Source organism: Nicotiana tabacum, chromosome 23 (genome assembly GCF_000715075.1).
Source record: "Nicotiana tabacum cultivar K326 chromosome 23, ASM71507v2, whole genome shotgun sequence".
NCBI lineage: Eukaryota > Viridiplantae > Streptophyta > Magnoliopsida > Solanales > Solanaceae > Nicotiana > Nicotiana tabacum.
In genome coordinates, this window is record NC_134102.1 from 116400626 (window position 1) to 116472714 (window position 72089).

General features: G+C 36.6%; 3 protein-coding genes across 3 annotated transcripts; 2 read left to right on the forward strand and 1 right to left on the reverse strand.

The window, feature by feature from the left end:
• The first annotated feature begins 19392 nt into the window (after positions 1–19392).
• Positions 19393–21901, forward strand: LOC107763138 (nuclear intron maturase 2, mitochondrial). Its single transcript, XM_016581582.2, has one exon. It carries the CDS (start codon positions 19587–19589, stop codon positions 21753–21755), a length of 2169 nt encoding a protein of 722 aa, XP_016437068.2. The 5' UTR covers positions 19393–19586; the 3' UTR covers positions 21756–21901.
• A 2291-nt stretch (positions 21902–24192) lies between these two features.
• On the reverse strand, positions 24193–24974 carry LOC107763139 (putative invertase inhibitor). The gene has a single exon (XM_016581583.2). The coding sequence runs from the start codon at positions 24946–24948 to the stop codon at positions 24355–24357; it is 594 nt and encodes a 197-aa protein (XP_016437069.1). The 5' UTR covers positions 24949–24974; the 3' UTR covers positions 24193–24354.
• Positions 24975–33799: 8825 nt separating this feature from the next.
• LOC107763141 (regulator of nonsense transcripts 1 homolog) lies at positions 33800–60219 on the forward strand. Its single transcript, XM_075246882.1, has 30 exons — positions 33800–33851; positions 33940–34484; positions 36531–36782; positions 36870–37040; positions 37178–37228; positions 37770–37862; positions 38018–38113; positions 38313–38363; positions 38477–38595; positions 38932–39040; positions 39579–39701; positions 39797–39868; positions 40309–40380; positions 40481–40547; positions 40720–40862; positions 41015–41086; positions 41200–41328; positions 46837–46992; positions 47206–47319; positions 47686–47784; positions 47862–47939; positions 48247–48381; positions 56882–56956; positions 57043–57160; positions 57794–58164; positions 58253–58315; positions 58395–58466; positions 58649–58780; positions 58965–59084; positions 59298–60219. The coding sequence occupies exons 2-30, from the start codon at positions 33966–33968 to the stop codon at positions 59436–59438; spliced, it is 3813 nt and encodes a 1270-aa protein (XP_075102983.1). The 5' UTR covers positions 33800–33851; positions 33940–33965; the 3' UTR covers positions 59439–60219.
• Positions 60220–72089: the final 11870 nt, after the last annotated feature.

Consider the following 72089-nt stretch of genomic DNA (forward strand, 5'->3'; position numbering starts at 1 on the left):
AAATCCGAACACCTATTCCGAGACGAGTCCAACCATATAAAAATGATCAAATTCCGACATCGGATTGACCTTCAAATCATCGTTTTACATTTTTGGAAGGTTTTGTAAAAACTCTGATTTTTCTTCCATAAATTCATGGATTCATGATGTAAATAAGTATGGAATTATGAAATATAATCAATATAGGATAAGGAACACTTACCCCAATGAGTAAAATGGCTAAACTCCCTGTTTTATGTGGTTTCTGGCATTTTCGAGCGCCACAGGTAGCGTGGGGCGCTGCCTGTGGCGCAGTTTCCAGAACACCAATAATTCTCAGCGCCCCACGCTACCCTGGGAGCTGGCGGCTACGAAAAATCCTTCCCGATACGAAAATGGGCATAACTCTCTCATACGATATCCGAATTCGATGATTCTTTTTGCTATGGCTCCAAAATTTCAATACGGATTTAATGCTTCCATCAAAACTGAATTTTGAATTCATTTGCTTAATTGGATACCACTTATTCTTCAAGAAACAACGTCGAATGTTCTTGAAATGCCAAAATTAAATTCCGTTGACCACACGAAATCCACCAGAGGCCCTCGGGATCTCAACCAAATACACCAACAAGTCCTAAAACATCATACTGACTTACTCGAGGTCTCATATCACATCAAACGACGCTGAAATTATAATTCACACCTTGATTCAGACTTTTGAGTTTCAAAACTTTTCAATTTACAAATCTTGTGCCAAAACATGTTAAAAGAATCCGGAATGACTTTAAATTTGGCACACAAGTCATAAATGACATAATGGAGCTATTCCAAATTCCAGAATCAGATTCCGACCCCGATATAAAAAAGTCAACCCCGTGGTCAAACTTGGAAATCTTTAGCCTTTAAATTACTAGTTTTCGCTAAATGGTCATAACTTGAGATAGGGACCTCCAAATTAAATTCCGGGCATACGCCCAAGTCCCAAATCACGATACGGAGCTACCGGGACTGTCAAAATACTGATCCGAGTCCATTTACTCAAAACGTTGACCAAAGTCAACTCAGTTGAGTTTTAAGGCTCTATTTCACATTTTAATCCATTTTTACATAAAAAACTTTCCGAAAAATTGTACGGATTGCGCGCACAATTCGAGAAATGATAAATAGTGCTTTTCGAGGTCTTAGAACATAGAACTAATAATTAACTTTAAAGATGACATTTTGGGTCATCACAATAGCAATATATAATAGTACTGGAAAATAACTAGCAATGATAACAACAACTCAACCAGTGATATAACAACAAGGCAACAAGAACATCATAATTATTGCTCAGGCGAATAAGGAACACAAGTACAATCAATAAGTCAAGTCCTTCAAATATAAATCCTTCACATATTATTCTTTAAGATAAATATCTTTCGAATATACTTCTTTCAAATAAATATATTTTCAAGTAAAAGTCACCATGTGACACCTCATTTCAAATCATAAAAATTACGGGTCTCATCCCACTTTCATATTGTCCACGGCACCTCGTGCCCATATCTTTATCACCATCACACGGACAACTCACGTGTCAATAATAAAATCATCATATTTTTCCCCGGCATCTCATGCCCATATTATTTTCATAACTGTACGGACAACTCACATACCAAAATATCAATGTATATAAGATCGGCAAGATCAATTTATTTTCAATAAAGTAAGGTTAAAATATTTAAATCAAGTAAGAAATCAACAAAAGGATAAGTTTATTTTAGAAATCGTTTGAGAGAGGAAGAATGACATTTCCTTTAAAATAAAGCATCAGATAAACTACTAATTTGGATATAAAATTTATTAAATTAAACATACTGGAAATTTTTCTTTTATTTAAAACAACTTAATCATCAAAGACAAGTACAACCCAAAAATACAAATCCTCAAAGTCTCGTACGAAAAAGTCAAGGCCAACACAATACATCAAGAAATACAAAACACTTAATATTAAGTCAAATAATACTTCACGGAAAACACAAGAATTTATAAATTACGAAAAAATAAAATAACCAAAGGCAAGTGCAAACATAGTCCCGAAGTAAGTGCTCAACATGGGATCTCCCGAGGTACCGCCTTGTAGTCCCAAAATAAATATGCAACAACAATAATGCCCACAGGCCATCACAAATCAATCCCTGACATAGAACCCCTTGTCTCGCCACGTATGCAATAGTAAAGTAAATGCCCGCCTTGTCTCGCCACACGTGCATAATAATGTTCTCACCACACACACACACACACACACACACACATATATATATATATATATATATATATATATATATATATATATATATATATATATATATATATATATATATAGAGAGAGAGAGACGCATGCGCATAAATTAATAGTAATAATAGCATGGCAGAAATCTCGTGCAAACACCCGAACATAACTCCCACAATATAATGTGCCAATATCACATCTCATAAACTACACCTCAAGTGTTCAAATATTACAACATAGCATAGATTGCACATTAAATGCTCAATTATTACAACTTATCACAAATTGCACATCAAGTGCTCAAATATTGTAAATTATCACAGATTGCATATTAAGTGCTCAAATATTACAACTTATCACAAATTGCACATCAAGTGCTCAAATATTACAATTTGCCACAAAAATTAACAATACCTTATTTTCCATAATAAGGAGCCCATGGCTCGACCATAATGCGCACAAAGAATCTTAACAAAATATTTGGAAGTGAACAACTCAACAAAATAATATTTCACATAAAAATCAAGGTGGCAATCACACCAAATCATCATGTAAAAACAATTTCAACAAACAAGGATCTAGGCATGACAAATAGAGGATTTAATGAGCGCCAATAATTTCCAATTTAATACATAAGGGCGTCTAAGGATTTTTAATCAATGAAATTTGCACTTATAAACCAAGTACGTACTCGTCACCTCGCGTACATGGTTTTCAATTACACAAATTGCACATAAGACTCAATGCCTAAGGGGTAATTCCTCCACTTGAGGTTAAGCAAGACACTTACCTCTTGGAAGTTATGCCGATATTCCAAAATCGTCTTCTTGCTTGAATTGACCTCCGGACCGCTCAAATCTATCCAAATTAATTGTATAACTTCATTAAAATTCATCAAAAATAATTCTGGGTAATAATATAATGACTTAAAATTTTATTCCAAAAAGTCAACAAAAGTCAACACAGGACTCGCCCCTCGGAACCCGACATAATTTTCATGAAATCCGAATATCCATTTCGATACGAGTTTAACCATACCAATTTTATCGAATCCCAATAACAAATCAACCTCCAAATCGTAAATTTTTGTTTTTGGAAGATTTTATAAAAATCTTGATTTCTTCCATTTAAATACGAACTAAATGATGAATATAATCATAGATTCATGAAATATAATCACTTTAGAATATAGAACACTTACCCTAACCAAGCTTGTGAAAAATCTGTCACGACCCAAAATCCAAAAAGACCGTGATGGCACCGGACACCATTGTTAGGCAAGCCAACCATAATCAATTAACTTAATTACCCATTTTTAGTGTTTTTTTGAAACCAAAATTTTCTTCAATGAAATAATAAAATAGAACTCATAGAGTAAATGATAGATATGTTTAGCAACTAAATTTTTAAACAATTCACAATCATTCCCAAAACCCGGTGTCACAAGTGCATGAGCATTTACTAGGGAATTAAAAATGAAATACAGCATCTGTCCAGAATACATATTATATAGGAAAATATAATAACTCTGAAGGAGAATCTGTTAGTTGCGGATCGTAATATAAAATGCAGCTCACCTATGTCCCCAATTTTATTAACCTCACCTCTGCGCCCACAAGGCCGCTATACATATATGTACATGTACAATAAAATGTACAGCAAGTGCAGTATGAGTACGAAAACAACGTGTACCCAGTAAGTATCAAGCCTAATCTCGAAGTGGTAGAGACGAGATAGCCGACTTTGATACTCACTATAGGTCAATAATAATAATTGGAATAAATTATAATTATTCAAATTAGCATGGTTCACAGAGTTAACAATAATTTTATTCAATTAGCAGAAATAATAAGAATCCTTCAAATGCAACAATTTTCCAATTTATTAATTAAATCATGCAATTTCAATAAAACTTCAAATTTATCAAATAGCTTTACAAGCTGCAATTTAATCTCAATAAATTTTTAATTTATCAATTAGTCTCATTTACAGGAATAACAATAATTTCTTTAATAGCAGGAATAATAATTCATTAAATTTCAAAGATTTTCAATTTATCAATTAGCTTCGCAAGCTGAAATAAACTATTAAGGTATCGTGTAATTATTATTATTATTAAACACGATTTCTACCGAGGACGTACGGCCCGATCCAGAGTGTCGTGTACAATGCCGAGGGACGTGCGGCACGATCCATAGATGCATCTATCCTGCCGAGGCGTTCAGCCCGCTCCACAAGAAAGGAGGACATTTTCTTATGTACCTCCGGAAGGAGAGTATATTTATTATAGGATAAATTCGGGAGGAAGAATAATTTCTTTTGACAATTCATTAATTTAAACAGAAAATCAAGCATATGAGATTTCCATCCTTCAATATCTTTATCTAACAATTCACAATATATTCATATATACATATCAATTAATATTAATTAAACAAAGAATACAATTTACACAAGTAATTCATACTTTGATTCCTAAACTACCCGGACTTTAGCATTAATAGTAGCTATGCACGGACTCTCATCACCTCATACGTACGTAGCCCCCGCAATGAGCAACAATTATTCATTTTAATCCATATGGGGTAATTTTCCCCTCACAAGATTAGACAAGAGACTTACCTCGTCTCAAAGTCCACTTTTCGATTACCACGTCGAGTTGAATTCTCGATTCAACGCCGAAAAATCCAAAACTATCCAAATATTATACAAAATAATTAATATATGCTAAATGATTCGAAATTTATCTATTAAATAAATTACATCACACAAAATGGTAAAATTCCTAAAATTCACCCCAGGCCCACGTGCTCAAATTCTGGAAATTTTTGGATGAAAACGTTACCCATAATCTCAAGAACTTGAATATATAATTTCTACCCAATTCCATAACTATTTTCGTGGTTAAAATCTCATTTTTATAAAAATCTAGATTTTTCATCTAAATCTTTGATTTCTAAGATTTACTTGTTATAATCTACCTATAATCTATGTATTTAACTCAAGGTGTGTAGAATTAACTTACCTCCAAGTTGTTAGTTGAAATCCCCCTCTCAAAAGCTCTGAAATCGCCCGGAAATGGAGGAAAAATGGGCTCAAAAAATGACTGAGCTCCGATTTTTAACCATTATGCCCAACAATGGTTTTCGCACCTGCGAAAAAGCCTCGCAGGTGCGAGTTTTTCCTCGCCTGCCAAGCCTCGCATTTGCGAAAAATGCTCGCACCTGCACGTTCGCAGGTGCTCCCGAGATTCCGCACCTGCGATGGCAGACGTCCCCTTCTCTTTTTCGCTTCTGCGCATAAACCTCGCATCTACGAGAGTCACACCTGCGGCTGTCCAAGCGCAGGTGCGAACGTACTTCAAAATTCCAAAATTGATCCGAGCCTCGTCCGGTTAGCACTCGGGGCCTCCGGGGCCCCGACCGAACATACCAACAGATTTGAAATAATGATGACCCAAAATGTCATCTTTAAATTTAATAATTAATTTTGTATTCTAAGACCTCAAAAAGAACTATTTATTATTTCTCGACTTGCGTGCGCAGTTCGTAAAATTTTCCATAGAGTTTTCAGGTGAAAAATGGATTAAATGTGAATTAGAGCTTTAAAACTCAATTGAGTTTACTTTGGTCAACATTTTAAGCAAACGGACTCGGATCAGTGTTTTGATAGTTCCGGTAGGTCCGTATCGTGATTTGGGACTTAGGCGTATGCCCGGAATCAAATTCCGAGGTCCCTAGCCCGAGATATGGAATTTTGATAAAAAATTAAAAGTTTAAGTTCAAATAGTGACCGGCTGTCAAATTATGTGCAAACGACCCCGGAATAGAATTTTGATAATTCCAACAACTCCGTATAGTGATTTTGGACTTAGGAGCGTGACCGAAATTTTATTTGGATGTCCATAGTGAAATTAGGCTTGAAATGCCAAAAGTTGAATTTTTGGGAAGTTTGACCGGGGGTTGACTTTTTGATATCGAGGTTGGAATGTGATTCTGGAAATTGGAATAGGTCTTTTATGTCATTTATGACTTGTGTGCAAAATTTGAAGTCATTCCGAATTGATTTGATGTATTTCAGCACAAGATATAGAATTTGAAAGTTCAAAGTTCATAGATTTTGATTTGAGGTGCAATTCATCGTTTTGATGTGGTTTGAAGCCTCGACTAAGTTCGTATTGTATTTTGGGATATGTTGGAATAATTGGTTAAGGTCCCGAGGGTCTCGGGTAGATTTCGGAAGGTAAACGGAATGGATTTCGGACAAAGAGGGTTGCTGGAAATTTCTGTTGCAGAAATTTCTAGTTCGTAGAGCCAACTTTGGAAGCATATATCTCGCAATTCATAAGGAATCAGAAACTTTTCAAAACATGAAAGTTGTAGTTGTTTGATTCTAGTTTCAATAAAGTTAAACCATTCATTATTTGGACATTTGTACATAAAGTTATGATGGATTGAATGAAGGCTGGTAGAGCAGTTTCGTCAGAAATTTCGCTAGAAATTTCTAAAGCGTGGAGCCGAATTTTGAAGCTTATATCTCGCAATTCATAAGGAATCAGAACATTTTCAAAACAAGAAAGTTGTAGTCGTTTGATTTTAGTTTCCAGAAAGTTAAACCATTTATTATTTGGACATTTGTACAGAAAGTTATGATGGATTGAATGAAGGCTGGTAGAGCAGTTTTGCCAGAAATTTCTTATGCGTAGAGCCGACTTTGGAAGCTTATATCTCGCAATTAATAAGGAATCAGAATATTTTCAAAACATGAAAGTTGTAGTCATTTGATAGTTTCCAGAAAGTTAAACTATTCATCATTTAGACATTTGTACATAATGTTATGATCGATTGAAAGAAGGCTAGTACAAGCATGTTCGGGTGGATTTTTAATGACGGAAAATGGACTTTTAGTGACGGATGGGCAGAAACTTAAGGACCAAAAATGGTCATTTCCTTCATTTCGTTTTGGATTTTTGGAGCACGGTTCTTGGGCGATTTTTGGGCGATTTTCATGGGAAAACATTGGGGTAAGTGTTCCTTATCCTATATTGATTATATTTTATGATTCCATACTCATTTACATCATGAATCCGTGAATTTATGGAAGAAAAATCAAGATTTTTGCAAAATCTTCCAAAAACGGAAATTTAAGATTTGGAGGTCGAGTTGTTATCGGAATTTGGTAAAATTGGTATGGATGGACTCGTAATTGAATGGGTGTCGGATTTTGTAAGTTTCGTCGGATTCCGAGATGTGGGCCCCATGGGCAAATTTTGGGCTAATTTCAAATTTTATTGAAAAATATAATATTTTCTTATGAAATTGATTACTATAATTTTTGTTGACTGTATCGAATTAATTATGACTAGATACGAGTCGATCGGAGTCGGAAAATCGAGGAAAAAGCATAATACTTGGTTAACTTGGAGCAAGTCAAGGTAAGTGACTTGTCTAACCTTGTGTAGGGAAAATTTCCCTAGGATTGATAATTGTAATGTGTGGAAAGTCGTGTACACGAGGTGACGAGTGTGTATACGGGCTAAATGTGAAATATTATGTTTTAAATTGTGTAGATCACTGTTGCGAATTAATTAAATTATTTCATTTGTTATATTCTTCATTATTGATTTAATATTTATATTTTAAATTTGCTTGATCTTTCCCTGCTAATTGTTTTATCTGTTTAGTTGGAACTTGGTTTCTTTTATTCTGTGCATTATTTGAAGGTTGATTTTTTTAAATTAAATATTATTAATATGAAGTATTTGACATTTTTAAATTTGATATTGAAGCAACGTATTAAAGATTTTAAAATATTATTTTCCTAAATTATTTACTCCTGAATATTTTTGTAAGATTTTCGTACTCATTGTGATGGAGCAGTGAGCTCTTTATTGTGGAAAAATATTATTTTTGAATTATTTTGACATGAGCCGTGAGCTCTTTATTGTGAAAAAATATTACTGTTGAATTATTTGACATGAGCCGTGAGTTCTTTATTGTGGAAAAATATTATTGTTGAATTATTTTGACATGAGCCGTGAGCTCTTTATTGTAGAAAAATATTATTGTTGAATTATTTTGGCAAGTTAAATTATTTGAGCACCTGAGGTGCAAATTGTGATATATTATGATATTGTTACGCATGCGGTGGCATAAGGTCTGGGGTATTGAAACACATGCGGTGAGATAAAGGTGGCTTGATACGCGTGGCTAGTAAGGGGAACTACTAGAAGTCATACGGTGTGATAAGGATGGCTAAAACGCGGGATGCTATTTCGGAAAAAATATTTTCTTTAAAATAAATTTTGAAGGCTCCGCGGTGAGATAAGGAAATGAGATATTGTGAATTTATTTATGATTTGGGAGTACGAGACGGTATCTCAGTAGTGCCCTTGTTGATATTGATTTATGGCCATAGTTGCCTTCGATTAATTGTTGTGATTTTCATAAAGTTGAAAGGAATTCTGTTTTGATTTCACGAGATATTATTTGAAATTATTTGGTGTCATTAAATGTGACATATATTTGATTCATTTCCAAAGTTATTTTATCTTATTAAATTGTTTAAACATTTTTCATGTCATTATCTATTCTCCAGTAGGGTCTGACCTGACCTCGTCACTACTCTACCGAGGTTAGGCTTGGCACTTACTGGGTACCACTGTGGTATACTCATACTACGCTTCTGCACATCTTTTTGTGCAGATCCAGGTACATCTTACCAGCCTAGATGTCAGTGAGTTACCTGCGCACGGAGACTTCGAGGTACATCTGCCAGCGTCCGCAGACTCCGGAATCCCCTTCTATCATTTTATGTTGCTTCCTTATTTTTATTTAGACCTTGATACATAGAAACATTAAGAATAAATTTTTAGAAGCTTGTGACTTATTTCTACCGGGTTTTGGGAGTTGTAATTATTTGAATTGTAGTTTATTTATTTCAGATATTTATGATTATTCCGCATTGATAGGCTTACCTAGTCTTAGAGACTAGGTGCCATCACGACCTCCTACGTAGGGAATTTGGGGTCGTGACAGAAATCATAAAATGGACTCGCTCGAACTCACGGAACGTGTAAAACAACATCAAATTTAAGAATCATACCCCAAACCAAATTAATTCAAACTTAAAATTTTCAAGTTCTTTAATTTACTTCCAATGCGCCGACATATACTTAAACTATTCGGAATGACACAAACATATGTGTGCAAGTCATAAATCACTATACGAAACTAGTCCCAAACTTAGAATTCCAAACGGGCTTCAATTACTCAAAATCCTACTCCAAACCAAACTTAAAGAATTTTAAACCTTCAAATAGTTGATTTTCACTATTAAGCGCCAAAACGCTCCCGGGTTATCCAAAACCCATTTCGAATATACGCCCAAGTTTGAAATCGTCATACGAACCAATTGGAACCGTCAAATCCCGATTTCGAGGTCGTTTTCTCAAAATGTTGACCGAAGTCAAACTTGGCTTTTTAAGGTTAACTTAAGGAACCAAGTGTTTCGATTTCAACCCAAACATTTCCAAATCTCGAGCCAACCATCTCCGCAAGTCATAAATTATTAAAAACACCTTCGGGGAGTTTTATTTAGGGGAACGGGGTTCTAAAAGTCGAAACGACCGGTTGGGTCGTTACATTCTCTCCCACTTAAATATACGTTCATCCTCGAACATGCTAAGGAGTGTTCCGGAGTTATCCAAAAATTACTGTTTAACACCTCGTGCACCTACCCGTGCTACCACACCCAGTTGAGCACATTAGCTCGAGCCAATCTGAAGATTCTCCCTTTTATTTAGGCAAATAAGCCTTAGAGCCCAATTCTAACATCCAGAATTCTCCACCATGCCTGTTTCCAACCTACGAACACTGTATCAATCACTACACGATGCACCAATACAGGGTTGCATACCTTGGTTGAATTTAGACCATGCACCGCACCATTCACATGATCATAATATCATCCTCCGATAACAATAGCCGAAATTCCACGAATCTGATGTTCACAACACACCTCATGATACCTATAATTCCTGTTCCAACTCTTGAACTGCTTCCACGATGGAAGAAATGTGTAGAAATTCATAACCAACTGCTGAGTCAACAAATTATTGAGTTTCTCCTTCTGACAAGAACCATTGCCTCATTATGGACCAAATCATGGTATTTGCTCTTTATTATACTTCATATAATCCAATCATACTAATCCCGGATCCAATAACCTCGTCTCACTTAGTATAAGATGCTCATGCAATAAGCCACCTCAGACATGACAAAAAGTCTCATATGACGCCACAATGAGCTAATAAGCTACGGACTCGACTGCGATACATAAGGAAAACAGACTATGGGAAGGATTACTCAACCCACATGACTAATTAAACAACTGAAAAGGTGTCATGAACCATCCTCAGAAAATGGGACACAAAACACACAAAATAGAATATAGGGAACTATACTCAACATCACACTGTTGCGGCGTGCAACCCGATCCGCACAAAAAGAATCTATAAGAAAATACTTACCGAGCTAGAATGCTCATTACTTACAAAATATTCGAACATCGGACACAAGCACGCTAAGTGCATAATACCATCCTTGGAAGGATCGACAGCGCCATATGCTACAAAACTCAAGCACAACTAAGGTGCGATATATGATCCGAATCTCGAGAGCCATCCTGCTCACATAACACTATCGCTATGCGGAACCTCAACACATAAGAAAATTATCAAGCCGTTTCGCAACTCACACGGCACAATATAGTATTACATCAAAATAACCGACGACGAAACGACATCCAACGTCTGAATATTCCTCCATAGGGAGCGGTTATGCTGAAATGAACACATCCGGCCTGATATAGAGCCCATATTCATATTCAAATCCATCCACAGACCTCAAGTCGATTCTGATCGCATCGTACTAGGTTAATAACCTTTCAAGTATCCATAATAACCTTTTTTCCCATAACATACAAGAATAGCCATTATAACCGGAACAATACTTCCACAATCGACAACCAAATGAACCGAGCGCCCTCCAAGTATAAATTCTCAAATCGGCGATATTACCACAATCTTCATACTTGGTTTCAATATTCACTCAATCAAGTGACTACATGTCACTCTTACACAATCTTTCTGTGAGACACGCTCCCACGACCTTCCGCACCAGGTAACAAGTCTGCACATCCATGCTACCGGTTACACTAATGCTGTAAAGCATATCAAGAATCCACAAATCAATACACAAGGTCTCTTATACCTGACATCGACCTTAGATGATTCCAAAAACAATACCATCTTACTTTAAACATCTAAATCCCTTTCCTGCTCATCCGAGCTCATAACATCCTTGTCAAAATCGAACTGAAATCTTAAATCCTTAACATGCAACTTAGTGCACTTAACCATGCCAATGTGCAGGAGTACAAGAATTCCATCATAACTCCCGAACCACTAATAGGGTAAACACTTCATCATATAGAAACCTTCTTCTTAACTCATTTCAAGAGAACCATTGCAACACGTGACTGAATTCCTATATCCGTAGAAAATACCGGCCTCAGGTAGTGGTCTAAACCACCATAACTCTTCTGGGATCCCTCTACACATAACATGTCATAATAATTGAATTTCTCTAAATAAAATCAATTACGGCGGCCGTCAAGCCTCGCACGTACTGCCATAAATCACATGCATAATTCAATGCGCTGAAGGAACTGATCATTGCCACTATCATGCCGATTCAACCATTGTTAGCCGATCCGTCTTTTCTCAATTTACTCTCAACTTGCCTTAGAAATAATAATAGCTCCATTCATTACATCACGAACTCAAATCCGCACTCATCCCAAGTGACCTTATTTCACGAGACCACGCTATTTCAAAACCCACTAATTATCTCATATCCCTTCTTGTGCGCACTTTTTACATCTTCAACTGGTACACCCATTCTGATACTTCTTTTATGAATCCGAAGTTATTTTCTTCCGTTTTTCCAATGCTACACCACAACCTGAAGATAATGTAGAGTACTCCAAGCCCCGTTTCATAATCTGCTGCAAAAGCTCGATACTCAACCATACTATAGACTCGAGATCCTTAGACACCACACTTTAAATTTTTGAATCCTCTAGGATCGTTATTGGGAGTCACTTGCTCTGACTTGTTCCCAAATATGATTAATTCCAAGGCCCTGCTAGCACATGGACACTTTATCAAGGAAACATCCGACTGTTTCACTTTTCTGTGCATTACATCTACACGAAGCGTAAACTCTGAGTCTTCCAAAAACCTGAATATGAATTGATAAGGCCAAATATGGCACACATTCCCCAAATACTTTGCTCAAATTATCACTAATATTTTCTTTCCTTAGTTGCAATGACCTACCAATACACCGATAACCAGAAACTGCACAAGTTGACACTACGCAATCCAATCATAGACGGTGGGGCTCTCCCACTCAGCTTGAAGCTACAATTACAAAATTTTGGAATCCACCGAGATTCTTTCTTCATTGTTGAGATGATCCTGCACACGCAACTCACCAAATTTTCTCGAAATCCTTCTATTAACCTTTAATAAACACTCCGAACCACTAGCCATATTTACATATTAAATCTCTTACCGGGTAGCCAGTAGAATTCTTCGCAGAAGATTCGTCAACACCACGCGACCGCTAACCTGCTTACAGGAGATAACCCACCTGTGGAAATTACATGTTGACATATTCCAACGTCGCTGCACTGGGTGCAATTACTATGAAATCAGTAGATCATCCTGAGTTCGAGCTCATTCACCAGCTGCACTAGTCCGTTCACTCCTCATGGACGTCAACTAGAGGTGCGACAATACAATACATTACAATCCAAAGTCATGTTGTATCATTCTTCATATCAAGCAACTCCCTCCTGTTGTATCCAATCTTCCTCAATATAGCAGCTAATATCACAACTTAAGTCCGTAGACCTAGTCACTGTCCATTTTACATCCCAAATCACTCCAAACGTTCCTCAAGACATGTAATCATTCTACCACGTAACCCATGTGCTACCTTGCCACTCTCCCACTTTAGTCAACCATCTTCTTTAAGCAACTACTCTGCTTTTGTTTTCTTACACTTGGCCTTTTCGGAACCTAACCATCGCAAGGCACCTTCCACATGTACTTCCTTATCCTTCGCTGCCCAGTTGTTGCCTTAACTCAAAATCCGTCTCTGTAGCACTTGAACCAATAGCTCGTTACCAGCCTTAAACCTTTCTGACGATCATCCGTCTCGAGACATCAATACTAGAAATGCTGCTTCAATCCTGAATCACTGCACACCGCGATCTCTAACGACTGCTTCCCCTATACCAATTCCTAAGACCCCGTCGTGAAGGCGAGTTGAAGAAAACCATAACACTAGCAAACCTTAACGCATTTTACAAGGCGATGACACCACATCAAAATTGAGAACTCTACCACACTCGAAAATATCAAGCTCTGTTACTCCATCAACCCCAAACCTGAACATTCATAGTCCGATTGCCTTTTCTCCGCTGGAATTAAAACATGGAACCTCTGAATCATGTACTGAGAAAACATTCTTTCAAGTCGTTTACTGCCCTGACACATAGAGCGACATTTTACCATTTCATAAACACTGTGCGATAACAACGCACGAATCGTCATAACAATCAATGCTAAATCTCAAAACCTTAGGTAGTACTGATACTTAATTTGAAATGATAGAGCGTCCTTTCGCAAGGCGACGACAATAGCGCAATTAATTACATAGGGAGAAGCATCATGTACTACATCTGTAGTACCATTAAAAATTTTCCCGATCCCCAATTTATAACAAGCGCTTCACGTCGGATAAGATTGAATAGGAAGGAAATATAGGCATAAGCCTCAAAGGAATCGAATCGCACGATGAGGAATGAAAAAGGGAAGTATTCCTATCAGCCCTGTATCCTCTCAAAGATAAGCACAGGCGTCTCCGTACCGATCCGCAAGACTCTACAAGACTTGCTCATGACTCGTGAGACCTACATGAACCTAGTGCTCTAATACCATATTTGTCACGACCCAAAATCCAAAAAGGTCGTGATGGCGCCGGACACCACTGTCAGGCAAGCCAACCATAATCAATTAACGTAATTACCCATTTTTAATATTTTTTTGAAACCAAAATTTTCTTTCAATGAAATAATAAAATAGAACTCATAGAGTAAATGATAGATATTTTTAGCAAATAAATTTTTAAACAATTCATAACTATTCCCAAAACCCGGTGTCACAAGTGTACGAGCATTTACTAGGGAATTAAAAATGAAATACAATATCTGTCCAGAATACAAATTAGACAGAAAAATATAATAACTTTGAAAGAGACTCTGTTAGCTGCGGATCGTAATATAAAATGCAGCTCGCCTATGTCCCCACAATTATTAACCTTACCTCTGCGCCTACAAGGCCGCTATACATATATGTACCTGCACAATATAATGTGCAGCAAGTGCAGTATGAGTACGAAAATAACGTGTACCAAGTAAGTATCAAGCCTAATCTCGAAGTGGTAGAGATGAGATAGCCGACTTTGACACTCATTATAGGTCAAAAATAATAATTGGAATAAATTATAATTATTCAAATTAGCATGGTTCACATAGTTAACAATAATTTTATTCAATTAGCAGAAATAATAAGAATTCTTCAAATGCAACAATTTTCCAATTTATTAATTAAATCATGCAATTTCAATAAAACTTCCAATTTATCAAATAGTTTTACAAGCTGCAATTCAATTTCAATAAATTTTTAATTTATCAATTAGTCTCATTTACAGGAATAACAATAATTTCTTAAATAGCAGGAATAATAATTCATTAAATTTCAAAGATTTTCAATTTATCAATTAGCTTCGCAAGCTGAAATAAACTATTAAGGTATCGTGTAATTATTATTATTATTAAACACGATTTCTACCGAGGACGTACGGCCCGATCCAGAGTGTCGTGTACAATGTCGAGGGACGTGCGGCACGATCCATAGATGCATCTATCCTGCTGAGGCGTTCAGCCCGCTCCACAAGAAAGGAGGACATTTTCTTATGTACCTCCGGAAGGAGAGTATATTTATTATAGGATAAATTCGGGAGGAAGAACAATTTCTTTTGATAATTAATTAATTTAAACAGAAAATCAAGCATATGAGATTTCTATCCTTTAATATCTTTATCTAACAATTCACAATATATTCATATATACATATCAATTAATATTAATTAAATAAAGAATACAATTTACACAAGTAATTCATACTTTGAGTCCTAAACTACCCGGACTTTAGCATTAATAGTAGTTATGCATGGACTCTCGTCACCTCGTGCGTATGTAGCCCTCGTAATTAGCAACAATTATTCAATTTAATCCCGATGGGGTAATTTCCCTCTCACAAGATTAGACAAGAGACTTGCCTCGTCTTAAAGTCCACTTTTTGATTACCACGTCGCGTTGAATTCTCGATTCGATGCAAAAAAATCCGAAACTATCCAAATATTATACAAAATAATTAATATATGCTAAATAATTCGAAATTTATCTATTAAATAAATTACCTTATACAAAATGGTAAAATTCCTAAAATTTACCCCGGGCCCACGTGCTCGAATTCTGGAAATTTTTGGATGAAAACGTTACCCATAATCTCAAGAACTTGAATATATAATTTCTACCCAATTCCATAATTATTTTCATGGTTAAAATCTCATTTTTATAAAAATCTAGATTTTTTATCTAAATCTTTGATTTCTAAGATTTATTAGTTATAATCTACCTATAATCTATGTATTTAGCTCAAGGTATATAGAATTAACTTACCTTCCAATTGCTAGTTGAAATCCCCCTCTCAAAAGCTCTGAAATCGCCCGAAAATGGAGGAAAAATGGGCTCAAAATGTCTGAGCCCCGATTTTTAACCATTCTGCCCAACAGTGATTTTCGCACCTGCGGAAAAGCCTCGCAGATGCGAGTTTTCCCTCGCCTGCCAAACCTCGCATCTGCGAAAAATGCAACATGCAGGTGCGCCCGAGATTCTGCACCTGCGATGGCAGACCTCCCCTTCTCTTTTTCGCTTCTGCGCATAAACCTCGCATCTGCGAGAGTCGCACCTGCGGCTGTCCAAGCGCAGGTGCGAACGTACCAGAAGCAGAAGGCTTCAACTCTTCTTCAAAATTCCAAAATTGATCTGAGCCTCGTCCGGTTAATACTCGGGGCCTCCGTGGCCCCGCCCGAACATACCAACAGGTTTGAAATCATAAAACGGACTCGTTCGAACTCACGGAACGTGTAAAACAACATCAAATCTAAGAATCATACCCCAAACCAAATTAATTCAAACTTAAAATTTTCAAGTTCTTTAATTTACTTCCAATGCGCCGACATATACTTAAACTACTCGGAATGACACAAAAATTTGCGTGCAAGTCTTAAATCACTATACAGAACTATTCCCAAACTCGAAATTCCAAAGGGACTTCAATTACTCAAAATCCTACTCCAAACCAAATTTAAAGAATTTTAAACCTTAAAATAGTTGAATTTCACTATTAAGCGCCAAAACGCTCCCAGGTTATCCAAAACCTGTTTCGAACATACGCCCAAGTTCGAAATCGTCATACGAACCTATTGGAACTGTCAAATCCCGATTCCGAGGTCATTTTCTCAAAATGTTGACCGAAGTCAAACTTGGCCTTTTAAGATTAACTTAAGGAACCAAGTGTTCCGATTCCAACCCAAACACATTCAAATCCCGAGTCAACCATCCCCGCAAGTCATAAATCATTAAAAATACCTTCGAGGAGTTTTATTTAGGGGAACGAGGTTCTAAAAGTCGAAATGACCTATTGGGTCGTTACAAAATCCCTCCAGAATCGCCCAAATCCGAGCTCCAAAAATTCCAAAACGAAATGCCAAAAATGACCAAATTCAATCCTTATGTTTCTACCCAGTTTCGTACTTGCGGACCATTTTATTGCACCTGTGAGCTCGCTTTTGCGAGCAAATTCTCGCTTCTGCGAATGTCCACTGATCACTACCCTCTCGCACCTGCGAAAAAGTTCCGCTTCTGCGTCCTCGCAGGTGCGGAAAAATGTTCGCACCTGCGACCACTGCACATGCCTGCTCCTTTCGCTTCTGTGACCTAAACCTCATATCTGCGATTGCGCAGGTGCGGAAGGTTGTCCGCACCTGCGATTGCGCAGGTGCGGAAGGCTATCCGCATTTGCGATTGCGCAAGTGCGAAAGGCTGTCTGCATCTACGACCTTTGCCCAGTCCTACCCAGGCCGTATCTGCGACAAAATCCTCGCTTCTGCGAGGTCGTACCTGCGCCCAAATTTTCGCTACTGCGAATCCAACAGCTGCTGCCATTTTTCAGCAGCTTCTTCCAAGTCTGAATTGCTCCGTTAACCTTCTGAAATCCATCCGAGGCCCCCGGGACCTCAACCAATTATACCAACATGTCCCAAAATATAATACGAACTTAGCCGAGGCTTCAAACCACATCAAACAACGCCGGAATTACGAATCGCGCATCGAATCGAATTATAAGTTTTCAAATCTTTCAACTTCTATATTTTGCGCCGAAACGTATCAAATCAATCTGGAATGACTTCAAATTTTGCACACAAGTCATAATTGACGTAAGGGAGCTATTCCCATTTCCAGAATTGAAATCCGACCTCGTTATCAAAAATTCACCCTTCGGTCGGACTTTTCAAAAAATCTTATATTTTCCAACTTTCGCCAAAATATGTCGAATTGTCCTGCGAACTTCCAAATCCAAATTCGAACATACGCCTAAGTCCGAAATTATTATACGAAGCTATTGCCATCATCGAATTTCCATTCCGGGATCGTTTGCTCAAAAGTCAACTCTCCGGTCAACTCTTTCCATTTAAACTTCTAAATAAGAATTGTTCTTTTAATTAAATTTCAAAAATCAAACTCGAGCACACCCACGTGTCATAATATATATTATGAAACTTCTCGAAACCTTAAGCCACTGAATGGGGCGTAAATTCTTAAAACGACAAGTCGGGTCGTTACATTAATATCTAATAATTATTTATAATTTCTATATATAAGGTTTACTTTTAAGGTTGTTTGTGTATAAATGTGATGAATAAGACTTATTTGACTTTGAAATGAAAAACATAGTGGTAGTAATTTTGTTAAAATATAATGATCTAATATGTTTAAACAAGACAGATCACAACATGATATATTTAGTATAATTTAATATTGACACTTAAATGAAATGTAAGTACTAAAATCAAGGGGTTAGGATGTTACAAATATAGAAAAAATAGGTTGTCCACTATGAAATTTGAGAAATAATATCATATCTTGCTTCTTTATTAATACCTAATGATTCTATATACTAACTTTTATCTAGAATGTTTATATTTTAAGGTTATTTGCACATAATTCAAATAACTCAAGTAGTTTTAATATGGTATGTGTCCGCACATCGCGCGGGTACTAATACTAATTCTTAACTAAATACATTATTAACTACTTATGCCTTGTGACTTTTTTCTAGGCTGCCACTTGACTTAAGGAGATGATTTTTTTCTCTCCTTTTAATAATATATATATATAAAAGATAACTACTTATGCCATGTGACTTTTTTCTACGCTGCCACTTGGCTTAAGAAGATGACTTTTTCCTTTCCTTTTAATAAGATATAGATTTGACATGAATAATTTTTTAAACAGTTTCCTTATATTTGTTTGCATTCTCTCTAATTAACTACTAAACTCTAAATTAAAACGATTCTTTTAATCTACTTGTACTCATCTTGAAATATAAATAGAGTAGGTCATTTGACAACAAAGACTGGATTGGGACCGAATATAGATGGGTAAATTCACAAACAACCACTTACTAGTAATTAAAAAATAATTATTTTTGTGGAGTTTCAAATTTCGTGAAACTTCATGACAGTGGCTATTTTTAAAAAATATGATCTAAAATGGTGCTATTTCTACAAAAGTGGACCTCATTATTGGATCCGAATAGCTGGTGAGATAACCCGATTTGAATCCAAATTTAAACCGAAAGAGCTCGTGGATCAAAAAACCGTTTAGGGTTCAGTAATAGGGTTTAAGGGTTTTCAGTTTTCCCATTTTCCCTTACTCTTTCACATTCATTCTCAGGGATATATGGTAAGACCTCAATTTTGTCTTCAAATTTTGTTCAAATTTTCATTTCAACTTAAGTTTTGAATAATTATTCGAAGAATTTTCTCTCACAGATGCAAAATATCTGATGCATCAACGTATAGTAATTTCCAGTCATCGGGTACTGAAAATTACTTCATTTTTTTCACCAAAAATCAGTGCTTTATTTATCCCACAATTGAATATTTGTAGCCCTAGAAATAATGTGTTCACTGTATTTAGTGCATATATGTACACTTCCACACACACTAATAGGAGAGCACCGGACCCGAATGATCCGGCCACCTTAATGAAAGAAGATGGTATATCACTTTGTTGTAGAATGTGGATTGATAGTTTTCGAGAATCCGATAAAACAGTGACTAATTTAACTGATTATTTAAGGAGGTTTGAATTGTGGGTATTGGCTTATCAAAAGGTTTCTGCTGATGATACGGGTGCGTATATGCCCCGGAACGCGATAACGCGTTCGGCACTTGAGGATTTGTTGGCCTTGAGAAATGCAGTTCTTGATAATAGGTTTAAGTGGGGGGCTAGGTTGGAGTTCTTCATTAAGTCTCCGAGGGATAAGACTGATTATGAGTCGTTGTCGAAGAGGAAGATTAAAGCTATCTTGACTACAACACAGCCGAGCCCATTTCAAGATAGGGTTGTTCAGGAAGTGTTGTTTATGATATTGGAGCCAGTTTATGAGGCTCGGTTTTCGCAAAAGTCATTCGCTTTTCGACCTGGAAGGACTGCGCACACGGCTTTGAGGGTTATTAGGAGAAGCTTTGCGGGATATTTGTGGTATATAAAGGGAGATTTAAGTACGGTTTTGGACGGGATGAAGGTTGGGATGGTGATAAGTGCGTTGATGAGGGATGTACGTGATAAGAAGGTAGTTGATTTGATAAAGGCTGCATTAACTACTCCTGTTGTAACTAGCAGACCTGATGATGGTGAGAAAAAGAAGAAGACGAAAAGAAAGTATCAGAAAAAGAGAGTCCTAGCAGATGATGAGCCGAAGCCTGATCCATACTGGCTGGAATCGTTCTTTGGGTTTGCTCCAGAGGAGGCCGCGAAAGTTCCTTCATGGGGTCATTGTGGTATACTCAGTCCGCTTTTGGCTAATGTTTGCCTTGATGAGTTGGACCGCTGGATGGAAGGTAAGATCCAGGAGTTTTATCGGCCTTCAAAGAATGATGTTATTTGGAATAGTCCTGAAGGGGAAGTAGAACAAGGAAATACTTCTTGGCCTGAATTTGTTCCTACGAGTGGGCCTGACAAAACCAGGAAGATTGACTACATCCGTTTTGGTGGTCACATTCTAATAGGGGTAAGGGGACCAAGAGCAGATGCTGCAACACTAAGAAAGCAATTGATTGAGTTCTGTGATCAGAAATACATGCTCAAGCTTGATAATGAGAGCCTTCCTATTGAACACATAACAAAAGGTATTATGTTTCTTGATCATGTATTGTGCCGTAGAGTAGTCTATCCCACACTTAGATATACTGCTACTGGTGGGAAAATCATTAGTGAAAAGGGTGTAGGGACACTGTTGTCTGTCACAGCTAGCCTGAAACAATGCATTAAACAATTTAGAAAGTTGAACTTTCTCAAGGGAGACAGGGATCCAGATCCACAGCCATGTTTTAGAATGTTTCATGCTACTCAAGCCCATACAAATGCTCAGATGAATAAGCTTTTGACCACAATGGTGGAGTGGTTCAGATATGCTGATAATAGAAAAAAGATTGTTAATTTTTGTTCTTATATCATTAGAGGTTCACTTGCTAAGCTCTATGCTGCAAAATATAAGCTTCGGTCACGGGCAAAGGTTTACAAGATTGGTTCTAGGACTCTAAGTCGTCCTCTGAAGGAGAAAAAAGGACAGTCACCAGAATACCATAATTTGCTGAGGATGGGTCTGGTGGAATCAATTGATGGTCTCATGTATACCCGTATGTCCCTCGTACCTGAAACTGATTATACCCCTTTTCCAATGGCTTGGAGGCCTGATCATGAGAAGGCACTGCTTGAATATATAAAGCTGAGTGACCGAAAAACTCTGGATGAGCAACAGAACTTTCTTAAAGAACAAGGTCTGATTTCACCTCAGGATTACATTTCAATGCTTGTTTGGAACTACAAAAGAAACGCTGTTCCAGTAGAACAGAAAAGTTTGTTATTAGGCACAGGTGAGGAAAAAGATAATGAAAGAAATGAAAGTGATGAAGACGATGAAGAAGGGGTTCATGCAGCTGAAGTTTAAGCTAGATTAGTACTTTTTGGAAGTCTTTTAGACAATTTTTGCCAAAGATTTTATTGTACTGAACAAACTTGTGTTACCAAGCAAAGAATACCAGCTTGTATGTAAGTATATCCAATTATATAAATTGAGATTGTTTTCCTGTTCTCCATCTCTGCTTTCTGTTTAAGCTTCAGTGTCAGCTTCTACAAGCAAAGTGTATATTGTTATGCTGCTTATGTATTCATTATAGTCTATGAACTTGTCTGCAACCCAATACCCTATATTTCTCCTGGAGAAAGGAGTGAAATAAATGGGAAAAGAAAGAACCTGAGAAACGGTTTAACAAAATACTTTTACTTTTCTCTGTAAACATATTATATTGTTTGAATTAGCTCCCATATTGATCAAATGATTCTTCAAGAACAATCAAATCCCTTGTGATATATATTTACTATGTATTGGCATTGATCTTAGTGATAAGAACCGACCAGTTAACGTCTTTGTTACTTCCATTGCAATTATGCAAAGAGAATGGAATCTTTTTAGTATATGGACAATGGTTGGCAAACTTTAATGTCCATGTGCAGATATTTTTGTGTGCCTAGGCGATGTTTGGCTCTTATAAGTTATATTTAGTTGGACATTTTCTGAGTAAACATCCACTCTTTTGTCATCGGTGTTTTTCCTGGTTGGTACCATCATTGTACTTGACATAGAGAGTTCCTAATGTAAGCATCTTTTATTTATGGGAACCAACACTTCATTTTCTCTGCTTAGTAATGATACTTTTGCTGCAAACTGTGTTGTTAAACTTGAAACCTCTTTCTTATGCTCTGTATTTAGTCTATTGGATCAAACATCTTATTTTCTAACACTGGAGGAGTGTTGTTTTTTCTTTTTCAGATTTTCAGTAACTGCTTTTATGATCCAAGTTCTTCTACTTAAATACCATTGTGGCTTAAATACTGGAAGGATGGAGCAGATTGTTTCTTCATTTCGTTTTATGAAAATCAACCACTTTAGTGTTCATTTTTGTCTTTTCAGCACGTTTATTTTGAAAAGCTAAATAAAGTTTGGATAGGTTTTGGAAAAAGGTTTTTGATAATCTCTCTCTTTTGGAGAAAAGAGTTTGTGCAAGAGAATGTGTCGATAATTTTAGCTTTTTGAAGTTTGGTGAGGGGAAGAAGATTTATGGTTCAAAAAGTGCCTCAAAGCACTTCTCCACCCAAAAATTACTTGGCAAAAATCTTTTTGTAAAACCTTTAGCAAAACAGGTTTTTTTTAAAAACTTCCAAAATTTAAAAAATGTTCATGTCCAGACACCTAAATGGTTTTCAAATGGTTATTCTCTTGCTTACAGACACAGTGTCACGATGGGAACTTTTTCCTTCATCCTTTCTATAATCTTTATTCCCTGATTTCCTGTGAATGTTGGGTATGATTTAAATTAGTACATCTGAAAATCTGCTTTATCTTGTATTGGTCAAATGGGATGCTTGAAATATGTTATAGCGAGATTTATTGCACCTTAAGGCTGTGTCGAATCACTGGCCAATCACTACCACAAAAAATGAGAAGCTATAACATTCTTTTACCATTTTCAATTAAATATATGCTATTAAAAAAAAAGGACCTGTTGTACATCATTCAGTGCAGGTGCAAATGAGAAACCTAATGATTATCAAAGAAGAAGAAGGAGATGCTAGACATTGGCTGTGATTCTGCTATTTTAGGTGGTTTAGTTTGTTTTTCCCCCCTACATATCTATATCAGCGCATGTCTTGGGAACTAATCTGCAGTCACCATCTAGTGAAGAGAATATTGTAAGTTTAGATCTTTGCTCGTAGCATAATTTTCTATGCTAGTTTTCACTTGTTCTGTCTTTATCTGTTAGGTTGTGATTATCCCTTAATAATTGGGAAAAAATCCAATTATATTGGCTCTGAGAAGCCAGACCAGTTTGGACCACTGTAAGTACCTACTGATCAGTACAGGTGCTTGCATTGTTTAGTTCATCTTCGTGTCTCAGGCAGTTCATTGGTGGTCTTTCAACAATATATCTTTATGAATGCAAGAATACCCTGCCTTAAGTTGTCATACAACAACAACAACCCAGTAAAATCCCACAAGTGGGGTCTGGGGAGGGTAGTGTGTACGTAGACCTTACCGGTAAGTTTTGTCATAGTGTTCGGTAATTTAGCATTGTGGAAATGTTCTGATGGTGTATGCTTTTCTGATTAATGGACTAGCAAATGTATCTTTTTGTTTAAACACTGAAGGTTGTATACCCCAGTTACATTTTCTTCTGCTTTGACTAAATTTTCTTGCTAACAAAACCTTGCACCGTCTTTGTCACAATTGTATGTTTCATCAGCAGTATAATTCATACTTGATTACATAGTTCTGTTTTGGTTCCATTTTCCTTTTCTTCCCGAGTTCACCTTTATTTGACTTCTAATTTATGTAATGTTTTAAACTACATATAATGTGCAAGTACGCTTGTTGGGGGAAAAGGAAAAGGGGGAACAGGGGCAACAAGACTTGCTGATTAGTATTTCTACAAGAACTGTAAGCAACTCTTTGATGTCCCATGCAGTACACAACTGGTAGTTGCTGCATCTTAAGAAGATACATTAGGTAGATCAGAAGGGACAGTGGAAACTTGCTTAATGATGCACCAGGATATGTCACTCAATTGGTAAAGATTGTAGTTCTCCTTTGCTAGTGGTGTCAACTCTCCTTTCTTCTCAGTGAACTCTTCATCACACGTCGATGTCGCGTCCATAACTGTCCTCATTAGTACATTTGCTGTATTAAAATGCTTAGACAAGAACGCGCCAAAAGCATCCACCAACATTGCAATGGCATCTGCGTAAAGTTCCAAACAGTCTCTTAAGCAGTCCATAGCAAAAGGATCAAACTCTTTTCTATTAAGCAACTTCTCTATGGTCGAAATCGTTTTAGTAGCATTTTCTAGAGCCAGCTCCATTGCTATGATTCCTATTCCTTGTAAGTTGGTAACATGAGTTACAGGAATTACTTGAAGTGAAGTAACACAGAAGTTGTAGTTAAAGTCTGCTGACTCATCTGAGCATTTTTTGCAGGTTGAGTTGATCAAGTCTACTACTGGTGGGGAAATCAGGTAACAATGTGTAGGAATAAATAGTAAGAATAAGCAGCAAAGTGAGAGGGAAAAGAAAGAGCAATGCCACATTATTTTGGAGTTTTAACCTGTTTTGCTCTTTTTCACGGTTTAAATATTTAAAAACTAGACTCGAAGATCTTTCATTTGATAGGTTGTACACCATATAACTCTTTATATATTCCGAGAGTTTCTAAAGTGCATCAAAACATTCTGCCAAAACTGATCCACTAGCCATATTCGATTCATCATAACTTTCTGATAGAATATCCAAATCATGAATGGTTTAACTTTCTGGAGACTAGAATGCAAGGGCTCAACTTTCATGTTTTGCACTTTTTCTGATACCTTATATATTTCAGTATATGAGTTTCCAAACTGGACTCCTCGCACCAGAAATTTTCTGGACTGTGTACACCAATTTGAATACCTATTTAGTTTTGGCGGAATGGCTTCCTGGCTACTTAGACTTGTAGGGCATTTGAAAGCCGATACATGCACTTTAAACTTTCCCATTTGAATACTCCAAGTTCACGGAATGAGTACTAATAGATACATCAATTGCGTTGACATGTACAACATGTCATATGCTAGACTATTTATTACTTGACATGTGTTATTTGCGGGTCCTATTTTTAAATAAATAATCAGCAAAAAAGAAGTTACAAATTAAAAAAGAAAAAAGAAAGAGAGGAAAAAGATCTAACACTTCTCTACTACCCCAGTAACCCGTACCCATCTATCTCCCTTCTTCTCCGTTCACCCACCTCCATTCTTTTCCTTATTTTGATTCTTGTTCTTTCTCTTTTTCTTCAATGTTCTGTTTCTCTCTTATTTCTAAATCAAATTCACAACACCACTATGCTCATGGTTAGACTAGAAAAAATTAATTAATTTTGGAATTTCAGAAAAAATCAATAGGAATCCATGGTTTTGAAACAATGGAGGCCGCCCAATACTATTGCAAATATCTGTCATTTTTTGTGTTTTGACGAAGATGAATTCGATGATAGGGTTTTCTTCAGACCATTGGTGATTTAGAGTGGTGAGTGCTTTTTGACCACCACAAAACTCCAATGGCTACCACCTCCACTTCGCCGGCAACCAATCATATAACCCCATTTTTTTCTAGAAACTCCAAAATCATATGATATAAGTAAAACTATACAATCTTCATATCAAAATTAGCCGGAATTAAACTATCTGATGCTCTCTCTCTCTCTCTCCTCGCTTAAGTTGAAGAGAAGCAAGAGGGCGAAAATGAGTACCGACATGCTAGGGGGCTTTTTTTCCTTTTCTTTTTCATTTTTTAATTTTTTTTCCTATTGATAAAGTATTTTCTTTAATCAGATTATTGCATTCACGTGCATTTTCTGCGTGATTGACACGCATTTTGTCCACATCACATTTGTCACTGCCAAATAGGCATGGTCAACGACAAATGTGTTTATTAGTTAATGGAATCATGAGTTCAAGTGTTCAAAATGAGAAAGTTTAAAGTTCATTTATCAGCTTTCAAATGCCCTACAAGTCTAAGTGGCCGGGAAGCCATTTCGCCTTTAGTTTTTCTGCTTCAAGATCTACTGCCACATAGATTTTTTGTGAGGTTGTTTCGGAGATTTTACAAAAAGGATCTCCGTGATAAAACTTTCACATTCCAATGTACTCTTATTAAATGTTACAATAATGATGATGTTAAATTGTGTGACCATTTCGTCAAGTTTAAAATGTTAAACATATGGCATTTATTTATGTGAGATGACGTGTTTAGATCTTATTGTTAAGGAAAAAGTAAATCGTCAAACATTAGGGTTTTTTTATTTTGCGTTTTAGCTAAGATTATTTAGCTAGCGTTTGGAGATAAATTTAGTTAAAATTTGAAAAAATAAATTTTTGAAGATGAGATGAAAAATAATTTTTGAAAGTTAAAATTGTATTTGGACATGCATTTTACTTGAAAAGAATATGAAGTTCCGTGAGTAGAAAACTTCAAAACTACTTTAGAACTGTTTTTGGAATTTGAAGATTTTGTTTTCAAGATTTGTCAAAAAATGGTTAACATCTATAAACAAACAGATATTTGAAAACAAAATTTGAAAAAAAGAGAGTTTTAAAAAAAAATAAAAAAATTAATGAATCAAAGAAACAAGAGAGCTCTTCTATCATATCATCCTTTCGAAGTTGAGGTACACCTTATGGCTTATGCATGCACCTTCGTCTTGGTTGTCATAACATTTATCTTTTCACAAATTTTTCATGCTTGAGTGAGATTAAAATAGTAATCTTTCTTAGTAAAATTGTAATAAAATTGGTTGATTAGTATAAAATTGTATTGCTTAAGGACTATAGTACTTTTCCCCCTATTTGGTGATCCTTCTCTGTTGTGTAAGAAAGAAGAGTTTTATTATTCATACTATCAGATAATTTAAAGGGTAATTAAGAAATAAAATTTCATAAGAAAATGAAATTAGTACTTCCAAATAAATAAAGCAATTAATTTCTGCCAGTAGATATAGTAGTTAATTAAATAATCCAAGAGAAAACGGACACAAGTATATACTAGAAGTCTACAAATAAAATAAGAATTAAGGCAAAGGAGAACAAAAAGTTCATAATTCCTATTTTCTTAGCAATCTGGAACCTCCCTTTTCTTATTTTCCATTTTTTTGTTCTATAAATCAGTTGTAATTCCTCAGTTTGGTTGAATATCAGATTATCGTTACATTTGGTAAATATGGATCCATTACACAAAACCAGTGAGTACTACACAACTAATTTACAGTAAACAAAAGAAGATCATATTCATATTCAGATTGAAAGATCATTTCTAAACCTCCTCCTCCTTCCTCCACCGATCACCAGGTCGATCTCTGCTCTTTTTCTCGTGTGATCTCTTCCTTTTTTATTAGTTCCTTTTCTTTTAACGTAAAATTAATCATGTCATATAGGAAGGGGATAATCAAGAATTTAGACGTTGTAAGTTCTGAATTAGAGATGTTAAAACTTATATTGTACTCCGTGTACACTAGTTCAGCAAAATATTTGTCAATAGCCATAGTTGGCAACTTGGCATGGATTTATATATAGCTTTTTTGAGCCGATGCAATTGCTTCTACTGTCTTCGACTAACCCGTATATGTGTGCGTGTATATATAATATACGGAATAGATTTTGAACCCCTAACTATAAATTGTTGTCGTCTATATATTTTTTGTTTATGTTGATGATGGTACAGTTTGACACGGAAGAGCGAGCTAAAGCTAATGCCATTGCTAATGAAATCCGCCATTATTATGCTCGTTTCCGCCACTGCCATATAACAACAACAATAACAATCCAGTATAATCCCCCATTAATGGGGTCTGATGAGGGTAGTGTGTACGCATACCTTACCCCTACCCTGGGATAGAGAGGTTGTTTCCGATAGACCATCTGCTCCCTCCCTCCAAGAACTCCCCACATTGCTCTTGGGGTGACTCCAACTCATAACCTCTTAGTTGGAAGTGGAGGGTGCTCATCACTAGAGCAACCCACTCTTGTCCATCCGCCACTACCATAAGTTATTTTTATTTTTAAAAAATTTAAATCTATTTCCTACTACTTGCTTAATTAGCCATCTATGTTTGTTACTTCTGGTTAAATCCTAAACGAATTTTGAAGGGGAAAAAATAGTACTATATATTATTTTTGCTTTAAATCCTTTTACTAACGTAAGTAATACATTATTTATGGGTATTGACTTGTGATGAATGATTAATTAGGTGCCTTGAAGAAAAGGGAAAAGACTCGGAGTGCGAGAAGATTAAGAAGGCTTGCAAATCGTCTTGTCCTTCAGAATGAGTATGCAAAAGCTTCAATCTAATTATGAGAATTTATCTAAAGTTATCTTTTGACACATTTTTCTTAAGTATATATATATGTCAAGAGAGTTCATTCTAAAGTTGTATGAGAACTTGAATTTTCCATATTGCCGCTTGATGTTCTTCTGCACTATACATATATACTAATGAAGTGGTATTGGTCTGTGCTTGTGCAGATAGAGAAGTGGCATGAAGAGAATGTGGTTCGAACTCGATAGTTCCGATTGTTGGATCCATTCCATATGTGAAAGAAGAGAAGTTTTCTTTTGCTTTGAAAACTTTAAACCAACCAATTAACACGGAAAAGATTTGAGCAGACTTTTATGTTGATGTCATTACATACATCATCATGGGTATTCTGTAACTATAAATAAGTGCCTCTACTTTCATTTGTAATCACACCAAAACAAAGATAAAGAGAGTAATTTACACAGTAAGAAGCAAAATACCCTGTGAAGAAAAATATAAAGAGTTTGAGCGGTATTATATTGAGGTGAAAAAATCAAAAGAGGGTTATTTCTTTTGAGTGTTTAGTGGTCTTGAAGTATTTTATTCGGTACCATGTAAAATCCTTACTATAGTGAAATCAGTTGCTCCTCTCGGACCGTGATTTTTCCCTTATTCAGAAAGGTTTTTCACATAAAAATATCGGTGTCCTTATTTCTCTTATTATTACCGTTGGTTACAGTATTTTAGTAATTCGCATTTATTATAATCGTATACCGTGAATATTATTTGAGTGGTTTATTTCCAACACCAATTCCACCGAAAGTGGGGCTTTTTGCAACAATTTGTATTTGTACTTCTTATTTCTTTAATTTTTGGCAATAATTTAATGAAATGAACCATGAACTATTTTGTCTTCTGTACGTGTTAGTACCTTACATTGGTATAGGCTAACTTTTCATTGAGTCTGCAGCTTATTAGATGTTTTTATCATCAATATGGACAAGTGTGGTTTTGCCATAAGAAAAGCACGTCACTAGCTAGCTTGGTAATTAAAGATTTGCATATTCAAATTGTGAAAATAATGGTGAAAAAGACGACGTGCCTCTCCTTTTCCCCCATTCCTAATAGTTACAGATAAACATGTCTCAAGTAGTGGTGTAATAGTTACAGATAAACATGTCCCGAGGATTTTTGAGGTCTCATATGTCGCTGTGTAGTTCCTTGAATCTGGTTGTTAAATATTGGCTATTAAAAGTGTTGATTCCCCCTCCTCCCCCAAAAAAATTTAGGGGATTAAAAATGTTCATATATTTACGGCTTGTTTGGATGGTTGTTATATATCGTTTCATAATGTATTGGGTCGTATTGTATTGTATTGTATCGTTTGACGTATATAATGTTTTAATAGATTGTATTATTTGTCGTCGTTTACGATATCATGCACCAACAATATAAAGAATAAACTTGTAATATTATAATGAAAAAGTGAGATATGAGGTAGAATTATTATATAAAAAAGTATGATAAAGAGTAAAATAAGATTATTTAATATTTTAGAAAGGCAAGATGAGAGAAAAAAAATAAGGTAACGACGTGACCACACCAAATTAACCGTTACATAAATGACATTTTTCGTCGTTACGTAACGATGAATTTAACGATACGATACAATAAAATTTAAAGAATAATCAAAACAAATATTGTATTTAAAGTAACGATATAATACAGCAGGTAGCAACCTGTAATACCCGGTATGTAAAATAAGGGCATAATTATCCTTTAACTATAACTTAATTGAAAAAGACAAAAGAGGAAAATAAGATAAATAAACAAGTAATTAAATAATAAAAATAGGTGGGTCAAAGCCCACCAAAAGAGGAGTAGCGTAACTGGAAACTAGAAAGAAGTTTTGAGTCTTTTTTCTTATAGGATTTTAGTACAATAAAAAAGAAAGATTTGGGGGAAAAGGGCACGCAACCTTGCCGCGTCTAAAACAAATCTATACAAGTGGGGAAAAAGGGAACGCATAAAAGGAACAAAGGAGAAGAAGAAGAAAGAGGCTCGATCCAAACTTTAAAAAATTCTAAATACGAACTGATTTTTATGGGCAACAATGATATTTTAAGTTACGTATGATTCCTATGTCAAGGAAAAGAATTTTTTCTTCTTTAACATTATAGCAAATAAACTATATGAATATTTTTTTAAGAAGATACTGGACTAGTTTTGGTTATTTGAGAATACCGAGATATTCTGAGAGTTGGGTATACTAGTTGATCCGTAGAAAATAAGTCATGTCCCGTGGAATGAAAACAAGGAAAGAATTAAGTTCAACGAAATTTAACCGTCTATACTGGTGCTCGTGGAGTTAATAAAATAGATTGGTTTTGTAACAATATAGGTAGTTGAAAAAGTTGAACGAAGTGCTCGCAGCGACAAGTTCGATATTTCTATACGAGTACTGTGAGTAGTAATCTTACCGCAATTTGTATTTTCATAACCTGCATGGTTTATACATTATTTTTGAAAATAAAATGTGTTACCGAATGTTTGAAATTACATATGGGACAAGTCCTTTATTTGATATGGTACTGAATAGTTAACTTGAGCGGTTTACAATTATTTAAAATGTTCTTGCTGTTACCAGACATGTTTTACTGTTACTTGAGATATGATTACCGTTACCGAAATTGAAATACATGATTTGATAAGAATTAAAATGCACTGTACTATTTTGGAAATGCTTTTATGTGAATATTTATTGTTTACAAAGAAAAGTATAGCTGGGAAGAGACTTTGAAGGATCCCATAGCTAACGGCGGGTTCGTTACACCTGGTGCATCTTGTATTTACAGATTACTGATTACAGTTACAACCCTCGCTAATGAGAAGGTAGAACTAGCATACAGTTACAGTTTTCCCTTGAGTAGGGACCTACAGTTATATTTGACTCCTTTTACGAAGGGGTCCACACAGTGATACAGATTACATGATCCTTTCTTGAACTTCCCAAACATAAGATTTGATATGACAATATTTACAGAGTTTATTACTTAATTGTTAATTGATTCCTGCTTACATGAATACAAACAAGGCGGATTGTTGTTACCAATTCTGAAAAAGGGCATTTATTTCATGATATTTTATGATTATTATACAAGCATATTTTCTGACTTGTCCCTATCAAAAACGGTTGTGGTTAAATATTATTACTCACTGAGCTAGCGACTTACTCCCCGCTATTATTTTTATAGAGATAGCAGAAGACGCAGGCGAGGATTCCGTTAGTTAGAGTACACGAGTTGGCAATTCCTGGTGAGCCCCGTATTTATTCGCGTGGGCAAAGATTATTATTTATTCGTTATAGTGTCTTTCTTAAAACTCTTAGAGTCGCTCCATAGTCATTTTTATGAGTCATAAATATCCTTTTATTGATGTAGACTTGTGATTCGTATTAGACTATTATTTCGTTTACTTGGAGATGAAGTTAATATTATTGTATTGGAAATATTTCGGGAACGAGGATATGACTTGTTTGGTCGATATAGGTTGGTTGTGTTATTGATTTATGAGACATGTTTATTTTTGGATAGTCCTAAAACAGGGAAAACTCTGTCCGATTTTCTATAAATTACCGATGAGACTTACTTGGGAACACTTGCTCCTAAGCGCCGGTCATGATCCCAAATTGGGTCGTGACACAACCATCCAAACAAGCTGTTAGGGGATTATTCCGAACCTAACTTAAATATATATAATATTTTTTATCATTTGTGGTTTTATTTTGATCAAGTTCATTTTGATTCAATCAAATTGTGGACTTGTTGGTTATGACTCGTCTAATGACATCATTTTGATGTAGCACAGTGAATTTATCACTCATTATAATGTAATTTTTAAGTTAATCCTTTAATAATTTTTATAAAATCATTTAAATTATCATATGACTGTAATTAGTTCTATTTTATTTTAGGCATTGTAAATGCTTCATAACTAGCATTGTTTGTAAATCTTGGTGTAACATAAGTTATTTTCGTATTTGAAACCAATTACTATTGTATTAAGTATTGATAATTTAGCAAATTGGGTAATATTTTGATGAAAATTTTGAATTATAAAAATTGATAATTATCATGTTTAACTATTGATGATAATATGAAATTAAAATTAAAATAATTATGAATAAAAATGAATTCCAAATAAATATTTTTACTAAAGAATACTGTCAACAACTAATAGAAAATGACCTTTTTAGCTAGATACCGTAAATTACTACGCCTACGCATTGTCCAGAAAAAGGAAACACTCTATTCTAATGAAATTAACGCGCCACCTTGAGTCACGTGCTCATAGTTAGGGATATGCATAATTTGATAAAATATCCGATTATCATATCGAAATTGAAAATTTTGGTATTTGGTATTTGATATTTTGGTATTCGGTATGATATTTAGTTAAATTTAAAAAAATATTAGTATTAAGTATGATATTTGGTATTTTAAAATGAAATACCAAAATATCGATACCGTACCGAAATATGTATTATAATACATAATACACATAATATTAATTATAATATAAATATTAAAAAATCTAAAATTTTACTTTTCTTTATTTTTTAAGTTAATCAATTAACTCTAAACAAGTAATAAGACATTTCTATTGATTAAATTTATTCCTCTATGTACAGTTTTCTTTCTCTCGTTTGATATTTATTGATTTTGGACAAACTTTTATCAACAAACATTTTTAGTTTTATATTTTTGAGTACTTTATTTAAGAATATTACCGTCTATGACTCTATGCACTAGTTAATATTCAAATCGAATAAATTAAAGTTACCGAACCGAATAAATCGAAAGAACAAAAACTAAATCATATCGAATTTAATTAATTACGGTATTAGTATAGCATAAGAAATCGAATATGGAAAATATCGAAATGTTTAAATAATGTACGGTAACGAAAAGGACAAACATAATGCTATCCACGAGACCAGACGAAATCACCCAATCACGCAGAGCACCAAGTCTTATCTCACGTGACCCCGCCATTTCTCCACCTCCTCCTAGGTCCTCGTTTTAACGAAAATAAAAACACACACGCACTCACTTATACATACAAATATTCCTATCTCTCTCTCATCTCGCTCCATTTCCAAACTCTGTAAATCCAAATTCCCTTTGTTTCTCCTTCCTCACGTTCAAATTCCTAAACCCTAATCCTAACCTGAATTCGTATGTGATTATTACAGTTTTAAAGGAGTAGCGTGTTCGGAAAATGGAGTCTCAGGCGAACAATCTGTACGATACGGCGTCGCAGCCGGACACGGGCAACGATGCCTACACATTTTTGGAATTCAACACGCAGGGAGAGGAATTCGATTATCCTGAGTTTCATGAGCTTTCGCAGCCAATTCGATCATCTGCGTGGCCTACGCCGTCCGATTCTTTAGTCTCGGAAGCTCCTGAGCGGCCACCGTCGTCATCCGACGCTTCTCCTTCCGCCAAATCACGTGGCGGTGGTGGAGGAAATAGCAATAGTAAAGTTAGTAGTAATAAGGCGGCAGCGGTGGCGGTGGATGCATCGGCGGCGGGGATGAGCGCGTTGAATTTTGAAGAGACTGGTGATGATGAGAGTTTTGAGTATGGGAAAGGAGATTTTGCTGTTGAACATTCTTGCAAGTACTGTGGAGTAGCGAATCCTGCTTGTGTAGTTAGGTGCAACGTGCCATCTTGCCGCAAATGGTTCTGTAATTCGAGAGGGAACACTTCGGGTTCTCATATTGTTAATCATTTGGTATGCATGCTTACATTTTTTGTGTGTTTTGTCATATACTTAATTTATTTGAATATGGAAAATTTGCCAAAAGGACCATGAGATCTTGGCTTCAAATCCTAGCATCATCCCAACAGAGGCATAAGCAGCAGTTTTTGTAAGCGGTGTCGAAATTTATGTAAGAACTGGGATATAACTTTGATTATCATACTTTTAGACAAGGAATAGCCTTAGTCCATTAGTTTTGTTGAGTCTTAAGTTTGAAAAAGTTTTGAGTTCAATTCCAGCTCATCACAATTTTTAACCACAAAGGTTCCCTCAAATATTTGCAAAAGAAAAATATGCTAGTTGAGGTTTGAACCTTTGACCTCCTAAAGCAAAATCAAACAAATAACCAACACACCAAGACACAATTTATGTCATGTGGAGTCATTTTTTCCTACTTATCCGTTTCCGTACAGTATTAATACATATATTTAGTAAAATTTTCCGACGAAGCGGTGTCGCGTGACACCGCTTCGGTAAGCATGCATCCGCTCCTGATCCCAACAAAAAAATGTGTCAATTCACCTATGCTGTTTGATGTTTAAGGTAGTAAGAATTGTGAATGATTCTTACTTATTTATCAAAAAGGATTGTCAGTAATAGTAGTGTGGATCGCTAACCAAGGTAGTGAACTAGGTGAAGCCTTTGCATTATATGTAGCTTATTTCATTTGTTTCTGTTTCTCTTTGACTATCTAAAGCTGTTGGGTGTGTTAGAACCAGCAAATTGAAGTCATAAGACTTCTAAGTGTGTTTTGGAATATGAATGCTTTAAACTTGTGACCATAGTGCTGCTTGATATCTCATTATTTGATATTGCTTGTAGAGGTGTTATGACTTATCAACAAAAATGGCGTGAGGTGTGATGATCTCAGTCATTGCTTGTCAAATTTGTTCAGACCTGCTGATTTGTTTTTCCTTCTGGTCCGATGCAACGACGGATGTTGCTGCCTCTGGTTGAAAGAGGAAAGAAAAAATGAATTGAACTGAGCTCCCATAGTTTGGCTTTCAAGGATGATGATAATTATTACAGCTGGTGGGGATTGTGTGAAATCTGCTATATTGGATTTACTTCCACTCTATGGGTCACGGAACAGAAAGACTTTACTATTAATTTCTTAATATATAAAGAAATTGAGTTTTTTTGCAATTTGAGGAACTGGAAAACAAACTATTGAAAGGTGGAATCAAACAAGTCCAGCTGAAAAATAATGTAAGAGGATTCAGACAACCAACTCCCAGTTTGGGTTAAAGCGCACTAGTAGCAGTAGTTGTAATTTAAGGAACTGAACTTATTCCTTATCAAAAAAAAAAAAGGAACTGAACTTATTGGTCACTCCTGATGAACAATCTTTTGTGGCTCCAAAAAAATGCTCTTTTCCCCTTTCGGGACTCTATTATTACTGATGAGGTTTTCTCTCAGTTCAGTTCTTTCTGTGGGACATGGAAATGGTTATTCAACCCTGGGAATATGAAGCCATTGTTTCTTAGACCCCTGAGTCTTTTGTTTGGAATGCTAATAATCATGTAGCCTCCAGAGTTACTCGAGGGCGTATAATTTGTGGTGTCAATATCTTCTTGTTCTGATAAGTGATAACTTGATTCTTCTCAGATCTTTGAAGATTTTATTTCTTCTGCAAGTACATATTTTTAGATGTCGAGAAAAAATTTGAACTGTTATTTGTATTTTATCAAGCTGAAAAGCTAGGGCATCACCTTTTGCTGATTGTTAAGGAGAGTTGATTTACTCTATTTGATATTTCTTTTTTACATGTTCAATGTCCATTAGATGTGAGTTTACCTGATAAGATAGGACACATTCACATAACTGCATGCTACATTTTTTTCTTGATACTATAGTAAACAGTGGGTTATCTACATGCATTAACTAAAATATATTAAGAGCTATATTTATTTGATAGCTGTACTCTTGGATTGTCCTGTAGTTGGCACATCTGTCATTCTCACTCTAGAAACAAGACACTTGGAATTTACTAAGTTTATTCTACAACATTCACCATAGGTTCGAGCGAAACACAAGGAGGTATGTCTTCATAAAGACAGTCCACTGGGAGAAACAATTCTGGAGTGCTACAACTGTGGATGTCGGAATGTCTTTCTTCTTGGTTTCATCTCTGCCAAGACAGAGAGTGTCGTTGTTCTCCTCTGTAGGGAACCATGTCTAAGTGTTAATGCATTGAAGGACATGAATTGGGATCTGAGTCAGTGGTGCCCCCTTATCGATGACAGGTGTTTCTTGCAGTGGCTCGTTAAGGTTTTGGGTTATCCTTTCTTGTTTCTCCTTATGGTGCTTTATGAGTTTTGCTCCCCTCCTGTTTCTATAACCTGTTGCCTGCTGCAGGTCCCATCTGAGCAAGAACAGTTGCGCGCACGCCAAATCAGTGCTCAACAAATAAACAAAATTGAAGAATTGTGGAAGACAAATCCTGACGCTACCCTGGCAGATCTTGAGAAGCCAGGTGTGGATGATGAACCTCAGCCTGTTGGATTGAAGTATGAAGATGCCTATCAGGTGTCTAGTAGAGATTGCTATCCTATTTTGTTTAGCTTTTGATGTATAGTGAATGCTCTGTAAATTTGCCCTGGATTGTATACATTAACTTCTGTGGTTGACAATTTAACTAAGTCTGGCTTATCCTTCTAATGTAGTATCAAAACGTATTTGCACCGCTGATCAATCTTGAAGCTGACTATGATAAGGTATGTCAGCCATTTAGATGATTTTACTTGCTGAATTTTGAGTGCATTATGTTCCTTCTTTTTTCTTGTTTTTTTGTTTCATCCTAAAATGCTATTTGTTTTCCTTTAGTGGATCATTTACCTTGTATTTTTCTTTTCGATAGTGTAGGGCTTCCTTTTCTTTTCGTTGGTGTAGTACTATTAAAGTTGCATGTTAGTAGGGTCTATCCGATAGTCTTAAGTGATAATTAACCGTACATTTGCTCCTAAATGCGTGTAGTCTCTAAATTAGGAGATACTTCTTTCTTTCTTTTTTGCTTAAATTCTGTAGTCAATCAATCTAAGACACTGTTTCCTTTTGGGAAAGATGCGTTCTTTCCGTGTCAAATGCTTAAATTCTGTAGTCGATCAATCTAAGACACTGTTTCCTTTTGGGAAAGATGCGGTCCTTCCGTGTCAAATAACCTGCTGATAGTGTTTTTTCTCCGTCTTGTATTGTTTTTTGTTAAGGTTTAATACTGCTTAACTGACGAAGCTTTCGGATTTTATTTCTATTTGGTAGATGATGAAAGAGTCTCAAAGTAAAGATAACATCACTGTTCGATGGGATATTGGTCTCAACAAGAAGCGCGTTGCATATTTTGTTTTCGCGAAGGTAGAATTTACCCTCATAAAGTTGTCTCTATTGACTCTCATCAAGCATGAGATTCTTGTGATGTTACATTTCTGTCATAGCCAATTCTTTCTTGAAGTGGGATTTCTTTTGTGTCTTGACTCACCTGGACTGAACATAGGGTGCTGTTCTTTTAGGAAGACAATGAGTTACGTCTTGTACCTGGTGATGAGCTACGATTGCGTTATTCAGGGAATGCAGCTCATCCAGCTTGGCAGTCAGTGGGCCATGTGGTATGGAACTTTGTCTTGATCTCTCACTCTTTTTAGAAGGGAAAAGATATGGAGTCTCCTTAAGGCTGTAAACACCCTTAACACATGCAAGTTGACTTAGAAGGAGAAGTGCATTATTCTGCATTTATATTTGTGTCTTTTGGCCCCCTTTTTTTTTTTACTACGACACTCTGTTGTGAATGGTTTCGTCCATTTTCAGATAAAATTAACCGCTCAAGAAGAGGTTGCCCTTGAGCTTCGTGCCAGTCAGGTACATTAGTTTTAGGATCTTCTTTTTATATTTTCTTGTCATCCTTTCCTGACTAACCCAAAAGTTACTTCGCATTATGTGTTCTTATTCGTCGCAATGTTCATGTCTTGCAGGGAGTTCCGGTTGATGTGACCCATGGGTTCAGTGTTGATTTTGTTTGGAAGAGTACGAGCTTTGATAGGATGCAGACTGCAATGAAAACTTTTGCAGTGGACGAGACAAGTGTCAGTGGGTGAGTGATATCTTTTTTTCCTCTTATTCGTGTTATTCTGCTCAAATTTGTACTTTTACATCTTGCATTCGTAAATAGATACATCTCATATTTGCTTTCTGACTTGTGAGTATTCATATACTGTGATTTATGCGCTTGTGTTGAAAGAATTGAGTGTTTCTGCTTTACTTTGCTGTTGCTGAATGTTAAGATAACTCACCTGTTTTGCGTTCCAGTCTTGTTGTGTAGCTGTAGGGTTTTTCCATACTTGTGGAATTTTAGACTTTGCTTGTGTCAGCCAGATTATAACTTTCTGATGAGAATACTTATGTTTGATTCGTTGATTCTACCATTCAGGTATATTTACCATCACCTGTTAGGTCACGAAGTTGAGATGCAGATGGTCCGGAATACACTTCCTCGCCGTTTTGGTGCTCCTGGTCTTCCAGAGCTTAACGCGTCTCAGGTTGGCGGTTCTCTCTTTCTTTGAATTTATAGCTGCTTCTATTCTTGTTTCTCAAACAGCAGTTTTATCTATCTAGTTTCGATATCTATCTTGCTTCTACCCGTTTTTTAGGAATATTTTTAGTATGTACTTTGGGCAAGTGGAATTGTTGCAAGTGCACTCCTTAGAAAGAGATGTGCATAGATATAGCTGCACACTTGTGCATAGATATAGCTGCACATGGTCATGTTAGATGACTTTTGAGATTTTGCTATTGAAAATTTTAGCTTCCTGCATCGTGAATGTCACCATGTGGAACTATGCATCGCCAGAATTCTATATCCAATTTGCCGGTGGTCTTGTTTGGTCCCTCTTCTTATGGATTTTCCCTCCCCTCAGCTATTAGTTAATTGGCGTGAAGGTGGTGCCTGAAATCCACTTGCTCCAACCCCCAAAAAGAAAAAAGGAAAAGAAATGCTCGCCTCATCACATCTCCAATGGAAAAAAATGAATAAGGGAGAGGAATAATATTGTCTTATTATACATGTTCGTATTGTAGGTTTTCGCTGTAAAAAGTGTTCTCCAGAAGCCCGTCAGTTTAATTCAAGGTCCGCCTGGTACGGGGAAAACTGTCACCTCGGCTGCCATCGTGTATCATATGGCCAAGCAAGACCAGGGTCAGGTAAGTTAATTGGTGTACAAGTTGACTTTGTCTTCAATGTTAAACTCTTGATTTTGATCATGTTCCCTATTGTGTCTTTGACTATTTCTCATCAGGTTTTGGTCTGTGCACCCAGTAACGTGGCTGTGGACCAATTAGCAGAGAAAATAAGTGCTACTGGTCTGAAGGTGAGGCACTGCCATTTGTGTGTGTATCCCCCTCTGCTGGATAGCTTTCATTGAACTATCCTAACAATTTCAATCACTATTTTTGCTTGGTTATCAACACCTGTTTCTTTGGCAGTCTTTGTTGTATAATGGAAGTATCCTACTGAATTTTAGACTGTTCTTCCTTTCCTTTTTGACATAACATATTCCCTTCCCCCGCCTCTGTCCCCTTTCCTTATGTTGACTGGTTAGAAGGAGTGCTTTTCCATAATCTGAAGGCATCTTGCTGATTGTTATATAACCACACAACTAAAGGCAAAAAGAAAAGGGAAGCCCGGTGCACAAGGAAAAAAGAAAGAGAACTTAAAAAGTATTGGAATGTAGGAATCACAGAAAATGAGCAGAAATGTCATCAAATATATGATATTTCAGCTTTTTTCTTCTGAATTCTTTTCTCTCAGGTTGTCAGGCTCTGTGCTAAGTCAAGAGAAGCTGTCAGTTCTCCTGTTGAGCATTTAACCCTTCATTATCAGGTTAGTTATTGCTAATTTTCAGACTTGTATGAATAAGTTTCCTATCAGTGCATGTATATCTTTTTCTCTCCTTTCATTCTATAATCCTTTGTCCATGTAGGTTCGTCATCTTGACACATCTGAGAAGAGTGAACTTCACAAGTTACAGCAATTGAAGGATGAACAAGGTTGGTTTTCTCTTCTAGTTTGTTTATGCTTCATGGATATTGGTGTTTCGATTTGTGTAAGGATTCGTTAGCTTATAGTCTTTGGTTTTCTATGATCATACACGATCCCTTATTAGCAGCATTGCTAAATGTGTGCGCATTATCCAAATTCATTTGATTTATCGATGTTCAGGAGAACTCTCCAGCAGTGATGAGAAGAAATATAAAGCTCTGAAGCGGGCAACAGAGAGGGAGATAGCTCAAAGTGCTGATGTGATTTGTTGCACTTGTGTTGGTGCTGGAGATCCTAGATTGGCAAATTTCAGATTCCGTCAGGTTGGTTCGCCTTAGAATAAGATGTTGAGGATCTTTAGTTCTTTTTTCATTTTCTTATCCATTTATTTTTGCCTCATTTTTTGTGTGTTTTTCTATTCATCTGGATGTTTCCTTAATGGTTTCGACATCTCTGCTATGTGACCTCATGTTAGGTGCTCATTGATGAGTCCACTCAAGCAGCTGAACCTGAATGCCTTATTCCTTTGGTTCTTGGAGCAAAGCAGGTAACAACTGCAATATATTTCATACTAAGGTTACCTTTATCAATAAATATATATATTTCATATTAAGGTATGCTATACAAATGGGCAGATGCTTACTGTAATTTATGTGCTAGGTTGTCCTTGTTGGTGATCACTGCCAGCTTGGACCTGTCATTATGTGCAAGAAAGCTGCTCGTGCTGGACTTGCTCAATCTCTGTTTGAACGTCTTGTTTTGCTGGGAGTGAAGCCAATTAGGTTGCAGGTGATTTTCTGGCCGATTTTTTATGCATTAACATTTCTGGGATTGATGAGGTTAGATTGAATTGTGTGTTCCAGTTTTTGGCCTTATTCCTCATAATGTTGTGTAGAGATTTAAAGCGCTCATGTGTTTTCCGAAGACTCAGTTCTTTTTTCTTTCTTTCTTTTTTTAAATGTTTTTTGTGAGTGGGGTGTTAGGGCCACTAGCATTCAAAATTTCTTCAATGGGACACTGTTTTTTTTCCCTTCACTATGTGGAGGATAAAAATAGAAAATATTTCTAGTTTTAAGCGAGTTGCTATCCTGCTTAAACTTACAACTCAGCTGTTGAGTTTCTATGCTATTCAATTGTAGCCGTTTTCATTTGCCTGACAAAAACAGTCATAGCTAACTCTGCTGCCTTACTTTTCCTGATTTTTTTGGTAAGGTGAAGATTTTATTAAAAACAGTATCAAGATGATATGGTGAAAATACAGAGATAGTGCTGGCTTAAAAACATTAACATCCTAAGCAGTCCAGCATGTCCAGCATGTTATGTAAATTTCTGACAACATTTCCATCTTTCTAATAGTACAAATAATGCAAACGGATGCCAAATTTAGCCATGAACATGGTCCACACCTGCCAAGTAGATTCAAAATGCACTATGAGAAGGCACGGGAGAAAATATGTTATTGATATTGGATGACAAATACAATACAAGAGGTTCCTATTTATAGCTATACACTACAAGGAGATATTACTCCTCTTCCAATGTGGGACAAGACTACACTATACATATCTATAAACTAACACTCCCCCTCAAGCCGGTGCATACACATCATATGTACCGAGCTTGTTCCACATGTAACTAATACGAGAACCAGTAAGAGACTTAGTGAAAATATCTGCTAGTTGATCATTCGACTTTACAAACTTTGTAACAATATTTCCTGAAAGTATTTTTTCTCTGACAAAGTGACAGTCGATCTCAATGTGTTTAGTCCTCTCATGGAACACCGGATTTGACGCAATATGAAGAACAACTTGGTTATCACACATTAGTTTCATTTTGCTGATTTCTCCGAACTTTAACTCCTTGAGCAACTGCTTGACCCAAACTAACTCACACGTCGCCATAGCCATGGCCCGATATTCGGCTTCGGTGCTAGATCGAGCAACTACATTCTGTTTCTTGCTCTTCCACGAGACCAAATTACCTCCTACTAGAACACAATATCCAGACGTAGAACGTCTATCAAAAGGTGATCCTGCCCAATCAGCATCTGTGTACCCAACAATCTGCTCGTGGCCTCGATCCTCGAATAGTAATCCTTTGCCTGGAGCTGACTTTATATACCGAAGAATGCGAACAACTGCATCCCAGTGACTATCACAGGGAGAATCCATAAACTGACTTACAACACTCACCGGAAAAGAAATGTCAGGTCTAGTCACTGTGAGGTAATTCAATTTGCCAACCAACCTCCTATATCTCGTAGGGTCTCTAAGAGGCTCCCCCTGTCCAGGCAGAAGCTTAGCATTCAGATCCATAGGAGAGTCAATAGGTCTGCAACCCATCATTCCAGTCTCCTCAAGAATGTCTAAGGCATACTTCCGTTGTGAAATAACAATACCTGAGCTAGACTGAGCGACCTCAATACCTAGAAAATACTTCAATCTACCCAGATCCTTAGTCTGGAAGTGCTGAAAGAGATGTTGCTTCAGATTAGTAATACTATCCTGATCATTACCAGTAATAACAATATCATCAACATAAATCATTAGATAAATACACAGATTAGGAGCAGAATGCCGATAAAACACAGAGTGATCAGCCTCAATACGAGTCATGCCGAACTCCTGGATAATTGTACTCAACTTACCAAACCAAGCTCGAGGGAACTGTTTCAAACCATATAGTGACTTGCGCAATCTGCACACACAATCATTAAACTCTCCCTCAGCAACAAAACCAGGTGGTTGCTCTATATAAACTTCTTCCTCAAGATCACCGTGGAGAAAAGCATTCTTAATGTCTAACTGATAAAGAGGCCAATGACGTACAACAGCCATGGACAAAAAGAGACGAACAGATGCTACTTTAGCCACGGGAGAGAAAGTATCACTATAATCAAGCCCAAAAATCTGAGTATATCCTTTTGCAACAAGACGAGCCTTAAGCCGATCAACCTGGCCATCCGGGCCGACTTTGACTGCATAAACCCAACGACAACCAACAGTAGACTTACCTGCAGGTAGAGGAACAAGCTCCCAAGTGTCACTCGCATGTAAAGCCGACATCTCGTCAATCATAGCATGTCGTCATCCTGGATGAGATAATGCCTCACCTGTAGACTTAGGGATAGAAACAGTGGACAAAGAAGATATAAAAGCATAATGTGGTGACGACAGACGATGATAACTTAAACCGACATAGTGGGGATTAGGATTAAGTGTGGATCGTACACCTTTGCGGAGTGCAATTGGTTGACTAAGAGGAGACAAGTCCGCAGTAGGTGCAGAATCTGATGCGGGGCGTGAATCACCTGGGCCTGATGCTGGATGTGGACGACGATGATAAGTCAAGAGTGGTGGAGCTGCAGAAGGTTGAACTGGATTATGTGGAGGAACTGGAGCTATAGGTGGTGGAGCTACAACCGGAGCTGTAGGTGGTGGAACTGGAGCTATAGGTGGTAGAGCTACAACTGGAGCTATAGGTGGTGGAGCTACAACTGGAGCTGTAGGTGGTGGAGCTGGAGTGACTGAATCTCCAAAAGATGAAACTGGTAGTACCTCAGAAATATCTAAGTGATGACCCGAACCTGTGAAGTATGATTGGGTTTCAAAGAAGGTAACATCAGCGGACATAAGGTACCGCTGGAGGTCAGGAGAGTAGCATCGATACCCCTTTTGTGTTCTCGAGAAACCCAGAAATACGCACTTAAGAGCACGAGGAGTTAACTTATCTGTTCCTGGAGTAAGGTTATGGACAAAACAAGTGCTTCCAAAGATACGAGGTGGAAGAGAGAACAAAGGTAAATGGGGAAACATGACAGAGAATGGAACTTAGTTCTGGATAGCTGAAGATGGCATACGATTAATAAGATAGCAAGATGTAAGAACGGCATCCCCCAAAAACGCAACGGAGCATGAGATTGTATGAGTAGGGTACAAGCAGTTTCAATAAGATGTCTATTCTTTCTTTCAGTTACCCCATTTTGTTGAGATGTGTACGGACAAGATGTTTGATGAATAATCCCATGAGATTTCATAAACTGCTGAAATGGGGAAGACAAATACTCTCGGGCATTATCACTACGAAATGTGCGAATAGAAACCCCAAATTGATTTTGAATTTCAGCGTGGAAGGTCTGGAAAATAGAAAACAACTCAGATCGATTTTTTATCAAAAATATCCAAGTGCATCTGGAATAATCATCAATGAAACTGACAAAGTAGCGGAATCCTAAGGTGGAACTGACCCGACTAGGACCCCAAACATCTGAATGGACTAAAGTAAAAGGTGACTCTGCTCGATTATCAAGACGCCGAGGGAAATGGGAGCAGGTATGCTTACCGAGCTGACATGACTCACACTCTAGAGCTGACAAGTGAGATAAACCAGATACCATTTTCTGAAGTTTTGACAAACTGGAATGTCCCAACCGTTTATGTTATAAATCTGGTGAATCAGTAACATGACAAGTTGTAGAAGGAAGACAAGATGTGAGTCCATGTGATTTAGCAAGGATAAGGTAATAAAGTCCGTTTGATTCACGCCCGGTACCAATGATCCGCCCCGTACTGCGTTCCTGTATAAAAACATGGTCATCAAGAAATAAAACAGCGCATTTAAGTGATTTGGCTAAGCGACTAACAGCTATGAGATTAAAAGGACTATTGGGAACATAAAGGACTGAATCTAAAGGTAAGGAAGGAAGTGGGCTTGCTTGACCTATTGCAGTTGCCATGGTTTGAGACCCATTGGCCATTGTGACTTTTGGAAGAGATTGAGAATACGAAATAGTAGTGAAAAGAGATTTGTTACCAGAAATATGATCTGATGCACCTGAATCAATGACCCAAGACTCAGAGGATGAAGATTGGGAGAAACAAGTCACGCTATTACCTGTTTGAACAACAGAAGCTATCTCAGAAGATGTCTGCTTACATGTTTTATACTGAAGGAACTCAATATACCCTGCTAAAGAAACAATCCGACTATTCAAAGCATCGGTTCCCATGTCGCTACAATTTGTAGTAGTATGGTTAACTTGAAATAGTAGAAATAAGTAACTCCTGTGAGAAAACTGAAGAAATAGCTTGAAAAACACTGTTTACAGCAGGAAAACAGAACATTGTTCTGTGCCGGAAACACTGTTCACGCCGGAAACACTGTAGCTCACCGGAAAATTCCAAAGTTGTCGGAATTTGTTGTAACCAGGATGGATAGACTCAGAATTCCTTTGCGAGCAAGCTGTCCTGAAGAAATATTTTCAAAAAATGGCCAGAAAGGTCACTGTTCACGCCGGAAAAATATAAAAGTGGCCGGAATTTGATTTGAATTAGATGGGTAGACTCGGAATTTTGAGGAGAGCACACTGTCCTGAAGAAGCTTCGCGAAAAAATGGCCGGAAAGTGGCCGGAACCCTCGCCGGAAAAGTTGTTGCCGGCGCGTGGAGGAGCATGGCGGCTTTTCTGCCGGATAAAATTTCAGGGATTGGTAGTAGGAGGGTGATCTAACTCGTGGTGGTGTTGGTTTTAGCACAACACCGACAAAAAGTGACTTTCACTTAGACAAGCCTTAGGTCACCGGAAAAATTACACGATGACTAAGTTCTTTCTTCCCGGTTAACGCTGGAATGACGCACAACGATCTTTTCTTACTAATGCTCTGATACCATGTGAGAAGGCACGGGAGAAAATATGTTATTGATATTGGATGATAAATACAATACAAGATGTCCCTATTTATAGCTATACACTACAAGGAAATATTACTCCTCTTCTAATGTGGGACAAGACTACACTATACATATCTATAAACTAACATGCACAAAAAAATGGTCCACAGATTCACAAGCTTTCTCACACAAATAAATAACATCTGCTGCACATTATCCAACCCCTTCTCTTTAAATTTCTTGAGTCCGGCATGCTTCATGAGATACTAGCCAACCAAAACGGCCACCTTTGTTGGGACTATAGTCTTCCAGATCATCTGCCAAGGCCACTTTTGTTCTTGCAGCAGCTGAACAGCATTTAGTATTTTATAGAATGAACTGACAGTAAAAGAACCTTTTTTACTTGCTTTTCTGAGTAGGCTACATTACTTTTCCTGATTGACTGTTCCTTCCTCTTTAAATTTATTACTGTTAATTTTATTGTCGTGTATGCCGTTCAGACCCCTCTTTACTGTTTGTTTATACCTTCTCTTCTGCTTCCCCTTTTTTTGCGTAACGACAGGGTTTATATTTTCCTCAAATGATGTATAATGTTGGTTCTGCTGTCCATTAAAATGCAATATCAGGTACAATACCGTATGCATCCTGCACTGTCAGAGTTTCCCTCAAATAGCTTTTATGAAGGTACTCTTCAAAATGGTGTAACCATCAACGAGAGGCAATCATTAGGCATTGATTTTCCTTGGCCTGTACCCAACCGTCCCATGTTCTTTTATGTCCAGGTATTCTCTATTGGTCTAGCTGATTTCTTGCTGTCCTTTTTGGAGTGAGAAGAAGATATATTTTGTTTCTGTTCTCATTTGATTACCTTAGATATTACTGCTATGGCTATGAAGATACTAAGGATTAAGTGTTGTAGAAATTAGGTTGACATTTTCCGCTTTCTATTTTGTGTATTTGTTATATGAAGTCATACTCATTTATAATCTCTATAGATGGGACAAGAAGAGATAAGTGCTAGTGGAACTTCTTATCTGAATAGAACAGAAGCTGCCAACGTTGAGAAGATAGTGACTACATTCCTCAAGAGTGGTGTAGTCCCTAGTCAGGTATGGTGTTGTTTAGTTTTTTAACTTGTCCTTTGGATGCCGGGGAAGTTGCTGCAAAATTTCTGCAGAATAAAAATTAGAGATAGGAAGATCATTTTCAAGCATATATTTAATAACTTTTCGTTTAAAAGGAAAAGGGAAGTTCAAGAGAAACCACGCTCCTTCAAAATTAGCAAGACTTAATTTGGAAGAAAGCTTTCCTATTACTAAGTTTTTAAAACTTCACTCACCCTTTCCTACTTACCATATGCATAAAAATGGCAGGGAAGTTTGCTTTTCAGTACTGTCCTTTCCTTTTCTCAGAAATCAGAAGTACCTAAGAGTTTAAGTCATTTGTATGTAACTATTTTGCATGTAAATTGCCAGATTGGAGTTATAACACCATATGAGGGTCAACGAGCATACATCGTAAATTACATGTCTAGAAATGGTGCTTTAAGGCAGCAACTTTACAAGGAAATTGAGGTATGGTGTGAATAGAGGGGCTACTTATGGTTCTCTTTAAATTCTTCCTATAAAGTGAGAGTAATTCCTCTCTTCAGGTTGCAAGTGTAGATTCATTTCAGGGAAGGGAAAAAGATTATATCATTTTGTCTTGTGTCAGGAGCAATGAACATCAGGTTGGTATTGATATCCAATAATTATCTGTTCTTACCGACTGTCCATGTTACTTTGAACCCCCCCCCCCCCCCCCATGTATGCACCATAATTTTGAATTTTTGAATTCCTTCATTATAAAATGTGAAAAGGCTAGTTTCACCCTCTTTGATTTGGGTGTGCAAGAGGTGGACTTGAGTTTCTAAATTTTTATTCGGTTGTTCTGGCCATAAAGTTATGTAACTGCTAGACATGCTGGCCAAAACTTCCCTTCTTTCCAGTGTCTTATAAGTAACAGCTGACTTACTGTTTACTTGCTTGTCCTTTCAGGGTATCGGGTTTCTTAATGATCCTCGCAGGCTTAATGTTGCTCTTACACGTGCTCGTTATGGAATTGTTATTTTAGGAAATCCTAAAGTTTTGAGCAAGCAGCCTCTCTGGAATGGCTTGTTGACACATTACAAGGTAATTTCTTAAATATTTCTGAGAAAAGAATGTCAAGGACCTTTTCTTTCAATATTTTATGTTCTGATGTTGGTTTAAAATACTTATTGCTGCATTTCACGATTATTCTACAGTAGGTGTTATTGAACTTACCATGTCAAGAAAAAGGTGTTATTGAACTGAAAATTTTGACATTTTGTTTGTTACGTGTTATTTTTGGGCCAATCCTTTTTGGGAGAGGGTGTTGTATTGATAAGTTTGTCTGACAACATCATTGTTGTTTTAAACTTTGGAATCACTTCAATATTTTTCTTTAATGTATTACACCTTGAGATACTGTGAGAAGTATAGCACGGAAAAGTTTTATATTTCTTATCTAAAGTGTTGTACAATGCCCTATTTATATACAGTGATTACATAATAATAGGTATCTACTTCCCGATGTGGGACACTATACATGACTAACTACTTAACACTCCCCCTCAAGCCGGTGCATTAAATCATATGTACCGAGCTTGTTACAGATATAACTAATACGAGAACCAGCAAGAGACTTAGTGAAAATATTTGCAAGCTGATCATTCGACTTCACAAACTTTGTAATAATATCTCCTGAGAGTATCTTTTCTCTGACAAAGTGAATATGAAGAGCAGTTTGATTATCACACACCAATTCCATCTTGCTGATTTCTCCGAACTTCAACTCCTTGAGCAACTGCTTGACCCAAACTAGCTCACACGTTGCCATAGCCATGGCCCGGTATTCTGCTTCGGCACTAGATCGAGCAACTACACTTTGTTCCTTGCTCTTCCAAGATATTAAATTACCTCCTACTAGAACACAATATCCAGACGTAGAACGTCTATCATAAGGTGATCCTGCCCTATCGGCATCTGTGTACCCAACAATCTGCTTGTGGCCTCGATCCTCGAATAGAAATCCTTTGCTTGGAGCTGAATTTATATACCGAAGAATGCAGACATCTGCGTCTCAGTGACTATCACACGGAGAATCCATAAACTGACTTACCACACTCACAGGAAAAGAAATGTCAGGTCTAGTCACTGTGAGGTAATTCAATTTGCCAACCAATCTCCTATATCTCGTAGGATCTCTAAGAGGTTCCCCTGTCCTGGCAGAAGCTTAGCATTCAGATCCATAGGAGTGTCAACAGGTCTGCAACCCATAATACCAGTCTCCTCAAGAATGTCTAAGTCATACTTCCGTTGTGAAATAACAATACCTGAGCTAAACTGAGCGACCTCAATAGCTAGAAAATACTTCAATCTGCCTAAATCCTTAATCTGGAAGTGCTGAAAGAGATGCTGCTTCAGATTAGTAATATCATCCTGATCACAGTGTTTTTGAGAGCGAGAAGCGCAAAAAAGCGACAGGGGCTCACCTCGCTTCAAAAGCAAAGCGCACGCTTCATTGAAGTGAAGCGCAATTTTTGAAATACATAATGTAAATTTTGCAAAGACACAATATAAATAATCAAAAAGTTCAATTTAAAAACTTAAAAGTAGGTACCACCAAATCCTCCACAAACCATAGGACAAGCAAAATCAAAGCTACTAAATTACTAGAATCAACATCTTATTCTACTCTTCTTGTTCTTTTTCAAGTTTGTCAAAATCTTGAACTCCTCTATTATCTTCATATTGCTCGTCATCTTCTTCTTCCCCCTCCTCGTCCTCTTCATGATCACTTTCATCTTCATCAATTAGGGATAGGGATCGACTTGTAGTAGCCACACTTTTTCCCTTCCTAATCGAGCTTGAACTTGAAGTATTCCCCCTTAAACCATAAGGATTCTCCCCAACTCCACTAACATCTGCAACATCACCCCAAGTGAAATTAGAGTCACCTTCAAATACTTCTTCATCTTCACAATTTTCGGGGACTCCGGTTAGCCACTCATTAGCCTCATCAATATTGTCCAAAAGAATTGGATCAATTAGATTGCGGTGGTTGTAGCGACGCCTCAATGCTCTATTGTATTTTATGAACACTAGATTATGGAGGCGCTTCAAGGTTAGTCGATTCCTCTTCTTTGTATGAATCTGCAAACAAGATGTGTCAACTAATTAGTAGGAGTTGGGACAATTGAGATATAATTTACTTTATCTCAAAACACGAAATAATTCTTTTTATTTCTCACGTGTTCAAAAACGCTCTAATTCCTTTCACATCCGGATGAGCTACAAGTTAAACTTAGAACTTTGATGGCGAAAGTCTATAAATCCGGAGTCTCTGCACCATATTGGTCCCACTACTCAACTATAGAAGTGAAAAAAAATATTTAAGAGTTAATAAGTATAAAAAATACATTAAAAGTTGGAGCTATAAAATATAGAAGCACTTGGTCACCTGGCGACTTCGTCTTTCTTTGTTTAATAGCCAGTCGCAGCTTAAAAAGTCCTTCAACTGCCTTGTAAATAGCAAGCTGATCTACTATCTTTTCTTGCAAGTCTTCATCTGGGGTCAACTTAATAGCACACTCATGGAATCCCATCCACACTTCTCTAGCCAATGAATTATTCTCATACTGATCATAAAAGAGTGACGAGTTCAGAATAAGACCAGCTGCATGCAAAGGTCGATGAAGTTGCTCTGTCCATCTTGAATCAATGATTTGAAAGACCTTTGCATATTTCTGCTCGTTAGTGAATGATGCTTGAATAGCCTCTTTGGCCTTATCCATAGCTTCATAGAGGTAGCCCATTGGTGGCTTTTGCTCCCCATCCACCAAACGGAGTACTTTAACCAAAGGGCCACTAATTTTAAGAGCATGAAGGACATTATTCTAAAAAGAATAAGAAAGAATAATGCGTGCAACATCTTTCCCCCCAGTTTCCTTTGTAAATTTACTCTTGTAAAAAAGAATAATGCGTGCAACCTTGTCTTGCCCGGTTTCACCAAATTTTTTTGTCTGGTGAATCTTCTCATCATATTCAATAACAAGGGCCGCTGAGCAATATAAGAATGTACCCTAACACCCTAGCCAAAGACTGTAGAGAAGGGGTTTTCCTTGAAAATGCCCCCGAATATTAAGTTGATACAATGAGCAGCACATGGAGTCCAATAGACATTCGGGTACGCTCCTTGCACCATGCCACCCGCTTTCACATTTTCACTCGCATTATCAGTGACCACTTGAACAACTTTGCTTGGGCTAATCTTTTCAATGGTGTTCTGAAACAAGGTGAGCATTTTGATGTGGTCAGTGGACGAGTTGCTAGCATCAATCGACTCAAGAAACAAACTTCCCTTGGGAGAATTCACCAACGCACTAATAATCATTTTCCCAGTTCTTGCCGTCCACTTATCCATCATAATGGAGCAGCCATACTTGTTCCACACAACTTTATGTCCATCCACTTCCTTATTTAGATAAGGACCTATGATTTCATGATAAGTGGGAGGTTTCATTCCAGGTCTGTATTGACCAACAACCTCAATAAAGTCTCCAAAAATGTCAGTATAGTTGACACAATTGAAGGGGAGCCCAGCATCATAGACCCATCGTGCAAAAGCTCTAACTGCACGATCCCTCAAAATGTCCTTAGCAATTTTTTGTACATCTTTTCCACCGCTCTTTGCTTCTGGATTCTTTGGGAAATAGCAATCTATAGGACCTTTAGTCCTACTCGTACCCGTCAATCCATGGCTTGAAGAGATTGCATCTCTTCCCCGTTTTGTTGGAAGTGACAAGCCTTCACCTTCTTCAATATCATCATCATCATTATCAAGATTGGTCACAAATGGTTGATGACTCATTTGATTTTTTTGCTCCTTCTTCTTCTCAACAAAATTCTTTATTTCATCCCTCACCTCCGGTGGGCATTTCGGACAACTTGTGACGTTTCTATCGCCGCCAATAAGCGATAAATTCCACTCGTTGTAATCTTGTTACAAAACTTGCATACAACATTTGTATTATTCTTCTCATTAACTTTATCACCATATCGCCAAGCCGGGTCTTTCTCTTTCGATCTTTGAGACATTTTGAAATCCCTATTAAGATATAAGAAAATACATAATCAAATAAACTGAAAATACATATAATATATATAATAATTAATTTTATAAACCGAAATACACATTAAAAAAATCAAATAAACTAAAATATAACATATATAATTTTCTAAAATGAAATACATATAAAATTAATCAAATAAACTGAAAACATAACATATATATAGGAAAAAAAGAAAACCAGCGCCTGCCCTAGCTGTGCAGACGTTGGATGAGAAAAAGTGAAAAAGAGGAGAGAAGAAGAAGGAAGAAGAAAGAAAAAAAGGAGAAGAAAGAAAACAAGGAGTAGAAGAAAGAAGAAGAAAAATTACATGGAGGAAGTTGAAACCCTAGTAGCAGGCCAGCAGCAATGTCGATCAATTTGGGAAGAAGAGAGAAATGGTCAATTTGGTCTTAGGGGTCTGTTTTGTATAATAAAAAAACACACCCAAACTTTTTTTTTTTTTTTTAAAAAAAGAGGCCCCTCTGAACAGAAGCGAGCGCTTCTGCGCTTCACGATCGCTTCGCGCTTCTTCAACTGAAGCGAGCGCTTCATCTGGTCGAGTCGCCTCAGTCTTGGAAAAGCGACCAGCCATCGCTTCGCGTCGCTTCTCGCTTAAAGCGACGAAGCTATCGCTTTTTAAAACACATAACAATATCATCAACATAAACCACCTCATAAATACACAGATTAAGAGCAGAATGTCGATAAAACACAGAGTGATCAGCTTCACTACGAGTCATGTTGAGCTCCTGAATAACTGTGCTTAACTTACCAAACCAAGCTCGAGGGGACTGTTTCAAACCATATAGTGACCTGCGCAATCGGCATACAAGACCACTAGATTCACCTTGAGCAACAAAATAAGGTGGTTGCTCCATATAAACTTCTTCCTCAAGATCACCGTGGAGAAAAGCATTCTTAATGTCTAACTGATAAAGAGGCCAATGACGTACAACAACCATGGACAAAAAGAGGCGAACCGATGCTACTTTAGCCACGGGAGAGAAAGTGTCACTATAATCAAGCCCAAAAATCTGAGTGTATCCTTTTGCAGCAAGACGAGCCTTAAGCCGATCAGCCTGGCCATCCGATCCGGCTTTGACTACATAAACCCAACGACAACCAACAGTAGACGTACCTGAAGGAAGAGGAACAAGCTCCCAAGTTCCACTCGCATGTAAAGCAGACATCTCGTCAATCATAGCATGTCCATCCTGGATGAGATAGTGCCTCACCTGTAGACTTAGGGATAGAAACAGTGGACAAAAATGATATAAAAATATAATGAGGTGATGACAGACGATAACTTAAACCGACATAATGGGGATTAGGATTAAGTGTGGATCGTTCACCTTTGCGGAGTACAATTGGTTGACTAAGAGGAGACAAGTCCGCAGTAGGTGCAGAATCTGATGCAGGACGTGAATCACCTGGGCCTGATTTTGGACGTGGACGACGATGATAAGTCAAGAATGGTGGCTTTGCGGCTGGGGATGTACGAGGAGCAACTTTAGACTCCTCCAAAGTATGTATAGGTAGTTGTGGTTGTGGTGGTGCTATGGGTGTGGATTCCTCACAAGTAGGTACAAGTAAGACTTCAGATATATTAAGATGAAGATGATCAGAAGAAGTAAAGTAAGGTTGAGACTCAAAAAATGTGATATCAGCTGACATAAGATACCTACGAAGGTCAGATGAGTAGCAGTGATACCCTTTTTGAACCCGAGAATAACCAAGGAAGACACACCTAAGAGCACGAGGAGCTAACTTATCTTTTTCAGGAGCTAAGTTGTGAACAAAACATGTACTCCCAAAAACACGAGGAAGAGAGTATAAGGATGACTGAGGGAACAATACTGAATGTGGAATCTAATTTTGGATAGCAGATGAAGGCATTTGATTAATCAAGTAACAAGCTGTAAGAACTGCATCGCCCCAAAAACGCAGCGGAACATGGGACTGAATGAGAAGTGTGCGAGCAGTTTTAATGAGATGTCTATTCTTTCTCTCTGCTACCCCATTCTGCTGAGGGGTATACGGACAAGATATTTGATGGATAATTCCTTGAGAGGTCATAAACTGCTGAAACTGAGAGGATAAGTATTCTAAAGCATTATCACTACGAAAAGTGCGAATAGAAACACCAAATTGATTTTTAATTTCAGCACAAAAATTCTGGAAGATAAAAAACAATTCTGAACGATCTTTCATTAGGAAAATCCAAGTACATCTTGAGTAATCATCAATGAAACTAACAAAATAACAAAATCCTAATGTTGAACTAACTCTACTAGGACCCCATATATCCGAATGAACTAAAGAAAAGACAGACTCTGAACGACTCTCAGCACTACGCGAAAAGGTGGCTCGGGTATGTTTCCCAAGTTGACACGACTCACAATCTAATGTAGATAAACTAGACAAACTAGGCGCCATCTTCTGAAGCTTGGATATACTCAGATGCGTTAAACGTTTGTGAATTAGGTCTGGAGGATCTGTAACTGGACATGCTGTGGAAGGATTGAGTGAGCTAAGGTAGTAAAGGCCTTGTGATTCAAGCCATGTGCCAATCGTCTGCCCGCACTGCGGTCCTACATAATAAAAGATTCATTAATAAAATATATACCACAATGGAGGGCAAGAGTCAAACGACTAACAAATGCAAGACTAAAAGGATAGCTAGGGACATAAAGAACAGAATCTAGAGTGATAGAAGATGAAGGATTAGCTTGTCCAACTCCTTTTGCTTTAGTTTGGAACCCATTGACTAAAGTAACAGTCGGAAGAGACTGTGAATACACAATGTTCGACAAAAGTGATTTATTACCAGAGATATGATCATAAGCTCCTGAGTCCATGACCTACGGTCCAAGAGTACTAGACTGAGAAACACAAGCAAAAGAATTACCAGCAACATGAGTATCAATCTGAGCAACCGAGACTACTTGTGCAGACATAGATGTCTGCTTACTTGCTCGATACTGAGGGAACTCATTATATTCCACTTCAGATAAAGAAAATCCATGTTTACCTGTAGTCTTGGTCTGAGCAACATGAGCGTTTCTGGGTGGTCGACCATGTAAAGAATAGCTTACTTCACGAGTGCGTCCAAGTTTATTACAATAAGAACACTTGGGTCGAGATCTCCCAAAACGACCTCCTCCTCGTCGATTCTCCGTAGCCTGAGATGTCCGATTTTCCATTGTCTGAGATGCGAAAATAGAGGAGTCAACAATTGGTGGTGAGACCACTGTGTGACTGGGTGGCGCAGCAAGACGAAGCAATCGAGAAAATAATTCATCAACTGTAGGAATTGAAGGACTAGCCAGAATTTGGTCTCGCACTGAGTCAAGGTCATTAGGCAGTCCAGCAAGTGTAAGAACTAGAAACATCTTTTGTCGTTGCTCTTGTTGTTCAACACTAGCAGTGACTGGCATCAACTTCTCAAATTCCTCCATAACTGCCTGCACTTGTCCCAAGTAAGTAGACATATCCAATTCCTGTTTCTTTAAGCTTGTCATCCGAGATATCATATCATAAAAACGAGATATGTCATTAGTATATAAAGTACGAGCCTTCTCCCAAACTGAATAACATGTCTGGAATGGACGAAACAAAGGCATTAACTTGGAATCAATTGATCGCCACAACAAACTACATAATTGAGCATCAATTTTCTCCCAGAGTGCTTTGGCCTTTTCATCTCCATCACTAGTCTTCTCGGCTAGGTGATCTTGAACACCTTGACCCTTGCACCACAACTCAACAGAAGAAGCCAGGTTAAGTAGTTTGAACTTCCCATTAAGGGTTCCGAAGTAATCATCAAACTTGAATTTCCAGAACCCGTGTTTTTAGAACAAAAAATATCAAGCCCCAAAGACATTGTTGGACCAAATAGCACAGACAATCAAGAACACTAAAAAGCTCACAGGAACAGTGAAGAAAAAATACTGTATAACAATCACCGGAAATCTCACCGGTAAATAAAAAAGTCGTCAGAATTTGATGTAACTTGGATGGATAGGCTCGGAATAGCCTCGCGAGCAAGCTGTCCAAAAGAACTTTTGTCTGGAAAGCAGCTCACGCACCGACGCGTGAGGAGATCTCGCCGGAATTTTTCTCTCTCTGGTCGGCGCGTGTGGGGGTATTTTCCGGCGGGGTTTTATGGGATTTGGTCGCCGGAGGGTTTAGGACCCTGTGGTGGTGTTGGTTTTAGCACAACACTGAGGGAAAAGTAGGTGACGCAATAACAACCCTAGAAGTCGCCGTAAATTGACACACGACGACTGTCTGGCGGAGTTTTCTTTCCCGGATGTTTCTCACCAACGCTCTGATACCATGTGAGAAGTATAGCACGAAAAAGTTTTATATTTCTTATCTAAAGTGTTGTACAATGCCATATTTATATACAGTGATTACATAATAATAGGTATCTAATTCCCGATGTGGGACACTATACATGACTAACTACTTAACACATACTTTAACATGTCTGTCAGGAGCATGAATGCTTGGTAGAAGGTCCTTTAAATAACTTAAAACAAAGCATGGTTCAGTTTCAGAAGCCAAAAAAGGTACGTATAGGTGGATATGCGTTCTTTCTAGGTTTGATGTTTGTGTGTGTGTGCCTCAGCAGAATTATGTATCATTGGTTTTGCAGATCTATAATGACCGCAGGCTTTTCTTTGGTGGTGGACCTGGAATAGTTCCTGGTGATAATTATGGATCTGCTGCCTCGACAAACCCCAATGCTGACAGGCGGAATAGTCGTTCTAGGGGTATGTTGGGTTTTTATTCTTCTCCTATTGGCTTATGTTACATTCATCTTACAGTAGTTTTGATGTGTATACTTGGTATTATTATGATATGGATGTGACTAGTTTCCATATGGATGGATCCTTTAATACATGTTAAGAGTTTGCTAAAAGTTAAGGGACCTTTGTCAGATCCATACCCATGTCCTTACTCATTACTCATGCCTGATTCCTGTAAAATTGCTAATTGCTGGAATTTCTTTTGAAATGATGTTTTTGTCCCCCCAATGAGGTATCATATTGATGCGATCAGGAACTCCATATACAAGCAGTATACTAAGTAGAGGATTTAGATAAGAATGTGATTATCTACAAAAAGCACCCAGTCGTCAATGGGAATCCTGTAGGCTCCAAACACTTTACAAAAATATAAAATGATCCTCGTAATATGTAGAACGGTTGTACAGCATTGATGATTCCAAGTTGAACAGGTTTCATCTGATAGGTCTTAGAATCTGAGCTACCTCCTTTCCTTGCAAAGTATTCTTAAATTGGTGCCAGAAAACTGGAAGCATATGTTATCGGTCGAAATTACAGTTTGTTCATACATGTAATCCTGTCTTATTGTTGGCTTTTTAACTTTTTGTCTTTTTATAGGTTCTTACATGGCACCTGGTCCACCCAACGGTACTCACAGACCCGGTGTCTATTCTTCTGGTTATCCAATGCCTCGAGTTCCCATCTCTCCTTACCACAGTGGCTCTCCCCAACCGTATGCAATTCCTACTCGTGGTGCTATACACGGGCCTGTTGGAGCTGTTCCTCATGTTCCACAGCCAGGTAGCCAGGGTTTTGGGGCCGGGCGTGGGAATGCCAATGCTCCAATTGGTAGCCATCTTTCTCACCAGCAAGCCTCCCAGCAACCTATCGGAAGTCATGGGCCTAACTTCAACTTTCCTGCACTTGAAAATCCGAACACTCAGCCATCAGTTGGAGGACCTTTATCTCAGCCTGGATATGCTTCTAATGTTAGTAAATCTATTAATTCTTTAACTATTCTATCATTTACTTATTGTTGCCATAGTAAGGGTGAATTTTTATTCTCAAACATGATAGATGGCCGTTCAAGGACCAAGCCAGACATTTCGTGATGGATTTTCAATGGGTGGCATGTCACAGGTAAATGATTTTGTTCATCGATTGTTGTTTCATGTTTGTTTCACCGAATACCGTGTTTACCCTTAATAATTTTTATCAGGACTTCTTGGGAGATGATTTCAAGAGCCAGGGATCCCATGTTCCATATAATGTTGCTGACTTCTCTACACAGGTACCGTCCTGCACGTTCTCTAGCAGGCCATTCATCATCTGAAACTGCTATTTACTGCCTTAATTTGCACGTTATCTTGATGTTCCCACCTCTCTCCAACTAATTTGTACGTGTGTTGTATTTTCTTCCTTTTTTCTTCTTTTTATGTAGTACTAACTCAGCTTTGTTTCACTGCCATTCAGGCTTCTCAAAGCGGATTTGCTGTTGATTATGTAAATCAGGGAGCACAGGCTGGTTTTCCAGGAAATTTTTTTAACCAAAATTCACAAGCTGGATACTCACGTTACGGTTCAGGAAATGAATTTATGTCACAGGTAAGCTGTCCACTCCTTTGGCCCCTTCATTTCTTGCTCTCTAAAGCCTGTTAGGGGACTTGGAAGGTTTCACGAGTTCATTAGTGGTGAATAACTCCACCTGATGTGGTTTTCTTCGGTATTGTTTCTCTTCTTCCTGTTACCTGGGTCTTTTGCTAATCTCATCATTTTGATTGCTATGCAGGATTACATGGCTCATGGATCCCAAGGTCTCTTCACACAAGCTGGATACAATGATCCATCACAGGATGACAGTTCACAAAACCATTTTGGCATGTCCAATGCAAATCCTCTTCAGTCTCAGGTTACTGCATTCATTAATTCTGCTTGATAATTAGCAGAATATTGAAAGACCTCCAAATATGAGATATGCATCACGTGAAGTCTCCAGCCACTGGGAAATTCATTCTTTACCAGTATCAAGATTAGGGGACTTCACTAGTTGCAAAATGCTCCTTTTTATTGGTTAATTCACCTGTCTAACTGTGACTATCAAATTTGTTTCTGTTTTCTCCAGAGTTTACTCAATCCACTGTACTCCCAGCCTTTTGCTCACTACAACACCCAACTGTTGAACATGCAAAGTTCCCAACCTCAACAGCCGCAAGTCCCACAAGTCCAAGGCTCACAAACTCAGAAACTCCATTACAACGGTTAAAGACCACCGGCTTGTTATGTAACGGTTATGTTTTGCATACAGCAACTTGGTTTGTGCTGTCATGTGATTGTATTATCTGTGCAAGATGGAGTAGAGTGCTGAAATTCAGGTCAGTTTGGTGCCAACCTGATGATTCTGGATGATTTGATTTTGAGGGATGAAGTGGAGGAAGGCTCTCTCGTAAAGAAAAGCACGGGCAGCTGAACCGTTGCTGAGGAAGGCAAAATAACAGCTGTTATCTGCTTGAGGTTGTGTACTGCCCAAGGGAAGGTGAACTGTCTATTCAGTAGAGCAAGTTACATGGCATGGTATTAGTCGGAGGATGCTGGTTGTTGTTACAGCTGGGCATGGAAGCTGCTAGTACTATCGTCCTGTACAGCGTTTTGGCAAATGTCAGCCTAACCCTTTCAGCTCATCCTGACATGTAATTAATAATTCTCACTATTATGTAGAAGACTGATGGATGTGTTTGTCAATAATGCAGCAGTATACCACTGCTGTTATAGAGTTTTAGGTACCTAAGCTTGGGGCGTCAGGCTTTCGGTCAAATTAATTTGAATTTGAGTCAGTAATTGTGTCATTTTTTTGGGTGGTCTGTCAAAGCACTTGCAGGTATAGTCAATGAAAGTACTTAACATAGCGTTTGCACCGAGTCTCTGGGTGTAGCCAATAGCCATTTCCATTATTCCATAGTCGATGGATTGTGTATTTGCAATTATTGTATGTCAAATACTGCTTTTGGCTCGATCTATCCATGTAATTGAATTCTTTTTCAAAGTAATATTTATGCCTAAGTTCAAATGGTGTATATCGATAATATATATGCATTGTCTTGAAATCTTAGGTGCATACCTGACCATTCCCTTCAGCTTCTATCTTTGCCAATATGGTCGTCTGTCAATATGGTACATTTGAATGATTGAAGAGATGTTAGTAGTGGCGATTCACTTCTTTTTGGGCAATGGAACAAACCAATGGAGTTAAATATAGATTAATCGGACTTTGTATTGCTTATTGGGCCACAAGTATTACGCATACAACCGACCCCTTAACATGAAGTTTGTAGTACTTTCTTATTAAACTAGTGACATGTAATTTAGGCACGTAGCCAACTTTCTCAATACATTATTTTATTCAACTTATTGAGGCTTTTACTTAATATTTTATAGTTAATAAAGAGTAAGGGAGGTCCAATTGGATGTCTGTGATTAGCAATGACCAATAGATCTCCGAGTCATTCTAGAATGAGAAATGAGAAGGTTTAGAGTTGCAAAAGAAAAGAAAACGATGACAACCCTTTACCTTATTATTATTGCTCTACAAATTGTAAATTGTGTGAGCAGCGATGTCAACTGTTTGAATAAATTATATTTTTTTAGACAGTCACCGTTGTTGTATACCTTAAAATATAAATAACTAAACCTTCTTTAATAGTATAGATTTTTAAATGTATCGATTTATGCAAAATAAATATTAAAAAAATGCAACATAGTATACGAGATGTAGAGGTTCTGAATTTGAGTTTTATCCCTGCTCCTGCTAATCAACCAAAATAGATCTACATGTAAAATGTTATGAAATATAGCTCAAAGTAACAATATAGAACAAGGAAAAACAAACTAAGAGATATAGAGAAAAAGAGAAGAGAGATTCTTATTTCCTCTTCAATTGTGTTATATTTCTTATCTATTATAAGACCTTTATATAGGCATGAAAAGTGAAGAAATATGTCATTGAATATGTCATTAAACATTTTAGAGTAAGATCATGGAGGAAGTTATGGAGTTACAATCATAACTCCATAAGTATTAGAAAAGTGTGAGTTATGGAGATAATGGAGAAGAGTAGACATCCACCATAATTTAATTTTTCTTATAACACTCCCCCTTGGATGTCCATAGATAATTTGCCTCGTTAAAACCTTATTAGGAAAAAACCCTATGGGAAAAAATCCTAATGAAGGAAAAAGAGTACATATCATGTAATACGCATTGCTTGCTGCCTCATTAAAAACCTTGGCAGGAAAATCCAGTGGGATAAAACCATAGCTAAGGAAAAAAGAGTACAACGCATATTTGCCTCCCCCTGATAAAAACATCAATTTATTTCACCGAGATGATATGTTCCGATCCTGTATAGCAACTTTTCAAATGTTGAGGTTGATCATGCTTCGTTGAATAGAATCACCTAATTATCAAACAGACAAATTTATTGAACATCTATTTCACCATTCGATGAAGATTGTATCTGATAAAGAACTTTGATGAAATATATGATTTATTCTGTCACCTTCAATATATCCTTCTTTCAATAGAGATAAGCAAATATCATCGTCTTCACTATTATTGGAGTCTTCTCTTCAAAGAATAGTTACACATCGGTTGTGTGTTGAGTGAATTGATTTATCAGTTGCTAGTATATTGACATGACTTGAATAAATATCAATAATTTTTGCCTTGTAAAATAATAAAATGAAAGTACCCTCACATACAAATAGATTGTTTGAAGAACGAACTTCAGAAAATGCCTGCATTTGCATAACCAACAAAACTTTGGCAATATTTGTTAGAATAAACAAATCTATATCAAGGATTCTTTTTGCAATATAATCCCAATAGTATTCCAATATCTTCATATATGAATAAAACTATATCTTGCTTGCATATTGTTGTGCTCATAGTTCTAGCAAGATACATTAGTGCACCAATTGCACTAGACACAAAAACAAATCATGTACGTCATGATCGCTCTAATTCACATAAGAATTTTCTGAAGCTTTATTTAATAAATTTCTTGGGAACCTTAATATGCTTCAGAACAATTTAAATCCTTCAATAATTTTTATTATACGCATATCAAGTTAAACCTGAAATGACTACATCCACCACATAAGAACATGTCTCCATATAATCAATACCGGGATATTTACAAATCTTCTTGTATCACAAGTCATCTTTATGTCTATCAACTTGATATTTTTCGTACAAGTACACATTTATACTACCACTGGCTTTATACTTTCAGTTGTTGGGACTATCCGTCCAACTTTACATTTTCAGGTGAAGTCAATTTTCATTGCGTATTTTTCATTTGGCCAATCATTTATCTGTCCAAATTTCATGACAGATTTGAGCTCAAGATCCTTGTCAATATTTATAATATTGAGCTCCACATTATATTAACAATATCGTCGACGATCATTTTATGTCGGTTCCATTTTTACCCAATAAAGACATAACGTATTGAGATCTCTTTATCTCATTATTTTCAGGTACCTGAGCCTCTCCCATGAGGTCTTATGGTGTGTTATGTTGTGGTGCTCTTTTAGAGCACTTTCTTCCTTATTATGACTATCTTTATCATTTGCTCCTCTCCTTCTTCAAGGAGTATTATCTTTGAAACCGATTTGTCTGTCACGCTTCTTGCGTGCTATAGACTCTGTCCCTTATGGACATTATTCTATCTGGAGCATTAGCGACTGAAATATGACTTTTACCTTTGAGTTAGCAAATGCGTATGGCAATAATTTGCTATATGAAAATATTTGGTTCCTGACCCTGAACCGATTGTGATAGGGAGAACTTTTTATTACTTGGCTAGATGCGTACAAGTGCTGCTGTATATTAAATAATACATCTCATACCAAATTCCGTTTTGGGAGTTTTGTTCTCATAATCAATGATTTAGCTATAATTAGAAGCATACAATTTCTACTAAACCAGCTTGAATTTAAACCAGCATTATCAAGATAAATCATCATAATTTATATTCTAGAACTTTGCTCTAATAATTTGAGCAAGCAACCTTACAAAAGTCAAACTGCAACTTGATAACAAATGCACATGTGACCATACAATAGATGCATCTATTAAAATCATATAATAATAAACGGTCCACATGGCAGGTGACTGGGCCCATATATTTATCACCTTTTATTCGTTCCAGAAATTAAGAGATTCAATCCCAACCTTAACTGGTATATCATGAGAATAAGCATCACAAGAGAATTCTTGAAGAATCTTTTATTTCTTCAATATACATGAATTCTCAATTAATTTTCGCATCATAATTGAACCGAGATGGCCAACTGGTCATGCCAACTAATATTTGTTTTAGTAAACCTCTAGTTTACTTGTGACTTGTGATTGCATCATCATGCTTATACTTGTGTAGTACAAATAGAAGAAAAGTTAGGTAACCTTTCATATTTACCCAGAATGATTATAGTAATATAAAGATATTCAATCTTCTTTTCATTTATAGTCTCAATATGCCAACTACATTGACTAATACATTTGAAAATCAAAATGTTTCTTTTGAGACTTACTACAATGTCAATGTCATGAACAATTTCATTCATCCGGATAGTAACAAATTAGTTCTTCTGGAGCCCTTAATTGATCTTCTACTACAAGATCTTTTGTCACACCATCCATATAGTGAATGTCTCTTTCACGGAGAAAATCATATCATAGTAAATTGTCATCGTCAATATCATCATAAGCAAAATCATTTCTTGCTTTAATTTTTCTTTTAATAACTTTTATAAGGCATGCCAAAATATTTTTGGCATATCACATGTACGAGACCAATGGCATATTCATGTAACCACACAATAATATTTATTCTCTTTATTGCACTCAAACCTCCCTTAGAGGTGAGTTGTGTGGTATTCATCCAATCATGCAATTGCATATCTTTATTCATTACTTTTATCGCATATTGCCACATTCACCTTCATCAATGGGTCTGCATTCTCAATGTTTATCACAAGTCACATTTTCTTCAAAGAATGGAGTATAATCATAGCTATGTGCTTTATTATTTTTTCATACCAATTTGATGGTAAACATTGCCTTCGCCTTTTGAAAGATATATTTTGAGAACCATTATTGTTCTCTTATTTTATAACTACCATAAGGCCAAATAGGTGTACGACCCCTTAAACTTGGCTCCAGTTTCCATTTTGACACCTTAACTAAGCTCATTATCTATTGAATACTTCAACCCAAATCAATGTATGCCTATTAAATACAAAAGCTGACATGGCAAGAGAGTTGTATTTCACCCACTCTTACGCGCGTGAATTTAATGGGTTTGAGATCATGTTTTTCTTTTTTTTTTAAATCAAAATTGACTTTTTTCAAAGCAGAAAAAGAAAGGCAATAAATTTTATTACCGGAATTAATGGAGATCGTTGGAACTAATAAATTTTATTGCCGAAATAAATTTTATCAAGGTTTTAATATTTACACACCAACCACGAAATCAGTAATAGACAGAACACGAATGAATCTCCGATACCACAACGATGGAAGACCATAAATGGTGATAAATGTCGCCGATTTTAATGGTAGCCACCGAAATATTAAATGTCCAGTTACTTCTTTCAGTTCTGCTCTTTTATCAGTTAAAACAACAACGAAACAGAATAATAGAGATGAAGGAGGAAAGGAAATGAGCAATGGTCGGTGGTTGCTAGAATCGCCGAATTCTTTTTTGTTTCTTCCCTTTTTTCTCAACTTGGATTTTTTCTTCTCTAGTTAGCTAAAAGAAGAGATTTTCAACCCAAAAAAGAAAGAAAAAAATTGACATAAATTTCTTCCTTCTCCAGATCTGAAAATCCAAAAATGGTACCTGTGTTTTTTCCTTTTGGCAGATGAAGACGGAAATATTAAAATGTGTTTCGGTAGTCTTCTGGTGGTTGAAGAGACGAGGAAGTTGGGGAAGGCGGAGGTGAGTTTCTATGGAAGGGGCTGGTGGGATTCCATGGAATGAAAAAAAAAAAGAGAGTGGTTGGGAAGAAGGTGACGGTGGGAGGGGATGTTTAAAATAAATTTTTTTTATTTTCAAAACTTCTTTTTGACTATTTGGGCCCAAATGCCACATGTATCCCTCTTATTTGTCATTTTGCTAAGTTATTCATGTGTGAATTAGATGCACCTTATTGTTTTTACTGGTTATGAGTAAAGTGTTCAATAGATCACTTTATATAATATTAAAGTGTTCAATAGAAAAAACGCTAAGTTAAAGTATCAAAATGGAAACTGAAGCCAAGTTTAAGGGGTCGTACACATATTTGGCCTTACCATAATGATGACTATTATTACATTTTCATTTGTCACACCAATGTTCATTCGTCAACCACTTGTCTTTATTTAGACTTATTATGCATTGCTATCACGTTCACTTCAAGAATGGAGCAAATCAAGTGGGACAAACTTTATGCTTTTTCATGAAAAACACATTATTTTTCTTTAGTCATTATTATATCATCAATATGGCACATTGGGACTCAAACCCAATGTCTTACCAATATAAAAGCATGTTAGGCCATAATGAATTGGGACTCAAATTACCCAACTCTTATCATCATGGAGCATCAGGACTTGAATCTGATGTCTTATCCTCAATCATTGTCATAGTCTGTCCAAGTAAACTGGGACTATAAAATATTACCATTCATGATTATATGCATAAGTGAATTAAGTTTCAACAATACATATAGAATATAATAACTCTTATGGTCAGAATATTTATTGTAAATTCTATTGGAGTTTAAATGGACCATAAATCAATGTCATAATATCTCTTGAATCAATTTTAGGATATTGCTACTGCATGGACTAATTTAAGACAGAAAATATAAAGAATATTTCCAAATGTATGCATTAGGGTGATGTTCTTTCGATACAATTTTAATTGAAAATAAATTATGGGGGTAAGTTGTACTTATAATTTTAAAATCATGTAAACATAGAGTTGGGATACACCTTCAATTATAGTAGTAATTTTGATAGTCACGGTACCTCTCTAATTTGGTAATTATTTTAATACCATGATCATCCTTATAAATGCAAGTCTAACTCCACATCAAACAAACAAAACTAAATCTATGCATCAAGAATCAAAATATGTAGGAAGAGAAAGACCAAAGATATGCTATAGTTCGGTGCTACGCCGTTCTTTTTTTTAATCATTAGCTTTATGTACTATTAATAAATATTATGATCTCAAAGATGCCATATATTTCTGTATAACATGCATAAACTCATAAAAATACCACTACACTACTATGATGAATGAAGGCAAATAAATCTTACGTATAGTTATACTTAATTATATAACAAATTCATTTATCTGCAAAACTATAATTATATTATCGTGTAATATAAACTATATTAACCTTTAATCATAAAATAATTTAATATTAGAATGAATCGTGAAAGCCACTCCCTGGACAACAAAGATCTCGTACATCTCAGTTTTTTAAATTTTTATTTTGGATTTGGTTTAGGCAACAATTATGTTCCTTACTGATACTTAGGACTAAAACTCTACGAAAAGAAACTTCATATTAGATACATAAAAGTAGATATTTGTGTAGCGGTATGAATGTATAAACTCTTACCATTATGAAGAAAAATTAGAATATAGTTACCTTGCCGCCAAATTGGTATTGGCCAACGCCATGGAAGTTAAAGAGCACCTATCACATAATCTTGATAGAAGATTATGAAATGAGTCATTTGTGCTGATAACGTGTTATGAAATATAATTCAAAATAACAATATAGAACAAGGAAAAACAAGCTAAGAGATATAGAGAGAAAGAGATGAGAAATTCTTATTTCTTCTTCAATTGTGTTATATTTCCTATCTATTACAAGGCCTTTATATAGGCATGAAAAGTGAAGAAATATGTCATTGAATATGTCATTAAATATTTTAGAGCAAGATTATTGAGGAAGTTATGGAGTTACAATCATAACTCCATAAGTATTAGAGTAGTGTGAGTTATGAAGATAATGAAGAAGAGTAAATATCCACCATAATTTAATTTTTCTTATAACAGTTTTCGCAATTCTAATTATAAATATGTCTTCTTGCGAATACTTAAAGTCTTAATTGACGCTATTAACACAATTCAGCAACTTTAGAGGCTCAACTATCTTTGACGTTATAGTATAGAACAAAGCGTAAAACTTTTTATAACAATTAAATGTATAAAATGTACCGTTACAATTAATTGATGATATGTGCAACCTTTTTGAGTACAATTAAGAAGACAAGCTTTACACCGTCCTACGATTCATTTTTTTATATATTTAGTCAAACAAAAGAGAGAAAAGAGTTTTTGTCTTAAATCATTCCCCACAGAAAATTGAATTGATTGGAGACGTCAAAACATATAATGATATAAAACATTGAGCTTTGGTTTCCAACCGGTAAAGTGTCAAAAAATAATTAAATTATAGGGGTATAAGATTTTAAATTCCACGCATCATTATTATATAGTAGTAATTTATTTATCAAATTCAATTGATCTATAATACCAGATAACTCTTAATAGTATTTTTGATATAATAATCAAGAACATAGAGTAATAACAGAGTAAATTTTACATATGATCGCATAACTATATATTTTCTTTGCATCAAAATCACACAACTTTGTTTATCACATAAAAGTTACAACACAATCATCTTAGTGACCAAATGGTCACAATAATATAAACTTTCGAAAAAATATATATGTTTTTTGCTGAAGTGATACCTCCGATCCTTTTTTACCCTTTAAAAAAAATAAAAAATAAATAACCTTTGAAAAATTAAACAAATCAAGACATCGACTCTACACAATGAAATCTCCGAGAGGCATTTCAGCTCCGTGACAATTGTGGAAGTTTACAAACACGATAGTAGATTCGACTTTTGTCTCTTTATCCTATTAAAGAATTATTTTTCAGAAAATAATTTGATGTCGTAGTCTCCTCAATTTAGGCACGCTAATATAATTAGTTTTGACTGGTCACAATTTATCTGTTCTCCATAAATTGCCACGTTGCACCAATTGTGACTTAACAAAGACCAACGTGCCACCTTATAAGGCAAATTGTGAGTTGTGACAACCCAGGTTATACTGTTTAATCATTCATCAACGACAATACTTTTGAAAGAGCATCGAAGAATATAGTCTAACGTCAATAAAGTGAGTAAAAAAAATTGATATTTTAAATTTAGTGGAGATAAAAACGATAAGTTATTTTTTTTTTTGTCTTTGATTTTTGTCTATCGAAAATAACATCTTTACTTCACAAGGTAGGAGTAAGGTTGCGTACATACTACCTTCTTCAGACCTCACTTGTGAAATTACACCGACTTTATTGGTGTTGTTGTTGTCTAAGTTTTTGTGGACAAGGTTATCCTACATCATCTGTAGTGGGAGATAGCAGGTATCAAGTAAAACTAATTGAGGAATAGATAAGTAGCGAAAAAAAATAATTTTAATAGACAATAGAAAATTTTACCAAAGCTCTTCAATAACTTTAAAATACCAAAAAAATCTCAAAGACCACCTTCGACGTTTACTTTTGTAAGAAACTCTAAAAGTTTATAGATGTCATGGCATACTTGGGACACTTAAATATGTGAAGGGACACCATATTACAAGGCAAATTCTGACCCTTAAGGTTAAGTTGCATGACTTTTTTTGTGTAAATATAAATTATCCAACATATTCCATTATTTTTTTATGTCAAAAGGAAAACAAAACAATAACAAAAAAAACTAGTTAGAAATTAAGCGAGCGACTACAACTCTAACAACATCTTCCTCAACACGCGAAGAAATGCTAGAAAGTACAAGCGCATGTCATGCAAAACGAGACTCTTGACTAAAGGTCAAGTTGACTAAACCACCATATGTCAAATTAGTCTCCGTGTAGATATGTGTTGTGAAAACTGTTTATGAAATTTATTGAAAAGAAGAAAGAAAGGAAACTAAAATTTCAGTTGGCATAATGTGCAAAATACTTGTGATTCAGAGTTGAGGACGAGATTCTCGTATTTTTATATGGTGTAAAATATTTAAACCGGAATGCAAGCCGCGATGAAAGTTATATAAGGACGAGGTCCTTGTGGTGAAATATTTATGAGTTTAAAATTCTCCCTTGTGAAATTTAATTTGTGCAATAATATTAATAGGGGGTCATGCTTGTTAGGCTTATTTGATAATGCTTATATATTTTCTGTTCATATTCATCCATTTTCGTGCTGTAAATATTGAGTTTTAGCCTATGAGGTGAGTGCCCAGGTGGCGTTAAATATGACTCATTAATCCGAGTAAGTAATCATGAGGTCTTCGTGCCTCACGTTCTGTTGTCAGTGTTGTGAAAATTCAAAACGAGGTGATGGTTAATATGAGATTAATTGATGATATTGAAATTAATTATGAACAACTTTTAATATCATAGATATGGTGATGAGCATACATATGATGTGCTTCATGTCCTGATATTATTATGATAATGCAATGCTGAGATTAATGTTATTGATATATATCCTGTGGTATTTTGTGGGTTGCGGATGTGTTGTAGGAGATATTTTGGTGTTACTCTGACAGGTGGTTAGACCCAATCACAGGGGAGACTCTGCCAAAATTTTTGAAAAATTTGGGAGTTAATAAAAAATTGAGGGATTGAGACGTGCAAAATAAGAGACAAATTATGTTATGTGCTTGAGGGCGAATAATCCTAAGCGGGGAAGAATGAAACACCCCAGAAGAATTTTGAAATACTTCAACACTATCGAGAAAGTTGATGTGTGCGTAGGTACGAGTTGCTACAGCCAATTGAGACTAATACCATGCGTTGATAAAAAATCGGACTTTCTGAAAATGTTTGGAGTGTAAGAAATTGGTCTTAAGGTTCACAAATATGGATAAAAGAAATAATCTCAAATGAGACGGTGTTGCCGGACTTACCTCCAATGCAGTAGCGTGGGACCAACCGTGAGTATATGTGTAAAAGTAAAAATCATCAATTCGGTAACCTCAGAATAATTATTAGCAAGTTCGAGGACGAACGTTTGTTTAAGAGGTAGAGAATGTAACAACCCGACTTGTCGTTTTAAGAATTTAAGCCTCGTCTGGCGGCATAAGGTCCTGAACAGCTTCTTATTATGTATATTGACTTACGTGCGTGGTTGAATTCAGTAACCAGATGATTTTGAGTGATTTGGGATACTTGGTCCCCAAAACGAAACCTTAAGTCTTAGAATTATTACCGTAGTCGGAACTGTGTGAAGACGACTCCGAAATGGAATTTTGATGATGTCAATAGCTCCGTATGGTGATTATGGACTTAGGAGCGTGTCCGAAAAATTATTTGGAGGTCTGTAGAGAAATTTGGCTTGAAATGGCGAAAGATGAATTTTTGAAAAGTTTGACCGGGGGGTTGACTTTTTGATATCGGGACCGGAATCTGATTCTGCACATTGAAATAGCTTCGTTATGTCAATTATGACTTGTGTGCAAAATTTGAAGTCATTCCAGATTGATTTGATGTGTTTCGGCACAAGATATAGAATTTGAATTTCAAAGTTCATTAGGCTTGAATTGGGGTATGATTCGTGGCTTTGATGTTGTTTGATGTGATTTGAGACCTCGAGCAGGTTCGTGTTATGTATTGGGACTGGTTGGTATGATTGAACGGGGTCTCGGGGGCCTCGGGTTTGATTCGGGGTGATTCCGGACCAAATTTGGGTGTTTTGATGCTGCTGGTTGCTGGTTCTGGTGTTGTTCTTCGCGTTCGCGAGGAGCCTCTCGCATTTGCGAAGAAAGATTTTGCTGTTGGGACTTTGTTCTTCGCGTTCGCGAAGAAGGAAATTTTGTTGTTCGTCGTTTGACTTTAGAGGCTCATATCTCGCAATCTATAAGGAATTTGGAGATGATCCAAAAATGAAAGATGTAGCCCTTTTGTATTTAGTTTTCAGAAAGATAAACCATTTATCATTTGGAGTTGTGTACAAAAAGTTATGGTAGATATACTATAGGCTGTCCGGGAAGAGTTTAGAAATCTCTGTTGCACATGGCTGACTTTGGAAGCTTATATCTCATAATCTATAAGGAATTGGGAGATGATTAACAAATGAAAGTTATAGCCTTGGAGTCTAGTTTTCAGAAAGCCAAACCATTTATCATTTGGAGTTTTGTACAAAAAGTTATGACCATTATACTAGAGGCTGTCTGAGAAGAATTTGAAAATGACTTTTGAAGAATTTGTTCATCGCGAACGCGAAGAACAAACCCCTGGGCAGCAGAATAAAGTTCAAATTCGTGTCATTCTTCCATTTTTGGACCAACGAAGCTCGGGTGAGGCGATTTTTCGAGAGTTTTTAAGAAAAACATTGGGGTAAGAATTCCTAACTTGATTTTGGTTAAATTACATGAATCTATTGTTGTTTTTATCACTAAATTAGTGAATTGGGTTGAAAAATTTAGAAAACCCTCTTGGTTTAAATTTAAGATTTGGAAGTCGATTTGTTATTGGAATTCGATAAAATTGGTATGGTTGAACTCGTATCGGAATGGGTGTTCGAATTTTATGAAAATTATGTCGGGTTCCGAGAGGCGAGTCCCGCGTTGACTTTTGTTGACTTTTTGGAATAAAATTTTAAGTCGACGTATTATTATCCGGAATTATTTCCGATGAATTTTAATAAAGTTATAAAAATTAATTTGGATAGATTTGAGCGGTCCGGAGGTCAATTCAAGCAAGAAGGCGATTTTGGAATATCGGCATAACTTCAAAGAGGTAAGTGTCTTGCCTAACATCGAGTGGGGGAATTACCCCTTAGGCATCGAGTCTTATG

Bases quoted from the DNA above. Each gene is read 5' to 3' on its own strand.
- LOC107763138 (XM_016581582.2), top strand. From the start codon at position 19,587: ATGCATCAACGTATAGTAATTTCCAGTCATCGGGTACTGAAAATTACT.
- LOC107763139 (XM_016581583.2), bottom strand. From the start codon at position 24,948: ATGTGGCATTGCTCTTTCTTTTCCCTCTCACTTTGCTGCTTATTCTTA.
- LOC107763141 (XM_075246882.1), top strand. From the start codon at position 33,966: ATGGAGTCTCAGGCGAACAATCTGTACGATACGGCGTCGCAGCCGGAC. The intron at 37,863-38,017 runs GTAGAATTTACC...CTGTTCTTTTAG, and splicing joins CATATTTTGTTTTCGCGAAG to GAAGACAATGAGTTACGTCT. The intron at 39,869-40,308 runs GTGAGGCACTGC...CTTTTCTCTCAG, and splicing joins TAAGTGCTACTGGTCTGAAG to GTTGTCAGGCTCTGTGCTAA.